Genomic DNA, 52,463 nt, shown 5'->3' with positions numbered 1-52,463 from the left:
CTTATGACCAAAAATCAGTTCCCCAAGAAACATTGGTGGCTAAAACAGAAACAAAAATTAACAAGTCATAAAAATATATGCTACACCAGACAAAGCTTAGGATTTTAATGAGATACATCAAGTTTGACACAACTGGGCCAAACGCTTCCTGAGTAGTCATAAAAAAGACAATGCTTATTTGTCTCTGCCATACAATAAAAATTTTTTTTTAAGTTTTAGAGTCTATTAGGTTGAAAATGTGATATTAATATTTGACCATTTTTGATCTACAAGAAAAGCCATCTATTTTCAAGAATAACAGAAAAAATGAAAACATAAATTTTCTCCCCTACTTTAATTTTTTTTTAACATTTATTTATTTTTGAGGGACTGAGAGAGACAGAGCACAAGCAGGGGAGGGGCAGAGAGAAAGGGAGACATAGAATCTGAAATAGGTCCAGGCTCTGATCTGTTAGCACAGAGCCTGATGTGGGGCTTGAACCCACGAACCATGAGATCATGACCTGAACTGAAGTTGGACGCTCAACCAACTAAGCCATCCAGGCGTCCCTCTCCCCTACTTTAATATTATCTTTCTAAATATTTCCCTGTGCATATTACCTCTTTGTTTTACATTGAAATCAGTGGGTGTCTGTATTTCACCTCATATTATTGCCATTCAGTAATGAGTATATCTTTTACTTAACAAATTATTTTCAGAGCTTTTCAATTAGGAATTGTTTTATTCATCATGCTCCTAAGGAATCAAATAAGGAATGCCCCAAAGTGAGAGCAACATACATTCTCATCATGTATGAGTGAAGGCTCATCATGTAAATGTTTCCCACATTTTGAGTCCTCTGTTAGCTTTGCTTGTTACAGTGCCTTCTCAACTATCTTCAAAAAATTTTCCCAATTTTTTTCTAAGGAATACCACAGTTCTTTGCTATCATAAAATATTCCCCCCCAAAATCTTCACTGGTAAATTGTTTTGAGAGATACTAGGTTAAATAAATGTAAATATATATTTTTTAAGTTTATTTATTAAGAGAGAGAGAGAGAGAGAGAGAGCACACTCATGAGTAGGGGAGGGGCAGAGACAGAAGGAAAGAGAGAGAATCCCAAGCAGGCTCCACGCTGTCCGTAAAGAGCCCAATGTGTGGCTTGAACTCACAAACCATGAAATCATGACCTGAAGAGAAATCAAGAGTTGGATGGTGAATTGACTGAGCCACCCAGGCACCCCTGTAAACAGATTTTCTAAAGTCAAGGCTTCTCTGGAACTTTAATATGCTGTATCTGCATTGTGAATCTACAAGAGAGGACTACGGTATAAAAATTTCCCCAAACTTACTTGCCCTAGTACACTATGTTTCTTGAATTAACTTTTAAGATCATAAAGAATGTTCTTCGGAACACAGTTTGTCAATGTGTGTAGTAACTGTCCTTGATGACTCAAATTTACTTTTAAAAGATCTTGAACCTGCCAGATAGGTTGGACAGAACCCCAGATCTTTATGTTGGTTAAACAATATTTAGGGAAACAGGGACTTTAGAACCACCTCTGACATCTAGTTCCAGAGCTATTAGATATATTATTCACATTTTAATTCAGCCAGAAAGTTCTCCCTTTACAGAAAGAAATTTACAGTCCAGGAATCAAGTGGATGGCCAGTTAGGTTAACCTTGCAATACAGATATTCCATTTCTACATAATAAGAAGTGGCATATAGCTGGCTTTTGCATATTTCTATCTTTATAATAATAGAATTGAAATGTTTTGAAATAGATTTTAGTCCATGTTCACTATGGTTTTCAAAAGACATTTTGGGATTGGATAAGAGCATGATAGGCTTGTAAAAGTTGTAAAGCATCCTCCTCCATATGCCACCTCCTATGAGGAACATACCCAACAAAGCATGTGAATGGATCAGACGGAATATATTAGAACAAGTTTTAATTAAGCTTTTTAATTAAATTTTGAGATAATTCTATAAAGGCAAGCTTTAGTTGATTTATTTTATCTTATTTCTCTCAAAATCTTTACTTCAACTCTAGTAAGTTAACATATAGTGTAATATTAGTTTCAGGAGTTGAATCTAGTGATGCATCACTTACATACAACACCCAGTGCTCATGATAACAAGTGCCCTCCTTAATACCCATCACCCATCTACCCCACCCCCACCCACCTCCATCCATCAGTTTGTTCTCTGTCGTTAAGAGTCTCTTATGATTTGCTGCCTTTTCTCTTCCCATATGTTCATCTGTTTTGATTCCTAAATTCCACATACGAGTGATATCATATGTCACTCTGGCTTATTTTGCTTAGCATAAAACACTGTAGCTCCATCCACGTCATTGCAAATGGCAAGATTTCATTATTTTTGATGGCTAAGTAATATTCCATTTTGTGTGTGTGTATACATAGTATAACCCTGGATTGTGAGTAACTTTTTCTGTGAGTATACCACAAGACAAGCAAACATTTCTAATAAATTTTAACTTGATAAATGAGCAGTGTCTTGAATACAAGTAGTACATGATGCCGAACCTCACATGATCACAACTGAGCCAATGGTTCTTCTCTCTCTTTCTCTCCTCTGCAGGATTGTGGATGATTGACTCCCATTGTCAGATGCTCAGTCTCAGGCAGCGGTGTTTGGCAGAAATCAGTGATTTTTCAGAATGTTGTAAGGTGTCCACAATTGTCACTAGTGTATTTTTTGTCATTTCAAAGCACCTATGGACAGTCCTTTGCTTTTCTATACAAGAGTAAGCTTAGGAATGCTTCGCTTCATTCTAGGTCAGGCTGCCTGCAGATATACACCCTTTCCTCTGTTGCCTTATTGCCAGTTTCATTAAATGCAGTATATGACAAGAGTTTATTAATACTGTACTGTAGTCAACATCGATGTGAGTGTACACAATGGCCCCTATGCAAAGATTCCATTGAGCCAACAGATAGCAGTGATTCTATTAATGATAGTGAAAGTCATCCTACACCATAATCCTTTCTCTTATCTCCCTCACACCAGCCACAAAGGTTTTCAAAGGTAAGTGCAGGTTAATTAATTTTTCCTCATATTTTGTATTTTCTTTAATATTTTGTATCACATTACAGTATTATGATAATTTTTATATGAACAATTTTGGGTTGTGGAATGAATCATCTGAGTTTCCATTATTTCCTATGATGAAATTCACTTTGAAAAACAAGGGCTTTGGATTACAAGCATGTTGCCGGAATGGATTATGCTCACAAACCAAGGTTTTACTATAATGTGTGTGTGTGTGTGTGTGTGTGTGTGTGTGTGTGTGTGTATACACGGAATATATTAGAGCAAGTTTTATACACACACACACATATACACACGCACACATCACATTTTCTTTATCCACTCATCAGTTGATGTACACTTGGGCTCGGTCCATAGTTTGGCTATTGGTGATAATGCTGCTATAAACATCGGGGTACATGTACTCCTTCAAATCTGTATTTTTGTATCCTTTGGGTAAATACCTAGTAGTATAATTGCTGGATCTTAGGGTAGTTTTATTTTTAACTTTTTGAGGAAATGCCATACTGTTTTCCACAGTGGCTGCACCAATTTGTATTTTCACCAACAGTAGGAGAGTGTTCCTCTTTCTCCACATCCTAACCAACATCTGCTGTTTTCTGTGTTGTTAATCTTAGCCACTCTGACAGGTGTGAGGTAGTATCTCATTGTGGTTTTGATTTGTATTTCCTTGATGATCAGTGATGTTGAGCATCTTTTCATGTGTCTGTTAGCCATCTGGACGTCTTCTTTGGAAAAATGTCTATTCACATCTTCTGCTCATTTCTTAACTGTATTATTTATTTTTTGGGGTGTTGGACTGTGCTGGGAAAACTGGACAGCAACATACAGAAGAATGAAACTGGGCCACTTTCTTACACCACACACAAAAATAAATTCAAAATGGATGAAAGACCTAAATGTGAGACAGGAAACTATGAAAATTCTAGAGGAGAACACAGGCAGAAACCTCTTTGACTTTGGCTGGAGCAACTTCTTACTAGACACATCATCAGAGGAAAGGGAAACAAAAGCAAAAATGAACTATTGGGACTTCATCAAGATAAAAAGCTTCTACATAGTCACATCACAATGCTCCAAATTCTTACAAAGAAGGTGTAGACTCTGGCTCTCATTCAGTCAACAAATAACCAACAAAACTAAAAGTCAGCCTATGGAGTGGGAGAAGATATTTCCAAAGACATAACTGATTTATTTTAAAGGTGTGATGAGGAAAGGAGTTACATATTCAGAAGTGACATAGAAACTCAGTTCAGTGAAGAAAAATCAGGAAACCTCAATTGAATAAATCTCACACTGTTCCTGAAATATAATTTTATAGTTCTAATTCAACTGGAGAGGGTCCTTCAATGTTCTCTCCATGGTTTGGAACATGTTGTGCTAGCTATTGATGATATAGTCCATTTTATTCTTCTCGTATCAAACAGCTGTGCACTACTGAAGATATGATGCATATATGTGAAGGGTGACCACACAATCCAGTTTACCTGGGAACGTTTTAGCCATGCCCTATCCAAGCCAATCATAACTTGATTTGGAAGATGAATTATATGATTACCCTATTGTGATCCCACATGAGTTTAACGTAGCTAAGATGCACCCACCATGACCCACTCCCAGGTTACTGTACTTTTTATTTCTATTCCTTCTCCTATGAAAGAAAGGCCACAAGTTTCCAATATTGTGACCTTATTTTTATGCTTCATTAAACAGAGCAGCAGAAAAATGAATTCAAGCTACATAAATTTAGTCAGACAGTCCCTAGTACACATTATATGCTTTTTCTTTTTACTTTATCTGCTTGTTAAGGTCATTAAAACTATGTTGGTAAAAAAACATTAATGACACAGGTACCATCTGGAAAATGAGAATGAAATAAACTTATTTGGGCAGGATATGGTTTCTCTAATCACCAATCTTTTACAGACTCTGAGTCATAATCAATTACTTATCATTTCAATGTGGAAGTATATGGTTATATTAAGCACTGACATGATTTCATCCTGGCTTCAAAAAGGAAGGGCTGAAATAGAATTAAAGAGTAGTTGTTTGATTTCCCTCAGTTCAGGTGGATAAAACTGGAAAAATAATTTGACAGAAAAAAATGAATAAATTTGAACTGTGCTCTGAGAGTAACAGATCTTATTGATTTTAAAATATTTAAAACATTCTGTGGAGTGTGATGACGCTCTTATGAAGATAAGAGTTTAAATATAGCCACACTAGCTTCTTTGGTCAATATTAGCTGAAATTCCAATACTAACTAAACATACCAAGATACTATAATTATCTAGGTAAGGAAGTTATAAAGTAATATTCTTCTGAGTTCCTAAGTACATTAAAGGAATTTCACCTTTAGCTTAGTAACACTGTCAGTTTATTGAAGCATTTAAAATTGCAGTTGTATTGGTACATTTTATGGGCTTACCCATGAATTAAAAGAATGCACTTTATATCAGGTATGTAACAGCTGGTTTGCTTTAGTGATGTAGATATTACACCGAAACATACTGCCTACCAACTTAAAATTTTTATTAGGGTTTCTCAGATTCTAAGTGGCTTTTCTCTTAGTGTTCATGGTATAAAAGTGACATACCACAGTTTCCTGAAGCTATCTTTTTATTTTAATGGGGAGAAGAATAAAAGCAGGAATTAAGATTGGGGGTCATCGTAACAAAACATAATAACAAAAAATGCATTTAAAGATTTCTAGAATTAATAGTCAAGAGAAACATTTTTAAAAAAATATTTGGGCTATAACAATGTTTTTACTGACAACTTAAACTTTGTGATTTGAAAAACACAGCCACATCACAATACTCCAAATTCTTATAAAGAAGGTGTAGACTCTGGCTCTCGTTCTTCTACTCTATCAATTTAGCATCAAAATGGCCAAAGTAACTTATTTTTAAATAATATAATTTATTTCAATTACATAGACATAGCCTTAATTTCTCTATGTATTTTAGTGACTTTTTTTTTCAATGAGGCACTAAGAAGTTCTCAGAAAAGGTAATAGACATTTTATATTATTTATCTAACACTGTTGTCACAGGACCAGTCTGATAGTAAAACATACCAAGTATCCATAGGGGAAAATTTCTTGTCAACATCAAGGAATTTTAGCTCAATAAAGTGGACAAATTCTCAATCTTTGGTTATATTCCAACCTACTGGCTCTGGTGAAGATATTGTCAGTTCTCCTCTAAATGTAGTGGGCTTGCTTTAAGTGGGTGTGAGACGAATGAGAGGGCAGTGTCCTGTCTTGGCTAATGAAAGAACATAGCTTACCTTATAAAATAAAGCACAGCAACACAAAAAGCACAACCCTAACCCAAGTGTCCAAATACAAGGAAGGGGGCATGAGCAAAATGAGTATTTTTGAGCATTTTGAGTTAGCATTCCCTGTCTTTAAGAAAATAAACAAATAAACAGACCTTTTGAGAAATAAACTGTTATGTTTGCTTTTTTTTTTTTTTTTTTTTTTTTGTGGTTGACACTATTCATTAAGACTAAGGGAAGCACTTAGAAAGGCAGACCTTTAAAAGATAAGTTTTTATGTCTTAGAGGACTTTTAGCAGTATATTAATTCAATGTCTTTCTAAAAACAAGAGAAAGATAGAAAAACTAAATGATGCTAACCTAATTTAGAAAAAAATTATTGGGGTGCCTGGGTGGCTCGGTCGGTTGAGTGTCCGATTTCGGCTCAGGTCATGATCTCACGGTCCGGGAGTTCGAGCCCCGCGTCGGGCTCTGTGCTGACAGCTCAGAGCCTGGAGCCTGTTTCGGATTCTGTGTCTCCCTCTCTCTCTGCCCCTCCCCTGCTCATGCTCTGTCTCTCTCTGTCTCAAAAATAAATAAACGTGAAAAAAAATTGAAAAAAAAAGAAAAAAATTACTTCCTGTGAAATAGTTAATAATGTATACTATCATTCATGAAAATACTGATTTCCAAATTTCAGGTTCTTTCAGAAAAATGCTTCTGTACCATTTCAAGGTCAACATGGACAGATAATAAATAGCACCTTTATGGAAAACATTTTGTTGGTTCAGGTTCTTGGACGATCCGATCCAGGGTGTAAGTCTGCCCTTCTTATCTAAAAATGGCTTCTGAAAAATAAGCATAACACGTCAAATGTGCAAGCCATAGATGTCTCTCTATCTTAATAGTTTTATCCCGAGTAACTCTGGCCTATTGAAGTAGAGTCATTAATTAAGAAGACTTCAGCTGTCTGGTTGCTACACCTCAGGCTCTCTTTGGAGAGATTACACATCCTATAGTTCCCCTGAGTGGGAGGCATGTCAGCCTGACTAATGAAGACTATCACTGTAATGCAACAATCACCAGGGCCAGTGGTACTGTTGTGTCATTGTTAGATTATGGAGCAAAGTGGCACTTTTAGTGTTAAAGCAAAGCCTGCTCCATCATCCGAGGCTTTTTTTTTTTTTTTTTTTCTGAGTCAGTATCTAAAGAACACATGGTTACCTATGTAGAGCAAAATAGGCAATGTTTATATCCTTAGCTAATACAAACCAAGTAAAATGAAGTCTCAGGTGGAGGTACAAGATAATGGGATTTCAAGCTGCAGCAGTGAGCTGGAAAATGGCAGAATCTTTAAAACTGGAAAGTCCATCTACTGCCTAGGCACTTAAAGTGAAAAAGAAATCATCATAATAACAATACAAAACAATGAAGAGTTCAGGGTGGTAAAAATCAGTGGTGAAATTGTAATTTTAGCTCAAAAATAACACTTAAATGTATTCAGTCTAAATCTCATATTTCTATTTGTAGAGCTTGTCTTTGAAATAATCTCTTTCACAGTACTTTGGAGGTATTAATTCCTTAGTTCTAGTGACATCAGTAAGTGGCAAATATTACCTCCGTTTTTTAAAAAATTTTCTTAACATTTATTTATTTTTGAGACAGAGAGAGACAGAGCATGAACAGGGGAGGGGCAGAGAGAGAGGGAGACACAGAATCTGAAACAGGCTCCAGGCCCTGAGCTGTCAGCACAGCACCTGATGTGGGGCTCGAACCCACAGACCGTGAGATCATGACCTGAGCCGAAGTCGGACGCTTAACCGACTGAGCCACCCAGGCACCCCCCCTCCTCTGTTTTTTTAAAGATAGAGAAATCGATTGTCAGAGAAGCTAACAATTTGCTCATCATTGCAGAGTCAATGATAAACAGAAACTTATGACAAAGATTACAAATAAAAAAAAAGTTCATCTCTTTGTTCACTTCATCCAACATTTTAAAGAGGACTTACTGCCCCAGAATCCCTTGTGGTAAGTAAAAGCTGAAGATGAATCTTTCCAGCAGTTTAGGGGTTCATTTTTTCAGAAACTTGGCCATGGCTCTAGAGGCAGCATGGGACTGTGGCAATAGAAGTCACCTGATGTCATCAGCGCTGGCTTTGCCACTCACTAGCTGTCGGACATAGACCAAGTCTTTCCTTGAGTCTGTGCCCTCTGCAAATCAAGGCTAAATGTCACCCTAACTCTACATCACAGGGGATAAAAGGTTTGAAATGCTTTTGGAGAATGCCAAGTCCTCTACTGAAACGAAGTATTATTACTAATCATTATTATGGATGTCAGAAGCAAAGCCACAGTAGGCAGAGCTTCTTTTATTGAGGGATTCAGGGAGGATACACTGAGAGTAACCATATGGAGCCCTGAGGGACCCAAAGTTCATGCCTCTATCAGGGGAAAGAAAGGCTAGGTGTCCATTGCCTAATCCTCATTCAAGGGAAACGTGTGGGTGGGCTGTGTGTGTTTCCAGGACGAATCCCAGATCCTGACTGCCACACCTCTTAGAAGCCTCCTAACCTTGGCAATATTCCTGGCAATTGAGAAGACTCTTTCTTTTGGATTACTGTATTTAAGCTGCCTACCATGATCAGCATGTCACTTTGATACTGCTGAAACTGAGCAAAGAAAGGTCCCTGTCCCTCTTCCAAGGGACACAGCCCATATAGGTATGTGTGTGTACATTCTGTAATCATTCTCAATATACCTGACAATCTGCCTGCTTTCTGACCTTGAATGAAAAATCCTTCAGACCATACCTGTACTTTATTCTGTTAAAAATCAACAGGAATAGTCCCAGCCATAAAAAAGCAATAATAAAGATTTCCCATGTACAGGCCCCTAAAAATACCAGAAGCATGAAACACAACAAAAAACAATGATTAGGTTAGTGTAGCAGCATCTGTATAGCCCCCATCCTGGCACCTACATGGCTGCTATGATGTTGAGATGTTTTCTCCGTATTACTCCCTAAACCTATGTATTAACTTTGAATATAATTACAATGTCGATTTACTTTTCTGGTCAGAGACAATTATATGCTGTATTAAAGAGATTAAACTCAGGTCTTGGTAATCACAGTATGACATCCTACTGACCGTGCACAGTGAGCCACATATATAGAAAAATCATGAAAATCCAAAACATCAACAGTGGAGTGAGAACTTTTAAAAACTCTTTGTCAAATAGCTCGTGTACAAAGGACACGGTCAGGGGACTAACTTCATACTTTGTGTTTTCTTGGACTGCCCCAGCCTTGGAGGGGAGGCAGGTAAAAATGGAGTGAGATGAATAGTGATGTTGGTGTTCTGGGCTCTCGCTCTTACTTCTTATTGCAGAATCTTTAACTTCCAGGGAAATTATTTCCTCCCCACCTAATTAAGGAGTCTGTGGGGAATCTCTCACTGGCATTCTCCTGTGTTCTTGTAGTTGTTTTAGGCACTGAAAACCGGCCTTTTTTTTTTTCTTCTGCTCTTCTAGCCTCTCGAAAAATGCAAAGGCTTTCACCAGGCCCACCTGACACGTCTTCCTTGATACCATCATAAAGCAATACCCCACTCCTGGCCTGAAAACCTCAAGATGCCAAATCAGAGTATGAAACTTCAGCGGTGGAAGCTGTCTTCATGAAGCACATGGTATGCTGTGTGCAGGCCGGCCCACTCCCATTTTGCGAATACCACAGTACTGCTGCCTTGTGAGTTTTCAGCGAGAACAAGTACTCCAGGTTTTACTCATCATGCCTTCTCTACCTGGGACCAAGTCATGGGTCCACGGGTCAAGACTGAGAAAAAACCTGAGTGATGAACATCATGCCGGGTATATTTCTCCCCCATCTGATGAAATGGTAAAGCTAAAGTCAGATCACTGAGTACCAGTCATAGCTCTATCAAAATTAGTGTGAATTTAGTCAAGTTTCTTGTCTTCTCTCTCTGGGTCTTTATCACATTCCCTGTAAATTAGGCATAAAATGTGAGTCATAGGCCCATGAACTTTCTGAAGATTGGGCAAAAATAACCCATGATAGTGGCTGACATACAGCCAAGACTCACTACATTTCAGCTATCATTTTTCTTCAAAATATTCACACTGGGGAAATCTAATTCTTAATGTGAAAAAGAAAATTGAAATGAACTAATAGAAGTGTTTTGGTATGCACATGATGGAAATGACTTATATCTTTGGGGGATGGCGGTGGGGAGTAGCCCTCCCATCTGGTGTCATCTCCATGAGTATTTATTCCCATGCTGGGCAGTTGCCAGGTCTGAAGTTTTATGATAAATTTCTATCTTAGATGAACATAGTAAATTTATTTAAGATATCCCCATAAAAGTACTGTACATATTTTTTTATTTTTATTTACTTTTTTTATTGTCCTGCTAGTCCCGAATGTCATGACTAAGCTGCTATTTTCTCTGCCATGACTGGATCAGTTGCAGTGATGGAATGATAGCTATTTTTGGCACAATGTAAACCAGAACCTTAATGTTCATGATTTTCTTTATCAAATGATGGTAATCATACAACTGCAAGGAAAACAATGAGAAATGACAACTAAAACTCACTGAAATACTCTCAAGTTCAAAGTGCCCTATAAATACACAGTAAGTACAACATAGAGGACCCTATTTTATCCCTAAAAACACAAATTCCCAATAAACATCTCCATCACAGGAGATGAGAAATTACCTTATGCTCAGATCAGGTTTGAGGCCTGATCCTTTTTCACACATAGAAGGAAACATGAATTGGTCAGAATAAGAATCTAGACATTTACGTCATCATAAACAAAGGAGGTAGTTATTTTTTATATTCTGAATTGCACCTGCTGCATCTTCTCAAGTGGAAATCTATGAAATAATAAAAAAAAAACAACCTTCAAAAATTAAATTTCATCCTTTTTTCACATAGGTACTTTGAAGCATTAAGTTCAATTTCCAAAAAGTGCCTTAGTCGTGGAAGGTTTTGGTTGAAGAAATAAATGCTCATGTTATGAAAATTGCCTCAGAGGATTTCATTGCACTGACATTCTTTTATTCATGAGTAATGAGTGCCAAAACTTATTTCAAAGTATAATGATGAATATGCTAATATAAATTTTGTTCTATCCACAAGTAGTTGAATATCTTACAGACGATAACTAGTTCATTATCACAATATGACTGCTGAGCTGAGTGGGTTGTTAGGGGTTTTCTTGACCTCCTTTGCATAAACGAGACCACATGGGATCAAGTTGTTACAAATACATTTGTACAATGCCTACTTACCCTTCATATGGGTCAGCTGAAACCAATGGATGCTATTTACAGATACTAAAACTCAGTGTACTTTATATTGTTCCCATCTTTTGCTACAGTGGTGGTTTACCTCCCCAACAGCAACTGATATTCACTGGTTGAAAGGTGCGATTGTATGAAGAAGGAACGAAATCAAATTTTATTTACACTTAATCCGATAAGATTTAGACATGTTCTGGAAAACAATTAAGAAGACTGTATAATGGACCTAATAGTAGTAAATCAAGAACTATACAATGAATCTAAAAATAGATGGCACTTATTAGAATAAATAACAACTAAAATAAATACCATTTATATGCTGACAAAAACCAGGTCGCTGTCAAAATAATACCGCACTACTAGTAAAACGACATAGGTTTGCATTGTTTTATTTTTTACTGTGAATTTTAGGTGCAATCCATGCTTCTAAACTACCGAGACTTAATTTTTCAAGTTGGCTTTTAAACATTGAGATTCAAAACTCAGTATCAATTAAATAATCAAATTCAGTGTTTAAATATCAAGCCAGAGGAAATTATGCTGATTGTTTTTTATTAGAGTCAACTGGCAGTTTTACAAATTTAAAGAGATCTGGAAAGTTATTATAATGTGAGCAAAGAAAATCTGTCTCTTATTTGTGGGTGTTTTTCACAAGTGATAAAGAAATGTATTTAGATTAGCTGAGTCAGGCTTTGCCTTTTGTTTTAAAATGGGTATTTATCATTTCCAAGATTAAAGACCAAAAATATCTTTCTTATACATCAATCATTTAGTTCAGATTGTCTTACCACACTATCATGTATCCTAACACATTGCTTTTGAGGTTCATTGTGAAGAATTGGCCATTCTCGGTTTTCCACTGACTTAAAAAGCAATGCTGGGGCACCTGGGTGGCTTGGCTGGTTAGGCATCCAACCTTGGCTCAGGTCATGATCTCACCATTCTTGAATTCAAGCCCCGATTCGGGCTCTGTGCTGACAGCTGAGCCTGCTTCAGATTCTGTATCCCTCTCTCTGCCCCTCCCCCACTCACACTTTGTCTCTCTCAAAAATAAACAAACATTAAAAAACAGTTAAAAAAAAAAAGCAATGTCACAATTTTGGAAGGGAATTAATTTTAAACTATTAAACATAAGATAGAGATTCAAGTTTATAGCATTCATATTAGCATTTTAAAATCATTTCTTTAAAATTCCCAATCTTATCCATAGTTGGGCTTGTTTTTAGACATGATCCTCTTTAGAAAGCACCAGTGGGACTTTGTGAAGATTTAATGCTCATTTACCTTTCTCTTTTCTGGTTGGTTTCATGGTTAAAGTACAACAGGATATCTGTCTTTGTTAGAAAAAAAAAATCTGTGAATTAGCTGTTCTTTCTAATTGGGACAGCATTTTTGTAAATGATACATTTTACTTAAAAATATACTTTATATTTAGACTTCTTTTTATAAAACCTATGTTGGGGAAATTGATGGTCACTTTTGTTCTAGATTATTTTTGAAACAGCTTTTATTTTACAAAATAGACTTTTTTTTTTTTTTAATTAGCACTTTCAAAATCATGTCTTCCAATCCTCTCATTTATATAGAAGAGATTTTAGTTGGGGCACATGGGTGGCTCAGTTGTTCAGGCGTCCACGTCTTGATTTTGGTTCAGGTCATGATCTCATGGTTCATGACACTGAGTCTTGCGTTCGGCTCTGTGCTGACTGTGCGGAGCCTGCTTGGGATTCTCTCTCTCTTCCTCTCTCTGCCCCTCTCCCACTCGGGGCGCACTCACGCTCTCTCTCTTTCCTCTCTCAAATAAACGTTTAAAAATGCATACAAATTTTTTTTTTAAAAAAGAAGAGATTTTGGTCAGAAGACATGGATTTGGTCTAGAAAGGAATCAGATCTGTGTAATAACGCATGATGTAAGATGCTGCTGTGACTTATTTTACATGAAGAAAATTTTACTAAAAATTTTCTCTAAATGAAATTAATAAAGCCTCACTTGGAAGGACCCCTCCCATGTCCTTAGAAGCAGCACAATACATTCACGACAACATGCATTTGTCAGGTTTGCAAAATATATTAGCCACAAGCAGTTAAGACCCTTGTCTCTGTCCACTTGCACTCCCCACACTTTCCCTGTTCTCAGGAGGCCACAGTTTGGACATTTGGCACAAAGTAATGTCAAGTTAGGGATACATTTGTTATAATTGGCTTCAGAGAATGATAATCCCCAATTTATATAAGCTTCGGATCTGAACTTGACTTCTTCTTCTTCTTCCACACCGTGAGGAAATCAGTATACTAGATTTTAGAACATAATGTATCAAACAATTTGAGAGATATTTGACAAAGTACTTTATCTTATTCTTCAGTAATAGATGAAATGGGTGGGTTAAGTTAGAGCATAAAAAGAATTTGTAGTTGGCTGAAAAATTGATAAATTGATAAATATTAATCACCTATGGATTGTGTCCTTATGTATAATTATAATTTTGGTATTTTGTTTACCTTGGAGTTTTGCATGATTTTGATTTTTAAAAACAGTACATAAAAATCTTGTTCATCCTGATCACTGAGTTTTTTGGTACAACTTGAAATTTTGTACCTCATGCGCCCCCACCTTGCCCCTCTGTGGCTGCTGATCTCAAGACTCAGCCCTGACTCATTCAAAATATTTAATAATAATTTGAATACAGGTATATGAAACATACTAATTGATTTATTACCCAAGGCTAGGTAGGACAAGAGAGGTTTATAACCATCTAAAAGGCTGACCACAAGTCGAAAGACAAAATTAAGCAAGACAGAAGCAAAGCCATTATTAAGTAATTACATTTGAAAAGCCATTTGCCAAATTAAAACTACACGAAACAAGACAGTCTTTTAAGTTCATGTAAAAAAGGGCCTGGGTCTACCTTGGCAATAAGCTCACTGTGAATTAGAAGCAAGACATGTGCCTCCAATAGTCAGGCTTCTCTCAGAACCAGTCCTTGCTCTTCCCCACCTCAGCTCTGTTCATGAACAGCATTTCCAAAGTTCCCCTGGATCCTGGCTTCTGGTTATGTCCAGCCGATGCCAGGCTCGGACTGATAACTGGAAGCAGGAAAAGATGAGGAGCAAGAGCATTTCTTCCCCCCCACCCCCCTCACCATTCCTGTGTCACACGGCTCTCATTCCCACAGATGGTCCATGCTAGATCTTAATTCTTCCACTGTGTGGACCTGGCTCTTGGACTGTGTTTCAGTGTCTGAGGGGTGGTAATGGCTTCCTGCTTTTGCTATGCTCTTGGTTGCCTCTGCACCCCATTTGACTTTTCATCTACTCCATCATGTGTGTAACCAATTCCTTCTAGGATAGTTCCCTGTATTTGGAAGTTGCAGAGGCTCGAACTCAAGTTACAATAATAAAAGGGTGCAGTTGAAGACATGGCCGAGTCCCTCAGTGTACAGTTGGAGTATTACATTTAAATATGGTATTTTAAAATGGGCGTGGTAGAGGAAAGAAGCTTGGACATCTGGGTTTGAGAAGCATCCTGTGTTTAATTCTCAGTCCTAGCACCTACTAGCTGTGATCTTGCATGAGCCATTTATTTCTCCAAGCCTGAATTTACTGTCCCTTAAAATGTTGATGGCAGTAATATTACCCTATGTACTGAGGAGAGGCTCACGTAAGACACGTGATAGAGTTTTATAAAGTACAAGGCAAGTGGAACTGCTCATGTTATGTCATCTGAGGAACTGTTCATCGAACAGAAGCCTGAGAGAAGGAAAGACTGCAATCTGCATACACGAAGGAATTTGTGTAGAAGTGATAATTTTCTATAGTACTGTAATAGAAAGAAGAGTGCTCGATGGATGGAAATTCCAGGGAAGCATATCTTGGCTCAGCGTAAAACAGAGCTTTTCAATAAGTAGAACTGTTCAATAATCTAAGAGGCTATCTTAGGAAATAATGAGATCCTGACCTCTAATCATATTCTAGAAAATCCTGGTGACTCACAATTAGGGAAAAACAGCAATTCTTTATGTAATAACAGTAAAAACAGTAATTGCTAACATTTATTCAGGGCTTATTGAGTACCAAGTTCTGTTCTAAGCATTTAACATGCATTATTCATTTAATTATCACAAAAACCAAATGGATGCAATTGAACTACTTTACAGATAAATAAACTGAGGCACACATAATAATTTGTCCAATATTACACAACTAACAAGCAGAATATCTATAGACTATGGTTCTAGGATTTTTACTATCTACATAGGAGATGCTTAATAAATGTATTTTGGCTCAATACATTTTCCATAATTGTATTATATGAATGCTTTTCATTATTACTGCAGAGTCTGCATTATTATGTTTCTAATAATATTTTTATTGCAAAAGATAATAAGTTTATTATAAATAATTTGGAAAATGTAGATCAATGCAAAGATAAAATGGAAATCACCAGTAATCGCAAAATCCAGATATCAAAATTGTTTCAGCATGCATTTCCAGCTATTTCTCTATGTGCAGCTATAACATTTAAATAAATATGTTTCTATATACATGTTTAAAAATGGTTTTATGTTTTATAAAGTGTAAGATATTTTATTTAGCCAATTGATTGCAAGGAATTTATACTGCTTCAGCCTCTGTTTCCAAAGGATGAGCAATAGCAATATGATATTCTGCATATGCTCCAAATGTCCCTCACTCAGGGTGAAATCTTTATTTAAGTGCCCTAAAGTGTCAGCCCTTCCTAACCCCTGGCTCCTCAACTCTGGCCATAGTTCTACTCTATGTTTCTTCAGATCGCTGTACTTTTGTTGTACTCCTTGTCTCCTTGATACTGGTATGGTTAATATCTGTCTTCCCCTAATGGTGGATCTGTCTCTCTTGTTCCCTCACTATCCCCAGAGCCTAGAACAGGAGCTTGCCATAATATGTGCCATAATCCCTGGGTTATATATATGTATATATATTATGAGCAGCACATGCACTACCAATGATACACTTCTAAAGACTGGCTGGGAAGGGGAGGAGAACAGACATCTTGCTTTCTGCCCCTTCACTGGGGTCTCAGCCTATGTCAAATACTCTAAGTGAGACTGTTCTTCTTGTAATTTGTTTGGGTGTGTTCCACAGACCTCCTGAATCAGTCTCTATAGGTACTTGCTAAAAACATAAAATTTCCAGCTTCACTTCAGACGCACTAAATCAGAATTTCTGTAGATTGACTCCAGGTATATTTTCAATATGTTCTCAAATACACTGAGAGTTGCAATTCTCAACCAAATGACTCTGAAATACACTAAATGCTGAGAACCACTCTTCTAGCCCTGTCAGTCAGTGAAGAAGTCCAGGAACTCCCTCAGGAAACTGGGAGTCATACCCAGAAGAATCACCTATCCTGGGCACCTGATCCTCACTGCTCATAGCCTGTGGATTCAGTGGAGAGATGGGAGGCAGAAGGATTTTCTCTTGAACTAAACTCAGAAGCACTCTGATGTCCCTAAAAACAACTCTCAAAGAGCACGGTGCATGCCTTTTACCACTTAGAAATATTTATTTAACGTATACTTCTTGATTATGTGACACTTCTTTGGAAATAAGACTAATGACTTCCAATGGAAGAATTTTGCTCCAATATTCTTACTGGAATGGAAGAGGCGAATCTACACTCTCTGGCCTGAGCTTTTTTTTTTTTTTTTTTTTTTTTTTTTTTTTTTTTTAATAATTCGATTTTTAAGTTTTTTTTAAAAAATTTATTTTAAGAGAGAGTGAGTATGAGTGAGGGAAGGGCAGAGAGAGAGAGGGAGAGAGAGGGAGAGAGAGAATCTCAAGCAGGCTCTACACTGTCAGCACATCTGTGAGATCATGACCTGAGCTGAAATCAAGAGTCAAACGCTTAACCAACTGAGCCACCCACACACCCCATGACCCAAACTTTGATATGGAAGCCAGCTAACTGAGCTGCATAGTAAAGGCATGTTAGTTATCCTTTGGCCATGGCCTTAGCTCAGCTGGTCAACAGAGGACATGTGCCAAGTCTATATGACAGGAGAGCCTTAAGGGAAGTCTATGTCTGTGCTCTCAGTTTGGTGTAAAAAAATGTATTAACAACACTGACAGTTGTTGATGTATATCACAGTTTTAATAACCTTAGCTTTGACAGTGAACTATATCAAATCCTAGGAAATCAGAGAAAGTTCTCATGCTTGGATGGATGCCAATTCCAGATATATGTCAGAACAGATACAATTCTCTCAACAAAACAGACTAACACTTCTAGATCAATCTTAGTATGCTTAGTTTTGTTCTGGACACAGTTGGGGATATAGAACCTTCTCTCACAAAGCAGTCGTTGGGGAGAGAAGATATTCATATTTGGTACAATAATACCCTAGGCAGTTAAGGGTTACACCATAGATCTGGAACTTTAGTGTGCATTAGCTTACATGATGGTATGTTACAGTAAAGATTTCTGGGTTCCGCCCTCAGAGTTCCTGATTCAGAACGTCTGAGGTGGGGTTCAGGAATTAGTATTTCTAACAAATTTCCAGGGATTTCTGAGGCTGCTGATTTTGGATCACACTTTGATAACCACTAGGCTTCATTATGTGGGTCATTTGGATAACGCTTTATATATTCAAGAAAGGATTAATAAAAAAATCAAGGAAGTCTTTCTGGGAAGACAGCTTCCAAAGTGAGAAAGGTATAGATGCTCCTGCCTCAGTGGGTACTTGGCTTAACTGAGTGTCATGTGTAAAAGTGAGATATGGGGGTTGATGAGCAACTTGACACAACATTTGCCTGGATCATTTCTTCTCATGGATAAATAGTGCCTATTCTCTCACCCCTCCTTTGTAAGGCAGGGACTTCAGATCCTTGTTCATCACTCTGCAACATCTATTTTCCTCTTCCTCTAGTTTGTCTTCTGTCTCCTAAGTTGGGTGAACACAGCAACTGCCCAGATGAGGTCTAAGCAATGTATACCACAAGAGAGCTCTTACCCCTGCATTTCTATTAAACCAGCCTACGGCCATTTTCAAGGATCATGTTATATTATTCCCTCACACTGAGTTTATATTGAGCAAAGCTTTTTTCTTCTTGAAAAGATGTTAGGGCATATTTTTATTATGAAGTTAAATTCTTGAGTTCAAAAACTCTAATTTATTTGATCATATCATATATAACAGACACCACACAAACACACAAACAAGTGCATGTAAAAAACGGTGAAATCAGAATATGATCTGTAGCCTAGCTAACACTATGATACTGATGTCAATTTCCTGCTTTTTGATATTGTATTATAGTTACATAAGATGTTACAATTCAGGGTGGGGTGGGGGAGGTACACAGGACCTCTCTGTTGCTTTTTTGCAACCTCTGTGAGTTTAAAAACATTTTTAAATACAAATTTTAAACAAAATTAGTAATTTACACTAGTAAAGACCATCCATCAATGTTTTGGCTAAATTTCTTTGGCCATATATTTATTTATTTTTTCAAAATGTATCTTTCATTGTCCAAACACGATGAATTCTGGTTTCACTACCTGGTAGTTCTGTGATCTTAGGCAAGCTTAATTAACCCCTCTTGACACTAACTTCCTCATTTTTACAATAATACCACTTAGGTTAGCTATTTTAAGGATTAAGGGAGTTAATATGTGCTTAGAACAGTACCTGGCACATCCTACAAATATTGGCAATGGTGATGATAATGTCAATGATGGTAAGATGATGTACTTGTGCTCATGCTGATCTCTAGACAACCCTGGCTTCCGATTACCTCCCACTCTGCCACCCACACCCAATCCTCCTTACTGCTCTGTGCTCAGCAAGGGTGACATGTATAGGAAGTTTAGTTAGGAAAGGGTTTAACATGAGGATACAGGTGCTTGAAAGGGTGGCAGGAAACCAAGATCAGGGAAAAGTACCACTAGTTTTTAGTTTTGCCACTAACATTCACAGAATAAGAAAGTTCAAACAACCACAGAAAACTGCCATCGATGTTCATGATGGCCTCAAGCACGAAAGTAGGTAATTCTAAAGAAAACACCAAAATTCACTAAAACCCCTCAACTATGCTGTAGCTCACCCATTGGATTACTGCTGGCAAAGGAACAATAATATAGTTTTGTGTCTCTTTTGGCCTCAAACTTTGTGTAAGTGCCTCTTATTGACAGAATCTTTCCCAAAATGTACTAGCAAGGGATTCAAGAAAATGTTGCTCCCAGCCTTCTAGCACCTATGATGCAGAGGAAGGACAGAAGAGAACTGAAAAAGTGTTACAGCTTGACAAGAGACAAAAGACATTGTGTTTTTTGTGACTACTTCAGTTATCCTGCCAGCCGCTTCTCTAAACCTTCCTGATCTCTCCCCATTTTTTGGAACTTCTTACATAAAATCTTACATTGTAGCCGTTTATGAATGTGGATTCTCTCTCTTACTAGACATAAGATTCTAGAAGTTTAAAACAGCATCGGCCACCTAAGAGTTTCTCACTACATATTTATTAATGAGTGTATTAATCTGTCCCATTCTTATTTTTTAGTTCTTTATTGTTTCACATTAACAGCAATTTACAGTGGAGCAAACTCTAAACTCTGAGACACAGAGAGAGAAAGAAGAATCATTCACACAAAGAAATATTGAGTGGTCTACTTAACATCTTCTAAAAAAAAATACTTAAAATGTTTCAATAAAAAAATAAAAGGTTTCAATAAAACCAAAACATTTAAAAGAAATGCTGAATTCTCTAGAGAGACTGAATAGCAACCTTGTGGCGATGGCTTTCCCACAGTTTCTGACACAGAGAGGACAGCCTCTTGCCCAGGCACCTGCCCATGGCACAGGGAGTACTTAGGTCCTATCCAGTCTCCATTACTATCCCCTAGAACAGCCACAGGAAGCAAAAGGAAAGTGCCTAGTGTAGATTAACTAATAAAGAAGCCAAGCACTAGTACTCTGAGGGCACTGAAGTGAATCAGGTATCCCGCCTTGTAGTTCTACTGACTTACATTATGAGACTATGTTTTAAAACAACACTGAAATCACTTTAAGGATGTACTGTTGTACTGTTGGAACAGCCACACTGTATATATGGAGGAACAGTGTATTGTGGCTCAGAAGCAGCCAGACATTCGGGAAATGCAGCAGTGCAATTAGCAGCTGCTTCTCTAATAAACTTTTTCTTTTTTTTCCTGTGGGGCTAAAATTCTTCACTAAGGCAGCTGTTAATTTCCAAATCAAATTCTGCTGGGTAGAGGGTGACTATTTATAGAGGTACTATTTGGGAAATTCTGAGAAAGACACTAGCTAGAACCAGCATTCTCTTGTCATGAACGTATTCTGCTCTTTTCATTTTTTGTCAGAACCTTGAAAAAAACATCAATGTAGTTAAGAGTTAATGGATGGTGTATTGGATCATTCTATCTGTGCAACTTGCACTGTTTCATAGGTAACTTATACAATGGTCCTCATTTCCTGATTAAAGCTGTAACTTCAGAAATGGAGAAAAGCTATTTCAGGGAGGATGTGAAGGGACAAACATCTTAGTAATAAGTCACTAACTGTGCGAGGTGGAAGGAATGTTCCATCAACAACATAATGACCCTGCCTTCAACAGTGTTGGTTGAAGCTGATTACGAAGACATTATTGGTATCCCTGGATCCTTCTTAACACTCTCTTCTTCCCTTATCCCATACCCTTTTCCTCTCGAATGGCCAATGAAGTTTTATCCCTCTTTTATGATTTTCTCATAGGAAAAATCTGATGTTATACATTTTCACTCAAATGCATTACTTCTTTAAGTCTGATTTAGAATGGACATGTATTCTTCATATAAAATAACTTCAGACTTCCAGAGCCAAGTACTCTACTCATGCAGGCCGCAATCGCAAAACCATAAATAAGATAGAAAAAAAAATTTTCTTTGACTTCTTCTACAATGTTAAGACTAGGGTCTTAACTAACATTTATGTACATATTCCTCTCCTAAAAAAAACGCACTTTCCTTCCGATCTGTGGTGGCTGGGATTTTCCAAAGTTGAAATTTGGAATCAGGGAGGAGAATACTGGATAGCTCTCAATATCTTTCTTGTTTCTTCTATAGGGTTCACAAATGTGGTCTGAGGACATGTATGTCTGTTCTTGTATTAATTTATGTAATAAAAAGGTTATTGAGAGAGAAGCCATCTTGGTTTGCTCATCTATCTAGACTGTGTCACATCTCACTGAAATGTCTGGTACAAGTCTACAATCCCTTTTCTCCAAATCTAAAATACAAAAACTCTGAAAAATTGAAAAGATTTTTGTAATTCATTTGGAGACAAAAACCTCACTTGGTCTGAATTATTTAGTAGCAAAAGGTGACTTCAACTGATGCAAATCCATTTATAGTATTTATTCCTTCTTTTTAGAGTGACTATTAATACATTTTACTGTAGTAATATGTGAATTATAAGGCAATGCCCCAGATCTCTGATGAATTATATCATATGCAATATAAGTATATGCAATATATAACTCTCAAAAATGCCACAATATTATATATTACAAAACGGTCTGGTCTCAAATATTGTCAGACTCTGAGTGTCAGCTCTCAGAGTACAGACCTCTGTTGACAGAAGATACAGCTATCTAATAAATTCTGATTTCTTTCTCACAGAATGGAAATGCTTCTAGTTTTTCTTATCTCCTTTAAATGCGTATTGAACATAATAGATGCTCAATGAATATTGTTGACCAAATGATTTATTGTTGAGTAACATAGCTGAAGGCAAAGAAGATGAGGTATAAATGAGTAAGTAGAAATGTGGGGACATAAAGATGTATTTTCAAGGTGAGAAATGAACAACCAATTTTCCAGGTGAATAAGGTTTGGAGGAGGTAGAATTTCAAAAGGTGAAGCTTCCAAACATAAAGACTTGAAAATATTAACAGAAAACCAAAATTGATTTTTGCTCATCCTGTGCTTAATATTAGTGCAGGATACCTGCGGTTTCTTAATACTGTTTTCCTTATAGATTAAAAAATTGACATAAGTATTAAAATTAGTTTACAAGAGAAATATCAATAATTTAAATCATTCAGCATTATCAGATCAGCTGAATGCTATACATTCATTTAAGGCTCACAAAAAACCATATAAGGTGTAAGTATTGTATTTCCCATTTTACAGATGAGGAAGTTTCTAGTTAAATCAAAAAACTTGCCTAGAGTAATTTAATAGTAAGGGTTGGAGCCAGCGCCCAATCTAAGAAGAGTCTAGATCCTAGGAAGGGTTACAGCCAGTGTTCAACCCAAGCAGAGTCCAGGTTAAGAAGAAAAAGTGGGCTGTCCTTTCAATAAGCACACAATATTGTGTAATATGCAATGTACTTTGTTCTCTCAGTAGGGCTTAGTTGAGAATTATCAGAAAGGCCCTTTTGGACATAAGCTATGTCATTAGGGAAGCATTCAGTTGCAATGAAGAATAGAAAGTCTGTTAACAGTTCTTAAACAAATGAGGACCTATGTTTCTCACTATAGGGGAAAGTTCTTTAAGGCAGCAGCTTCCCTCTGCCCTTCTCCTGTCTCCTTTTGACCTTTCTTCTTGGACAGAGCCATCCTGCAACCACAGTGCAAAGGCATGATGGTGACAGCCATCTGTTAAAATGACTGAACTGGAAGGGTAGAACCATCTCAGGTATTTGACGATACTGTGGAGCTACCATACCAACCTTGGGCTGCTGGACATGTTGTTACAGAAGGAAAATAAAACCTTTAAATGGCTTAAGCCATTACTTGATTGGGGTTTCTGTGGCTTGAAGCAGATGCATTCGTGATAGACATATAGGGAGTTACGTTGTGCTCAAATGAGGAAAAATACATGGCTCTCCTTCTCACCTAGAGGTCAAGAAGACCAGGACTCCTCATTTTCTGCTTCTGACTCTGTGGTGAGACATCCAAATCTCATTAGTCAGGGTTAGTCTCCCAGAGTTTTTAATGCTTTTTGGTTGAGATTGGCTTAGTGTGTCCCATTAGAGAAAACATGCTGTAAGGTGGTGTCCAGGATCCTGATTTTCCACTTTGGTTCCCACCACACCTTATTTGTTTATTAGGTCACAGATATTTCTTCAAACCTATTCAAGCAGTGCAGTTACTGTGACAGCATTTCCTCAGCTCAAGTGCTGAATGTATCTGGAAGTGTCAAGCAAATGCATTTATACAAATGAGGAGTATTTCCTAATATTTCAATTGACATACAAGCTGGTTACATATCTTCTCCATTAAAAAATAATATTAATCTCACCATGCAGAGATAACCACTGCTAATATTTAAGAGTATCACCTCTCAGATACATACAGAGACACACACACATTACACTCACACTCATATGCTTGAAATCTTAATGTATATTCAGCTTTATATCTTGTTACTGTTTCACATTATGACATGAACAATTCTCTATTCTCCCTATATATTATAGTCTTTAAAACAGTATTTTTACTGGCTGCTTCATATTGCATATTACAAACTATGTTTTATTTTTAAAACTCACTGAGATGGATATTATAGTTGTTTTTATTATTTGGCCATTATAAAAAATACTATAATGAACAAGCTTATGTATAAATTTTTTTTACTTCTGTTAGTTCTGAATATTTTTTTAAATGTTTGTTTATTTGCAGAGAGACAGAGAGTGAGTGCACAAGTGGGGGAAGAGCAGAGAGAGAGGGGGAGAGAAAACTCTTAAGCAGGCTTTGTGCTGTCAGCAGGACATGAACCCCTGAGACCCATGAACCATGAGACCATGAGCTGAGCCAAAATCAAGGGTTGGGTGCTTAACTGACTGAGCCACCCAGTGCTTGAGGTTCTGAATATTTTCTTAGAACTGATTACTAGAAATGAACCTTCTGGACTAGAGTTACAGTTATGTTCCCATATTGCCAAATGACCTCGAGAAGGACAGTACTGAGTTTTGATCCTGTTAGGAGTGTGTATGCTGCTTTCTGTGCTCACACTAGCTTCAGCACTTTCATCTAACTCTGACAAGTTAAAAAAAAAAAAGAAAGTTTGAAGTCAATTTCATAGAAAAAGAAAAGTCTTTAAATCTTACATCTCTTTAACTAGTGCGACACATCTAATTCATGTTAATTTGTGGTTATGCTTTATTGCTCTTATGAATTATGTGGCTGTATTTTACTTGTAGATATTTAAATGACTTACATATTATTGCTATAAATCCTTTCTTCTCTATTTATGAAAAATATATTCCTGGTAGAGATTACTGGTATTTCCCAAAAGTGACATAACTGTGGCATTGCTGTGATACTCCTATGAACACAGTAAATAGTAAACCTTGGGCAATTGACCAGGAAGCATCAGCATCTGGTATTCTAGCTTGGATTTGGAAGATGTTACACTCTTAGTATTAATATTTCTAAACAGCATATGTCTCCTTTGCTCAGCTTTCTTCACAAATGACATGTACTTAGAGTGGGGGTCCATAGATTTTCTTGTCATATACGTACTGTGAACAGTATACTTTGAAGTCTCTATTCCCTGATGCATGCTTCATCTGTCCCTGACTTGTAGCTCTGTAATCCCTCAACAGTATTTCCCCAAATCCTTGACTCTGAATGCATATGTTACACTGGACATTGTGTATCCATTTTTGAAACTGAAATATTTCTATCTCTTTTCTTCAGCTACTTTGAAAGTGGTGCCATTTATGTAGAAATGATCACAACGATACGCTTTAGGCATTCCTTTAAATCTGTTTTCACTCTTAGGTGGATCCTGAGAAACTTAACAGAAGACCATGGGGGAGGGGAAGGGGAAAAAAAAGTCAGAGAGGGAGACAGCCAAACCATAAAAAGACTCTTAAAAACTGAGAAGAATCTGAGGGTTGATGGGGGGTAGGAGGGAGGGGAGGGTGGGTGATGGGTATTGAGGAGGGCACCTGTTGGGATGAGCATTGGGTGTTGTATGGAAACCAATTTGACAATAAATTACATACGAAAAAAAAAAAAAAAAACACTGCTACTTTAATTTCCCTGAAGCTAAAACAGTCTTGTGTAGGAATAGAGTATGCCATAGTTTTACTATAGTCACATATTATAAATTAGATAATTCTTAAATACCTTGCTTCTCTTAAACCTACCACTTTAATCATCCCTTTGTTCTCATGGAAAGATTCTAGAATTCCTGGAGAACTTGCTTCAAATGGATCCTTTTTAAGAAAGGAACTGTTCTCTAGAGTTTTCACCTTTTCTAGTACTGGTGCATCTGCTTCTTATTCCCCCAGACTAGCTCTATAGTCTAAGATTCCTCATTGGGAAACCAGAAACTGATGATGTCATGTCTGAGAATTTCACTGTGCAGCATTTACAGTGGGAAGGAAAGTACATTTTCCCCCTAGTATGTCTCTGAGTAAAACACCATACTATCTCTCAAACTTTCCCAAAATAAATGTGTTCTGTGTCTGATTGTTGTTTTAACAAAAGCTATAGGACTACTATGAGCCAATCCTCTAACTTGGCAGATAACTAAGTCAGACCTATTACATTTCAAAATTAAAACAAGGGGTAGACTCAAAGGAAGATTTCTGTTTTATTTTTAATGTTTATTTAGTTTTGAGAGAGAGAGAGAGAGAGAGAGAGAGAGAGAGAGAGAGAACACGAACAGGGAAGGGGCAGAGAGACAGGGAGACAAAGAATCCGAAGCAGGCTGCAGGTTCTGAGCGGTCAGCACAGAGCCTGACGTGGGGCTCGAACGCACCAACCATAAGATCATGATCTGAGCTGAAGTCGTATGCCTAACCAATTGAGTCACCCAGACACCCCCGGAAGATTCCTGTTGTTAAGGTTTGAGTAAGGTCAACTGCAACAAGGAAAAATTTCTGGTTAGTGTATGAACAATATAAGTAAGATCAATGAAGGAATGTTTACTTTGATTACAATGCCCTTCCTTTGGTTGCAGTCTCAGTGTTTCCATGAACTTAAAGCCCTTAATAGTTAGTATCTCATTAATTTTTTTCCGAGACAGTCTCTTGGGACAGTTAATATTTGGAGTCAGTTATAGACTTATGTTAGCTAGGATTTATGAAGCTTGGATTAAGTCCTACCATGGCTTACACTGGCTCAGAACCTTCATATAACTTAGAAAAAGCCCCTTAGCTGGTGGGCATAGGGTTTAACAAGCAATGGTATCTTTGTACAGACTTAAAAGGGTGCTCCCCCCCAAAAAAAATAAATGTAAACAGATTAAAAGTCTAAGTGAGACCTGGAACCATAAAACTCCTAAAAGAAAACATAAACAGTACTCTTTTAGACCTAGGCCTTAGCAATATATATATATGGATATGTCTCCTGAGCCAAGGGAAGCAAAATAAAAAATAAGCTATCAGAACTACACTAAAATAAAAGCTTTTGCATAGCAAAGGAAACCACCAACAAAACAAAAAGGCAACCTACTAAATGGGAGAAGATATTTGCAAATGATCTATTTTAAAAGTGTTAATAGCTAAAATGTATAAAGAACTTGTACAACTCAACCTAAAAAAGAAACTGATTAAAACAACAGGCAGAGAAACTGAACAGGCATTTTTGCAAAGAAGACATACAGAGAGCAAATGGACACATGAAAAGATATTTAACACCACTCATCGTCAGGGAAATGCAACTCAAAACCACAATGAGATACCACCTCACACCCGTGAGAATGGCTAGTATCAAAAAGATAAGAAATAACAACTGTTGGTGAGGATGTAAAGAAAAGGGAACCCTTGTGCACTGTTGCTGGGAATGTAAATTGGTGCAACTATTGTGGAAAACAGTACTGAGGTTGCTAAAAAATTAAAAGTAGAAATACTGTATGACCCAGTAATTCCCTACTGGGTATTTACCCAAAGAAAATAAAAACACTAATTCGAAAAGACATATGCACCCCTATGTTGATTGTAGCATTATTTACAATAGCCAAGATATGGAAGCAATCCAAATGACCATAAATAGATGACTAGATAAAGAAGATATGATGTGTACACACACACACACACACACACACACACACACACACACACACACAGATGGAGGAATATTACTTAGCCATAAAAAGAATGAGATCTTGCCATTTGTAACAACATGGATGGACCCATTTGCTAAGTGAGATAAGTCAGTCAAGGAAAGACAAATACCATATGATTTCACTTACATGCGGAATCTAAACAAACAAAACACACAAACAAAAAACAGAAACAGACTCATTAGTATAGAGAACAACTGGTGGACATCAGAGGGGAGGGGGATTAAGGTGTACATACTTTCAGTGACAAAATAAATAAATCATGGAGATGAAACGTAGAGCATAGGAAAAATAGTAATAGTGTAGTAACATTGTCTGTACGTATGTACACTTAGCTTGTGATCAGCACTGCATAATGTACAGAATTGTGGAACCGCTACTGTGTGCACCTGAAACTAATATAAGATTCTATTATATTTCATTTATATTTTGAAAAATTTTTAAATCATAAATAAATGGCGTAAACACACAAATAAATGCATAAATAAGGTGCTGCCTCTTCCTCTGGGAAGGTCAATCCCATACCCACGCTTGGGCTTTGGGAGTGGCATACGGCTGGATCGTATCTTGTTTCCTCAGCAAGATACCTTTGTTCGTGCTACGACCAACACATCCACACACAGTGTGAAATGCTTTATGCAGATTAATTCAATTTTGAGGGCAAGAGCTCCACAGTTTGAGAACTACTAATGGAAGCACAGTGAGCTTAAGAAACTTACTGAAGGGGAGAAGGGGTGGCAAGGGACAGTGAATGGGACTTCCTAGCTTCCTGACAGCACCCCAGGTGGGCTGAGAACTTAGTCTGCAGGAGGAGAAAATTGCCTTCCATGAATTCAGAAAGCCTAACTATTGGTATGAGACAATGAACAGAGCCCCTAGAAGTGCCTCCCAGCTCAGGCCCAGAGTTTAAAACCGTGGGAGGGAAAGAAGGGTTTGTGACAAACTAGGAAAGCAAGCCTAATAAGGGAGGTGCAACAACAGCTACCAAAAGCCTCAGCAAGAGGATGGTGAGACATTCAGATTACTCAGGGTTGTGTCACCTGGAGCCATCTTTTCCTTTAGATACATTGATGTACCCAGACCTGATAAGATGAAGATTTGAGGAGCATAAGTTGTACGCTTAAGTCATCCATAGGTTCCAAAGTCACCCAGCATGATTTAGTGCCATCAGAAAGGATGGTGAGCAAGGGAAAGAATGGGGAAGGAGTGCTGAGGACCATGCTGGGGATCAAAGGATGTCAGAGGGGCAACCACAGCACCAGAGTGCCACACAGCAACAGCAGCTAGGATGGGGATGAGTGACTGTTGCGGTAAGGCAATAAGCATGCAGGCACCAGTGGAGGGGTGACATGGTTGGTACACTCCAGGAGAACAGATGTCCACAGGTCCCTGCCACAGGCCTGTTTGAGTGTTCAGAGCTAAAGACTTCAGAGTGTTGCCTACATGCTCCGTTTGAATACTTCTTTTTTCTCCTGGAAATAAGTGACAGCCAAGGAGACATAGACTCTGGTAAAAGAGAAGGATTTGTACAAACCATAAAAAAGGGGATGAACATCTTCAGGAAGTAGAGATAACTCAAGCAAAAGAGAGCGAGCTGAGTGTGTTCAAGAGCCACACCCATTGGCTAAAGCAAAAATCCTGTCCTGTAAGGACAATGAGAGTCAAGACTGAAGGTAGGTGGGAGCCACGTTGCGGATGGAAGAGAATTCACATTTTTTTGAACATCTTTTATTTACTGGGCAAATTAATATCCATGAGGTCATTCCATTCTTACCATAGCCACCATTTTTTATGGTCTTTATTTATAATTGTAATTCCCATTTTACTGATAAGGAAAATGAATTTCAGGGAAGTTAAGTAACTCACCTACCGTTAGGGGTAGATCAGGGATTTGAACCCAAATTTATCTGATTCCAAACCCAAGCACTTTTTATTACCCCATGCTGTCAGGTTTTAACAAGTGGGTTATTGAGAAATACGACAAAATTAATGTCTAAGGAAGATTAAAATAGCTACGATGAGTACAATGGACTGAAGCAGAGAGACTAGAGACAGTGAACATTTTTAGGAAGTAATCGTAAGTAGAGCCTAGACTAAATTGGAGGCCAAAGAAAATAACAGGCCTAAGAGAAGTTCTAAAAGAAGAGTTAGTGAGATTTGGTACCTGTCTAAATAACAGATGAAGGAAAGGGAAGAGCCAGGTAGAACAGTGAGACAAACACTCAGTAGTGCTTTAGGAAACTAAGCATTAGGCTCTGTTGCTTGTGAACAAATGTGAATTGGAAAAAACACGACCTCTTTCAACTCCATATTTTTGTTTGAGAAGTAAAGGGATTGGATTAGGTATGCTTTCAAGACTTCATCCAGCTCTCAAATTCTATGCATCTCTGACACAAAGATGACTCAAAGATCATGAGCCTGGCTGGTTGGAAGAGCATCCCTTCATCAAAGGAAAGAATATCATTTCACTGATGGAATTACACGAATAGGAAAGGGGAAAGTTATGGTTTTGAATGAAAAATTCATTTTTTCAGCCTTGCATTTGACCTTCAAGCCCAGATGCACCCTTGATCTTCACCAGATTCCCTGTGACAAAGATCCAACCCTCCTCCTTTACCAACCTTTCATCTTCCAGCCACAGCCCCACATTCCAATCCCTAGTTCCCCACCTTGTGCTGATACTACACTGAGTAATCTCTCTTGGTTCTGCAGCTTCTGTAGTTACACTAGAGTCTATAGTTGCCCATCTATCTACTATTTCTTCTTAAGAGGAGAGAAAGGCAATACCAAGAAATTCTTTCACATAGACTATTTGCTGAAGAAATACTTCTGGTTTGACATTAAAAAACAAAAAAACAGGGGCGCCTGGGTGGTGCAGTCGGTTAAGTGTCCGACTTCAGCCAGGTCACGATCTCGCAGTCCGTGAGTTCGAGCCCCGCGTCGGGCTCTGGGCTGATGGCTCAGAGCCTGGAGCCTGTTTCTGATTCTGTGTCTCCCTCTCTCTCTGCCCCTCCCCCGTTCATTCTCTGTCTCTCTCTGTCCCAAAAAAATAAATAAACGTTGGAAAAAAAAAAAAAAAACTGTGTATCTTGGAGTCATCCATGCAGTAAAATCCAGAGTAGGTGTGGAGTATATGCCGTGTTAATAATTCCCTTTAAGCAAGACACAACACATGGAAATTTAAAATGGAAAAATTGATGAATTAGGGAAACCTGTACCTTCTTGGGAAAAGCTTTTCAGTAGAGACTCTCTTAAACAGTGAAATTCTTTAAAGGATTTAAAATATAACTATAAAAATTATTTAGGATGAACGTTTTTAGGTCTTCACACAGGGGGTAACATGAGGTATACTTGAGAATGGAAAGAAACTACTGTAATCACGTTAGCAGTCTCTCTAAAACAATGCTTAAAGTAGGTTGCACCAAATGTTCCAAAATTTTTGCTGACTCAAAAGGGCAACATGAAATATGGTAATAAACTCTTCCCAAACCTTCTAGTTTGAACAAGATTTGCAAAACAGAGGAGTGTTGGTCACCAAGATGAGTCCTTAGACATCTCTTGACAAAGACATTTTCTTGAATGATTCAGATTCCACTCCAGACCAAAGAGCTTCAGTTTTCACCATATCCTTGTAAAGCAGGACTGCGAGGCAGGGTTGCACCCTTCAGTTAGACTGAGTTAGGAGCTGGCTTTTCATACGTCTTCAGGCATTCCAGGTAAGACCTCTTCCAGTCATACCTGTCAGACCTGACATTCCGCCATTAGAAACTTTGGTGTTAAGGAATTTTGATTCCACGAATACTGGTTAAGTGCAAATACATGATCTGGATGACAAAACAGATCTGGTATCAATTCCTGCCTCTATCACATAGTACCTTTGGAGCTATAGGCTATCTGCATAATCCCTTTGTGTCCCTCTTAACTTCACAAATTTGCTCTGGTAGGGCTTTCCTATAATGAAGCCTGATAGAACTATTTAATTTTCAAATAGAGCAATCAATATTACCTAATTTCCAGGGAATCACAGAGTTGGAGATGAATGTCTAGAAAATGCTCTTACATTGTGTAAGTGACTGATCACACAGAGACAAGACAAATGTACCCAAGGTCAAATAATGGCAAGGCAAAGGCCAGGTCTTCGAACTGTGATTCAACAAATACATCATGTGCTGAGCACATCAGTTGGGGAAGGACAGAGGTGCTGTGCAGAGTACTCAGGCCACTGTCAACACTGAGGAAGTCTTAAGCAAGCACAATAAAATTAGTATAAGAGAATGTCAAAAGGGCAGGGGATATGAAAACTAGAACTTCTGATATTGAGATAAGTGTTCCCATTACCTAAACTAAGGTCAGAAGGAGAGTTAAAAAGATGCTAACTTACATGGCAGCATCTCACAAATCTGCTTTTCTTGGGATCTATTCTGAAAGGGGTCCTCTTGGAGGGTTTGGATGTAACTTTGCATGGTACAGCAATCACCTTATTTAGTGATTAAAACAGATACTTTATTCTGAATCATTTTGGCAGAAGGGGTAATAGCAAGGTTGCAAGACAGTAGTGTTGTATAACTTCTTTTTCCCTAACATATCCACACCCACAATGGCCACTCTCACCTTGGTCACTGAGTTACTTTATCGTTGCCTCATGCACATGATTTTCTTGGCAGCAAAGAAAGGAGAAGGGAGTGGAAACAGAGGAAGAAGGGGAAAAGAATGAAGAGCTGGTTCTTTCCCTGCTGCAGGCATTATCTTATTTCCTCACTGAAGTCAGTGACTGCCTGCACAGGCAGGCAAAGCTGAAGCCTCCTGGCTACGTAGGGCCCCTAAGCTTGCCAAAGTCAAACCATGAGGATATTAGCCAGTTTCCCCTTCCTGACTTTAAAAGAAACCATCCTCAGGGAACCGTGTTATTTCTAAGCGCTTTTAAAAGCTGTTCTCCCTGGTTTTGTGTTTTGTAGTGTGGACTGGGGGAACTATTTCCATGGCAATTTCCCCCATGATAAACTGATTATAAGTTTTCACCCTGAACGCAATGGCCATGTTTTGCCAAACTAGAAATGCCCATTTCTCTTCTGTCCCTGTTTGCCAAATGCTAGCCACTGCCTTTGGTAGTGCACTTGATTTAATAATCTTACCTGACTTCTTTTAACTTACGTGCTGTTGAAATGGTTAGGCTTCTATTCATGAAGCCATATAGAATCCATATTTTTAAAAGGCCGTTCCCTGAAGTAGATAATCATCTTTCCAGTAAAACACTGTGTCAAGCTGTAAAGTGATGATTACCCTTGGGTGGGGCTTTGGTATTTCTAGTTGGCAGATAGTCTGTTCTCAGTCAACATAACACTACACAAGAAGCCTTATTTTCACCAGCAAATTAATTGTTCAAACCCCTTCAAGTCATTAGAAACTAAAGGAAAATAAAATGTGGCATTTTCTAATGTGGTGAATCATAGTACATTTGTACCTTCTTATGCCAAACCCAGGTAGCCACTGTTTGCAGTCTGACAGTAACTGCAGACACTTTCATACAAATGGAGATCTTGGAGATGTCATTAGATGAAAGACGCAAAAAAGAATATATGTCATAAAAAAGTCATACACTACCTTGTTCTGCAGATTTGAAATTTATAAACCAACTCTTAGATTTCATGAATATAAGCAGCTTCCCTTTGTTAGATTTGCACTATTTTGAATTTGTGATATTGAACATCAAGGGCAATTAATGGTTTATATCAGACCAATGAAAAATTTAAAGAATGAATATATGTTAGATAAGAAATATTTTGATGAAATTCAAGCACAAATCCATACAGGCTTTTTGTTGTTGCTTGTTTGTTTGTTTGTTTGGGGGGGGGTCAGGTAGAGAATGAGAAACACTTGTGGCCATTATGCACCTAAAGGTGCATAGTTTCAGCCAGGTGTATGTACTTATTGTTATAAAACACATTTTTAAGGGTTCTAGACCTATATACTTATAAAATAGAATTGTATCCATCTCACATCCTTTCCCCCTGATATTTCAGCACTAAGGTATTTGTAACATTTTTAATGTTTCATGTCTCGACACGTCTCTTTACTCAGGTACAGTTTTGCAGTGACAATCTATTTACAACCTATAAGGTTTTGTGATTTGTAAATGTTTAAATTTCAAGCAAATACAGACTGTATCTTATTCTCTAGAGTCACAATAACTATAATGGGCTGTATTTCCTCTTAGTGTCTAAAAGATGTATGAGAAGTGTGTTTCCAGCAGTCCTTAGATGTCTGCATGTCTGCCTGGGTCAATGACCCAGTTGCCATCTTGTGGCTGAGTGGGCAAGATGAGCTCATCTACAATGGTATCCTCCAGACAACCAAATGCAGAAATATACACAGAAGAATGCCCAATTTGGGGACTACTTGTCAAAGGCTTTCTCCCAGGAATTATTCCTAGAACAGTGGAAATGTTTCTGCAGCTCTCATAGAATATATTTTCTCCTCTACCAGTGGCCAATGCTCATCATATAAGTCAGACTTTTAGGCAGCCAAGAGAACTTACAACACTAAGTATCTCCTCTATCTGTATGCAAAGAAAAAAATAGTGCTAAGAATTTCTAGTACTAGATAATTAAGTTGATGGTTTGAATGGATCACATTCTAAATGAAGAAATTGGGGAAGGGGATCTTGTAAACAATCTGGAATACCTTCATGGAGACAAAACTATAAAGAAATGTATTGACATCAATTGTTTAGAGACCTGTAGTCTTCCAAGAACATGGCAGTTGTTCAGTTTAGTGACCTTAAATCTATTATGTTCTCTTAGCTTGAGCAAACAGGCCTCAAAAGTAGCCTAAGGGGATTACCTAAGTCACACTGAGAGTCTAAAGAAAAAGCTACTAGATTACGTAAAGAGGTTTTATAAAACTAATTATTCTGCTGTATTTTTTTATTTTCTTTAGAGGCAATTTAAGCTTTAGGAGTAGGCAGCAAGGTTTGCATACATTTCAAATTGCCATTTGATAACAAAGGAACATAAAATCACTTAAATTCCAAAGATTTCCTCTAAGACTTGAGTGCAGGGACCAGTAAATGAGCAGTATCTGAACATAAAACTGAAACACAACTTAGTAAAACAGTTGATGCTGGGTTGGATTCAGGTTAGTGGTCTCATAAGAATCAGGATGTTTATCTCCAATTTGTAATTCCTACCTTTTCATTCAGGGCAATTCTGGGTCACTTCTAGCAGTCTGGCTGGCACTCAAATAAAGAGCCAAGAAATAGTTTTAATTACTTGCCCCAAGTAAGGAGTTTATTTTCTATGACTACACCACATATAAAGAAAAACAAACAGCTTAAAAAAAAATAGATTTGGCAAAACAAATTTTCTAACAAGTAATGAACAAAAGACAAGAGTCTGCCTTTTCTTTCTGTAGGTCTTACTGTTCCCTGAAATTTCTACATCTGTAAAAGTCACTCTCCTCTCACCCTCCATCTTGATCTCTATGCTGGATTCTCAAATGTGACTGCCACCCCAGCAGCAGCGCCATTCTGGGATCTTGCTCTTGGCCAGACACACAGTGACACTAATTTTGGGAACAGTGAGTATGAGCCAAGAGGGAGTGAGAGAGGAGGACCTTGCAAGGAAAAAAGGGGAAATGGGGCAAAACAAATCAAATCTGTTCTCTGTCCTCTTCCTCATACATCTGTCCATACAATAGCTCTGGCATAAAATTCTACGACTTGAACATACATAAGTATTTATTTACTGATGTAGTTTAAAACTTTTCAATAGTTTTCATGTTGCTTGACAGGAAACACAAAGACAAATGACACCTCGTGCTGGCCAATAAGTTCATAGAAATTTTGATGATCAATCCTCTCAATTCCTGTTCGTAAGCCCTATATCCGTGACTCTCAGAATTTGGGGCGAGTCCAGTTATAGGAGAGAAATCCTGTTATGGAGAAGAAAGCCATTTTTTCCTTTTCATACTTGTTCTAAGTCGGAGCTTGGGCCCTGCTGTATTGGAGAGACACCCACCTGCTACCTTTAGATTGTTTTCGGTGACCTGATGAAAGGGAAAGGAATTCGCTGAGCCATGCTTGAGGAGGAATCTGCAGTCAGAGCAGGAGACAGGGAAAGCCAGGAGAGCCAGAGGAAAGGGGTGGTTCTAGTCCCTTCTTCAGGAAGAGACACATAAAAGTCGTCCCTTGTGCCCTGGTTCCCGCTCCCTGATCCTCTCCTCTGTGATAAATCCTCTCCATGCTCTGAGCCAACCCCTAAGAATGCCACCTGCTGTAGGAATCTGTGAGAGTCAGACAGCAGAGGTCCACACCCAGGGTAGACTATCCTACCATCCAGGGCAGTCACGGTTTGACAGAGCCCAAGGCTTGGGTGCCAATCCTGGCTCTCTCTAAAACAGTCTGTGGTCTCAGACTTACCACTTGGGCCTGTTTCTGAGATATAACTAACTTAGAAAATTTAGGATTGTTTGGGGTATCATATCAACATACAACCTGTGAGAGTAGTTAGCACATAAAAACTATTCAGTAGGTATTTGTTTTGAACTAAGGGATGACTGGCCAGAACCCACACCCAGCCTGCAACTGGAGGGAAGAAACGGCTCTGGGCTTTGTGACAAGGTCAGGTGACACTCATCACTCTACTACACGAACCGGCCAGTGGGCAAGGACTAGGGCCACATACCAAAGGGTTAGAGAGGTTAAGGGGCCACCCCGAAATTGATGGGCAAACTCTCCATGGTGTTACATCCTCTGCATCAGTGTTTCTCTTCACTACCATGGCAAGTTAGATAGGATATAGTTAATTCCATTCCATGCTTCTTCCCAGTTCCTAACCCACATCAAGGAAAAAGTAAGACATGTATGTCTTATTCACAATGCAACATGTTTTCTAAGGAAATTGTGGCATGGTATTTGTCAAATAAATTTATAAATTCACCAAACGTGTAGTTGAAACACTAGTGTGTCAACAGTACAAATGGAAAAAGTAGGGGCCATGACCTGGATGATTGTTTGTTTTGTCTTCCACAATCTGGTCTAAGCACCTATCAGAGAATCCATGCTTCTCTTCAGAACAAATAGTTCTGTTAGAAAGATCAATTCCTGGCAGGAGTCAGAGAGCATGCAGAGCCTTAACACTCTGGAAACAGTTCTTTTAATTCAATGATTGGCACAGGTAAGTTTTTCCTGAAATTGCTCAAAGTGTGCTGATCCCCTGAATAAAACGGTGCAGTTAACTTGGGATTTCAACAGCTCCTCAGTGGGGATTTATTCACACACCTGATTTGTATCAAGGGTGTCTTTTTTCAAACAATCAAGGGTGATTTTACCTGATGTCTTATTAGCCCACCATAAATGTTGATGATTCTTCTTAAAAAATAAGACCCCTTTGATCTTTCAATGAATATAATAGATTACATTAATCTGCCTATTCTCAAATTAGCATAAACTGCAAATATGGCTATAATTCAATCAATCAAATCAGCAAATATTTATTGAGCACCAAGCATGGTCATAAGCACGAAAACAGAACAGTGAACAAGACCAAAGAGTCCCTTGCCTTGTTGGAGTATACAGTCAAGTGAGGAAGACAAGCAGTGAGCAAGGAATAATCACTGTAATAATAGTCATCAATGTAGAAGGCAGCCTGCTATGGGCACGTGTGGCAGAAATTTACCTGCTGGAGTATAGGAAAGGTATCCCGTAGGAAAACTGAGATCTGAAAACAAGTGTTAGCCAGGCAATGAGGAGGGGGCTAAAGAGTTTTTTTTTTCTTAAGTATTTTAACATACATCAACATGAAGATCATACAATCAAGTTTTCCTTTATAAAAACTATCTTTCTATGATATTGAGAATGAATTACAGAAACTGCAAGAGTGATTACAGGAAGAATAATTAGGAAGATATCACTATAGCCAAGAAGAGAGAAGACAGTGAATATGAATAGAGATGTACACATATGGAAGTAAAAGGGATGTGACTTGCTGCTCACATCCTTGGTGCCTCCCAGGCAGACACTTTGAGGCAAATTGGGGATTACATCCAGCAGTCTGCGCATCACAAAAATGCAGTAGCAAGTTCATGGTTATTTAGTTATTTTATTAATGTAGTAGACAATAAAGTTGCTTAAAACAGAACTCAGAAATTTCCTTGCAATTTGGGGCAAAAGTGACCATTTTGGCTGTCTGCATTGATAGAACTGAGTGCTGAATCTATACCTTATTTGATGATGAATACATAGTTTTGATAACTGAATAAACACTAAATATGTCAAACATCCAGTTTTGAAATTTCAAAGCAGGTCCAAATCATATGATTTGCAGGTGGAAGGACATTTAAGTCAAATGTAAACTCTGTATACATATACGTATCTACATATAGCACAGCATGGGAATTATTTCTGTCTTGACTTTTTTAAAAATTGCCTTTTTTAGTAAATCCAAGAAGCAGATTATAGTGCTAAGTGCCAGGCTTTGGAATCAGACTTGGATTCAAATCCCAGCGCTACCATTTATTGGGTCCTTTGGGGAAGTTAACTTCTCCGTGTTTCATTTTCCTGCAATGATCCAGGTCTATTATGATTTTGAAAATGATTCTCCACAGTCACAGTTTCCCTCCCAATTCATTTCTCTTCTTTTAGCACTGTCCTTGGGTAGAACACAGTGTCACATTTAGTGTTCTCTGGTTATTCCTCTCCCGTCACTCAGAGTGAATATTTCTTGCTTCTGATCTCTGGCTAGTTGCTTGTTAGCAAAAGTTTGTCTCTCAAGGTCAATACCTAAAGCAATAGGATCGGCCATTTTATGGAACAGATGCTCCAGGACATATATGGTAAGGCTAATTATTAAATCTTAGTTTCAGGCATAATTGTGCTTGGGAAGGTATGGAGGAGTGTCACCTGGTTTGGGGTTTACATCACTTCCTGAATTGCTGTGTCTTCCTATCCTGTGCCTGTTGCCTGAACCAGACACGTTGCAGTCCAAAGACAAAAAGCCTGAAATTCCAACAGCTTATCCCTCCTATTTTACAGTGACCTTCTCTAAATTCTATCACTAGCCAAGCAAAATGGGAAACTTTCATATGACATTCTGAAAAACATCCTTGAGTAAGATTAAAGACTAGTTTCTATTAAGGGCATACACATAATTTGTATCTTCCATAATCCCATGTTCACCCTTTTCTTCTTATCTCCTATATTACCTAAACTAACATTAATCTTCTTCCAGTAAGTTGCATGAATAATTAGAAAAATTCAACAATATTTGAGTTTTTCATGCCTTGCAAATTAATGGTACTGATAAACAAAGCTCATCTTTTTAGAGTAATCATACTTTATGCTTTATTCATGTTTTTCAAGAAGCTGATTTCAAGTTTCATGGCTGAAATTTTACTGCTGGTCTAGAACAAACCACATTCTAGAAGACTAACTCAAAAACTAATCATTTTATTACCCTCACCAAAGAAAGCAAACACAGGTACAAAAGAAAAATAAAATTTCCATAATCTACTCATCTGAACGAGTGAAGTTATCAATGGCAGGAATGAAATGCTGTCTATTAAAGGCAGGTCTCTACCTCACATACTCACCTCCCAGTTTTGACTTTTATAAACTCTAGTTTGTTCCAATCCATTATTGTTACACCGTTCTAAGTTTTACATTTTAATCCTGTTTACAAAAAAAAAAAAAAAAAAAAAAAAAAAGGATGTGAGTGCTTTCTTTTCTTTTTTTTTACAGAGCTAGTGAGCCAGCGAGCAGGTGCCTGAGTGGGGGAGGGGCAGAAGGGGAGAAAGACAGAAAAAGAGAGAGAGAGAGACAGAAACAGAATATCTTAAGCAGGCTCCACACTCAGTGTGGAGCATGATTCGGAGCTCAATCCCATGACCCTGGGATCATGACCTGAGCCAAAATCAAGAGTTGGATGCTTAACTGACTGAGCCACCCAGGCCCTTCTGTATATTAAAAAAAATTTTTTTTTAAGTTTATTTATTTTAAGAGAGCAAGGGAGAATTAACAGGAGGGGGCGCTGAGAGAGGGGAAGAGAGAATCCAAGTAGGCTCCGTGCTGTCAGCGCAGAGCCCCTTGTGTGGCTCAATCTCACAAACCGTGAGATCATGACTTGAGCCAAAATCAAGAGTCAGATGCCTAAATGAATGAGTCACCCAGGTGCCTCTGTAACTATATTTTTTAAGGTAAAGTGTGTAGTTTCTTTGCTCACCACTAGTTCTTCATCAACTATAGTTTTCAATTTTATTCATCTTTGAGGCTGCATTTTGGAAGTATCTTTTAGAGTCTTTGCGAGTAGAGAAAAGTCCTTCTGCTGCTACATAAATGAAGTGCAACTTGACTGGATATAAGATTTTCAGATCTTAATCTTTTCTTCTCAAACTCTAAATATGCATCTATTGTTTGCATTATTTGGGGCATCGGATGTATCTGATGTTCTTTACGAGATATCTCTATTTAATTTTCCCTTTGACATGATGGACTGTCCTTTCAACACAATTCTGTCTTCAGATTGGGAGGTGGGATTCTACTATAGTTTTAAGAATTATTTGCATGCCATTTATTCTAATATCTTTTTTAGAAAAATTATTTTAATCTTGTATTTTGTCTGTTCTCTATCTCTATCATATTCTCTCTGATACTCTCATTTCTTTATGTTCTTTCCTCTATAACGTGATGGTTTTCCACACAGTATTTATTAACAACTCAATTTTATGCAAATAGACTGTGGTTTTTGACAGTATTTTAATTCTGCAGTGGCTTTACTCTTTAAAACTTTACCTTTGGTCAGGGGGCTTGGGTAGCTCAGTCAGTTGAGCATGTGACTTTGGCTCAGGTCATGACCTCACGGTCCATGAGTTCGAGCCCCACGTTGAGCTCTGTGCTGTCAGTTCAGAGCCTGGAGCCTGCTTCGGATTCTGTGTCTCCCTCTCTCTCTGACCCTCCCCTTCTCACTCTCTCTGAAAAAATGAATAAATGTTAAAAAAAAAAATTTTTAAACTTTACCTTAGCTCTATCAGCCATCTCCTTGTTTCAAGCCCCCCCCCCCACTTTTTTATCATTTTTTCTTTTCACAGTACCATATTTTCTTTAATATTTTTGGAAAAAATCAAAGCATTTTCTACGTAAACAATTACTTCTGTTTCCTGGAGTAAATCTTTAGACATATACTCTTTACCTGGTCCTTCCAGGCCATATTCATGTCCTTGCAAGTTGTAGAAGCTCTTCAAATCACAATGGTGGTGTTTATTAATTATTCTGGTTACCCATTCTTAAATGAGGACCAGCCTGTCTGGGCTATTAGGTAGGTACACCAAAAGAATCTATGCCAATTCTCCTTGGGTTTCTTCCTGTTCTTTTTTTTTTTTTCTTAACTTCTATATATCCCTTTTAGAAGTTAATCTGCAATCCTGAATGACAATTAAGGGGAAACAAATCATGTAACTATTTCAAAACTTGGGTGTCAGTAGCCAGAAGAGACAGTCAGTGGGGATGGAGTGTAGAGTCTCAGGAGGGCAATTTTTCTCTGTATGGTTTTCTTTCTTTGTTGGTACCACTGCACCATGGACCAGCTTTCTACCTCTCTCAATTTGGCCTAATCTCTACTCCAGATACAAAGTGTGGCTATGTCCTTGTGCATTTCCTTCAAGAAGCTGTAGATGTCTAGCCAAAGGGGTGCATTCTATTTCATACCAGGGATGCCTCTAGCTTTAAAAGTGTTCCTCGCAGGTTAAGGTTAACTGGCTGTAGTGACAGGAAGTTCAGGCACAGGGAAGCAATGGCCTTGCTCTCTCTCCAGCAAAAACTGTTTCTGGTTGCTCTTTACCTGCAGCAGCTCTGTAAAATGAACCTCATCTTTCAATATGACAGCATTCCCTCTAGCTTTTCCCCCTTTAGGTTAGGAGATTCCTCTTCATTTCTGAAAGTGCTGTCTCATGGTGGAGTCAGTTCCTAAGGCCGGGAAGCTGGATTTTGAAAACTCCATACTACTCTGAAGGGGTCTGCTGGGTAGAGCTGCCACTTTCTCTCAAAGCCCTGCTCGAGATTCAGCCTGTTCTTCAACCATGGTGACCAGAGGCTCCTCTTAATAGCCACACCTGATTTTTCAGAGTGTTCCAGGACTCAGCCAAGTCCTCCAACATAAGGCTTTCTGGAATATTCTTCCAGGGCTTCCATTTCCAGGGCTTCCTTTTCTTACTCTCTGCAATGGTGCTCCATTCCCTTGGGAAGAAGATTTGTGAATCAGTCTTTAATACTGTTGTAAATCCAATATATCAAACCAAGATTCCTCAAATTTTGTGGTAAGGGGTTATCACAGTTCCTTAACTCAAATTCTGATGAAAGTCTTCATTTTTAAAAATTTTCTTGGCCCTTTTTAGTTGGAAGCTTCCTTGTAGTATAATCTTGTCAGGGAATGTAAATATTCTTACATCATGATCTTTAAAGAATTCATATATTCGTCCAGTAAAACATTTTAGCAAGTTTCATTAACCAAAGAATTCAATGCTGTATTTACTAATTTTAGGTAATTTCAAAGTTGAGAAGCTGTTGCATAAGTAACACAAGTTTGAAGCAACTATTATGGCTACCTTATTCTCTCTTTTTTTTTTTTTTTTTTTTTTTTTTCAACGTTTATTTATTTTTGGGACAGAGAGAGACAGAGCATGAACGGGGAAGGGGCAGAGAGAGAGGGAGACACAGAATCGGAAACAGGCTCCAGGCTCTGAGCCATCAGCCCAGAGCCCGATGCGGGGCTCGAACTCACGGACCGCGAGATCGTGACCTGGCTGAAGTCGGACGCTTAACCGACTGCGCCACCCAGGTGCCCCTACCTTATTCTCTTTTATGAGAGATCTGTAATCTAGTGACTAAGGTCAAGCCACAGTGTTCTTTGGTAACCTGGCCAACACTCCAGCCCAGTGTCCTGACATTTTCTGTTTGTTTTTCCACTATGATCTGGCCTCACAGCCTTTGGCTAAGATCAAATATGCATACATTCCCTCTAGATAAAAAGGAAAGTATCTATTTTGGCAATATCTTAATTACAAACTTAGTAACTTTTTTTAAATTACAGTAAATTCAAAACTATCCTTATATTACTATTTCTAATAACATGATGGACTAATACAAAATAATAGAATAATAAGACCCAAATGACCTGATTATGCCTTGCTCTCTAAGGTGATGAACAGGGATGGTCCTCTAACAAAGGTAGATTTTTTTGGGCAACAGCATTAAGGTACAGCATATTAATTCTTGCCTGATTTCTACATTTGGTGCTACTTAGCTGTCTCCCCTGAGGTTTCTTGGCCAGGTGTTTAAGCATTAGAGCTGTAATCTATGGCCAAGCCAAAGGCACGGTCTTTGGCCATGACAGTGATACTTGCAGCCACAGTATCCCATGTGCCAGTTGTCTAAATGGAGTTTACTTTCTGAAGACATCTGCTTATCTGTCGCCTGACTGTTTTTGTGTGAAACTGCTGTGCCTGCTGCTGGTCTGTGGCTTGGCTGAGGTACCACACTGCAGTTAAACCTATTTGCAGAGAAAATACTCTGAAATGATACATTTTATAACCATCTTATTTAATCTTGGAGCATTTCGCCAGGACGGCTACTCTTTCTTTCTTAAAACTCCACTCCTCTGATACCCCTGCCATCTTTCAGGTCAGAAAAGAGCATAGGATTCTAGAATCATACTGCCTGGTCCCATTTCCGTATCAGTTAGCTTTTCCCACAATAATGCTGGGTAACGAACAACCATCACCCTTGATGGGTTATAGTAAGCATTTGCTTCTCATTCATCAGCTGGGATGGCTCTGCTGATCTCATAGGATTTAGTCATGTGTCTGAGAATCAATAGGGGGTCTGCTGATCCAGACTAGGTTTGCTAGGTGAACACACCTCAAGCTGCTGGTCCAGCTGGCTGCAGACACAATTCAGGTAAACTCCCTGCACAATCATTCCAGGATGCAAGCTGAGGAAGTTTGCAGGCTGGGAGTGATGCCAGAAACACAAGAGAGCAAGTAGAAGCATGGCGTGTCTCTTAAGTCCTAGGCTGGAACAGGTACACTTTCACTTTTGCCCACATACCTTTGACCATAAAATTCAAAGAGCTCAGCCCAAAGTTGAAAGGTAGGGAGGTACACTCTGCTTCTGCGGGAAGGACTACAAAGTCACATGGTAATGGGCAAGGATACAGGGAGTCATACACAGGTGGGGCCAACAGCTTACTCTGCAGTGGAATTCTGAAAGGGCTGTGCTCACCTCCGTGGATGAGACACATTACTTCCTTTGCTCTATATTTTGCCTATGTTCTGGAGATAATAATAACCTCTACCTCAGAGCAGTGTTGTGATGATAGGGTTAAAAATGCATGTGAAAAGATTAAGTATGGTATGTTCTGGCATATAGAAAATGCCAGTAAATGACAGATGACACTAGGGGTGACATCACTGCTGCTTCTCTCCCACCTCCTCTGCAGCCTACTCTTCCCTGGCCTGATCCTCACCTAGGATTATTTCCCAAGGTTCCAGCCTGAGGCTGTTCACCGCTTTCCCTAAACGTGCTGCCTGGGTGACCTCTTTTAAATCCATAGTATAAAACCATGCTGATTATCTCAAACATCCTACCCAGATTTCTGTATCAGGCCTCTAAACATGTATCTTGTGTTCTGTCTTCCTTCTTGGTTTTACTTTTCTGACCACTGCCCTTTTTTTTGGAACTCAAGCAGCACCTTGTGTTCCCAGCTTCCTATGCTTCAAGGAGACAGCACCTAACTGATGTGCCTTCAGGGCCATAAAAGAAGTCTGAGTAAACACCCCTCTCATTTGCCTGCCAGTGGCAGAAATAAAAGACTATCACTCCTTGGATCCACCTGGTGCTTTATTATTGTCCACAAACTCATCACATAACCTGATCTCACTTTAGCCTCTCCAAAAGTCCTCTGAAGAAGACAGTCTATCTTCACAATCCACATTGAGGTTATTTGTATTATGACTGATGAAAATTCTTCCTAAAATGCAAACATTCAAGGAGGAGGAGCGACAAAGAAGCCCATTTGACCTAGCGCCACTCACCAAGGCAGACTGCCTATCAGGTGAAGCCAAGAGGCCTGACAAAGGGAATGGAGAGCAGGACTATAGCATTTGACCAGAGGTGGGGGCAGAAAGCTGCACAGTGAAATGCCTGAGGTGGAGGAAGCACTCTGAGTGAATAGGTGCTAGGGGATATGACAGGAAAAAAGAAGAAAACCTTTCTCATCAAAGTTGATGGGAGCCAGTTCCTGCCCCTCAGTGTTTCCCAAAGGGGAGCTTGGAAACCTCTCAATAATTTTTGGTTACTGTCTATAGCTGTTGTTTCTGTAACTGTCACAAGAAGTCAAGAAGGCAAGAGTTGAAGAAGATCTATATCTCTCAGATGTTCAGGAAAAGAATAATTATTTAAGAAGAAGACTAAAATTTGAGGCTTAGAGAAACATTAAGGGAGTATAAGAAAAGCTCTGTTTGGGGAGACCAAGGAAAAATGAGTATTTGTTAAAAATTAAAATGGGAACTGGTAAAGTCAGAAATACGTTAGGGCAAAGACAGAGTTCCAAAGGAGAGTTGGAGGGGCATAGAACTCACAAAGCACATCTTTTTGAGTCTGTTTCCTTCCAACCACCCAAACATATATCAGTGTTCTCCTGCGTTTCTAACACAGACTGATGCTGGCAGCCTGAATGAGAAGATGAACCTCATTATAAACATCTGCATTTTATTCTACTCATAAGGTCTCAAGGGGGTATTTAGCAGTTAGGTTACATCTATGCGTTCTGTAGACTTTCATCTTATCATCTAGAAATTGTTTGCCAACTTCCATGAATCACAGTGCAGACTCAAAAAAAAAAAAGAAATTCTTCTGAAAAGATACGTAAATGCTATCTTCATGGCCTCAGGGTGGTGAACAATATATTTAAAAATATAGAAATCACAAACCATAAGTGAAAAGAATGATAGATTTGAATGCATTAAGATCAGTAACATTTGTAAAATGAAAAACATCATATAATTTATTGTGAATTTTATCATCAGTTTTGGTGGAAAATAGTATAAAACACAGCTCTACAAAACCATCTCATTGTTTTGAGTCCACAGATTATCTTGGAGCGAATTACTGTCAATATTGAAACTTTATAGACATGATATAGCTCTTCATTTATTTAGGTAAATATGTTTTTAAATTTTTTACATGTTTCTCCATAAACTCTCCATCTTTTCTTAGACCTATTTATTCCTTGGTATAAAATAAATTTTGTTGCTACTGTAGATATTTTTAAAAAATATTTTAAAATTGTCACTGGTACAAAAAAAATTAAATGTATGTATGTATGCATGTATGTGTATATTTATATATGTAATACATATGTGTGTATATGTATATATATGTATATATGTGTGTGTGTGTATACATATGTAGTATCTTTTTTTAATCTAGAATTTTTAGTTATTACAGTTTCTCTCTAGATTCTTTTGGATTTTTATCACATAAACCTATTGTCTATGAATAATGACAACTTTGTTAATGTCTTTCCATGGGAGATAATGCTGCTTGCTTCCATTATATCCATTCTCACTATCTTCCTCAATGATAACTTCTAATTTTCTTCCCTGAAGCCACATAATCAACTAAATTTTCTAAATTCCTTTGTAAGTACAGGTGCCAAGAATACACAGTTCCGACCAACGTATCAGCAGTAGAAATCTTCTAGGGATATTTGAGTGTTTTGAAAAGGACAGATACATTTGGTCTCCCTCCTTTTTGCCCTTTGTTTTTCCCCTTTCTTCCTGCCTAGAATGTGTACATGATGCCTGGGAGCACAAAATGAGGACAAAAATCCCATGTGAATGACTTTCCTACCACTAATGATATTTCACACCACTGTAAAAGCCTAGGGCTGCCTATTTCTGGACCACTTAATTATATGAAAACAACAACAAAAATGAAAACAAAACAAAACTCACATTTGGTTAAATCTCTACATGAGGTTTTTAAAATAGGCTGCTGAATAAATTTATCTCTAATTTCTTAGTTTTCATTTATTTTATTCTATTCTGGAGTTTTGTTTTGTTTCCTTCTTCCTAAACTGGCTCAGTCTCAATTACTTCTTGAGATGAATAATGAATATCACCTTTTGAAGACATGCTCTTTATAAACTTTTTAAGGCAAGTAGTGGGCATAACCTATACAACAGGGTGAATGCAAAATGTATTTCATCTATCTGTGTATGAGTTAATTTACTCATTAAGTATTGAAGATGGATGAATTTATTTACTCAACTATTATTAAAGAGAATCCAGTAAGAGTCATTTAGTTTTAAGCAACAATCAGTAAGAGAAGAGTCACAACCTTTTATTTTCTGTAACATTTATTAACAAATCATACTTACTTGATTACTGATTTGCATAAAAAAGCACAGCATAGTGGTTAAGATTATGGGTTTTGTATTCTATCAGCTTTACTTCAAGTCCCTGAACTGTCATGTTCAACTGTGTGACCTGAGACAAGTCACTTAGCCACCACTTCCATAACGATCTCAGAATCTGGCAGGGGAGAATACCATGCACACACCAGATATGGGTGAACATGATGAGTGATGTGACTAAGGTGAATAGGGCTGAATGTTATGACCCTACATTTGATTAGAGTGCTGTAGAGGAAATAACATAGGTTTTGGAACCAAACCACAACCACTGCATTAAAATTATTCCTTTCCTAATAATATTTGGCTTTGTTCTTTTTTTCTTATTCCTCTACTTTCTGTGCCTAATTAACATATAAATTTCTGGATTTTTTTTTTAAGTTTATTTTTGAGAGACAGAGAAAGAGATAGAGTGAAAGAGGGGGAGGGGCAGGTCTCGATCCCATGAACTATGAGATCATGACCTGAGCCAAAATCAAGAGTCAGATGTTTAAATGACTGAGCCACCCAAGGGCCCCTGAACTTCTTTTCTTTTTTTTTTTTTTTTTTTTTAAATTTTTTTTTTTTCAACGTTTATTTATTTTTGGGACAGAGAGAGACAGAGCATGAACGGGGGAGGGGCAGAGAGAGAGGGAGACACAGAATCGGAAACAGGCTCCAGGCTCTGAGCCATCAGCCCAGAGCCTGACGCGGGGCTCGAACTCACAGACCGCGAGATCGTGACCTGGCTGAAGTTGGACGCTTAACCGACTGCGCCACCCAGGCGCCCCTGAACTTCTTTTCTTAAGAGTTAATCTTAGCCTGTCCTGAGAGAGAGTACGTTCTACAGGGAAAAGCACAGAATATCCATGTCGAAGTCCTTATACCACGACTTACTGATTTTGGAATTTTGGCTCTTTGAACTTCTTTTACTCATTTGTGATTGGGATTTTCTAATATTTGCTTTAACTACTTTGTAAGATATTCATGAAGTTCAAACAAAATAATTCACATGAAAGTTTTTTGTGGCACCACTCAAATGTCACATTTCACACAGCACTTGGCCCTATGATAGGTTCACAGGATATTCTTAATAAAATGTTAGATTACTGAGTTCTGGATCCTTTCTTGTTATGTTAGAGTTCGACACTAAAATAACTTATTTTATTTAAAAAATTTTTATGTGTTTTTATTTTTACAAGAGACAGAGCATGAGCAGGGGAGAGGCCGAGAGATAGGAAGATACAGAATCTGAAGCAGGATCCAGAGTCCAAGCTGTCAGCATAGAGCCTGATGTGGGCTAGAACCCACACACCATGGGTTCATCACATCAGATCACGACCTGAGCCAAAGTCGGACCCTTAAGCAACTCAGCCACCCAGGAGCCCCTAAAGTAACCTATTTTAAAAGTATGAGGTAGCATCCTGAAGTGCCAATTAGGTTTGACCTCTTTGATTTCTCTGATGCTACATTATTTTTATTCTACAGTGTTCTTGCAGGTTGTAAGGAATGGGACATGTGATGTTAAAACAATCCAAATCCCAGCTCCTCGAGGAAGGGAAAACGTCTTTACCAACTCATCTCAGCTACATTTTAGCTCCTTGGAAATTAATCCTACTTCTAATGCAGGCCCAAGCAACAATTAAAATATCCAGTCTGTACCTGTCTTGTCAACACCAGTTAACAACCAAACTCCACTCTGTTATTCTTGGCTTGTAAAATATTCTCAGCTCTTAGTTTGCTCGTATAATGCTTTGAGAACTCCTTTACCTAAATATAATGCATCTATTAGGGATCATCATTATTACCCCACCTAAAGTTAACCAGCACTATTTGTCCATAATAATTATTTAGTCTCATGAAAGCTATAGTTTAAATACATGATAGGATTTCCTACCCATGAGAATTATTTGCATATGAAATTATCTTCAAAGTGAAATATTAGTATCACCGAAGCTTCTATCCCATAAATGAGCCTGGGACTCTCCCCACTCACTCCCTGAAGGAAATAACCTAGGAAAGATCCTCAGAAAATGAGAACAAAAATACTACTCCCACTTTTTTACATCTCCCATTCCTGGGGGAATTAGCAGCACAGTATAGAAAGGAAATTTTTAAGGTTTTGACTAATAATGACAGTTCCTTACAGAAGAAAACACAAGTGACTAATGATAAGATATCAAGTAGATGATTTTCTACCATTTTTGACCCAGTCAGATTTAATTTAAATCACTGTATTATATACATATATGAAAGGTCTGACTTTTTTTTTTTTTAATATATAAAGTGTTATCTGTCTCTTTCTGCTATTATTTTCAAATCTCTTTCTCAAACACTCACCCATTCACCTCTGTATTACTGCCTGGAAAACCTGCTTTATTGTTCTGCTTTCCTTATGTTAATTCCATCAACCCCTAACCTATTTGAAATACTACTACATACAAATTTTTATTGAAAAAAATCCATTTTATTCTGTCATTTAAGTTAAAAAATTCTTAGTGGCTCTCTCTTTCTATCCTGAGACAGGGAATAAGAAATCAAAGATGACTCTGAGGTTTGAGCACCAAGGTAGGGGAGGGTGTTACTAAGACAGGGGACCCAGGAGAAGGAAGATGGGTTTGGAGATGATGAAGGCAAGAGAGTCTGAGGGACACGTGAGATACAAAGTGCAAGTAAATGAATGCTCACACCTGATGCTCAAGAGAGAAGTGAGCTGGAGGTAAACATTTGGGAGGCATCATGATACTGAGAATTATAAAACCACACACAGACAAGATTGCTTAGGGAAAAGTATATAGAGTGAGAAGAAATCATCTAGGACATACCCCTGATATTATTAGAAAACTTCCAATATTTGAAGAGCTCTATATATGGAAGAAAAATCAATTTGGCACAAGTAGGGCCGACAGGAAAAAGTGTGAGAAATCCAATTTTATCTCATTATTCTGGAGAAATATACATTACTTAGATCAATGGCAGTCATTTCCCCAGCCTAGCAAGCCCAGGAACCTGGGCTGAGTCACAGTTTATTACTATGTTGTAGAGAGATTACCTCCATGGAGTATGAAGTCTGATCACATAGCTTCTCAGGTTCTTTCAATTCTCAGATTTTGTGATTCAAATATGTTCCATTTTCTCTCCAGTCTGTAAACACCTTCAGCATAAGGATTATTCTTAGAGAAATATCGGGCACGATGTGGGTCTCAATAAGTATGATTTATCACTAAGACTTTGGAAAGCTCTGTAAATTTAGATTACCAATATTTTTTAACCATCCCTATTTAAAAAACACTGACAACAGAAGGGAGAAATTAGAAGAAGGAATCTAGAGTGCTGGTGGATGACAGAAGAGAAGCAGACAGACCGGTGAAGGAGAGAGAAGAGCCATAACAGAGGAGAAATGTGTAGTTGTTTGCTTTAGAATAAGGACTTAGTTATAAAAAAAAAAAAATAGCATTCTAAGGTAAGTACTGGGAGACAGTTTAACTGTATAAGATGCCTCCACTGTGACAGTCTGTGGGAGTGCCTAACATAGGATACACAAACAATGTACATACACAAACACATAAAGACACAAATTTGAGTTTTCCCTTTTCTGCCCTGCTGTAGTCTCCCTATCAAAAAGATAGTAACCATACTAAAAGAAGCTATCCTGCATGATGCTACTTTAACACAAATCAAACCACCTACACACACACCCTAAAGCTTCATTGGGATGTAGAAAGACAGGACATTTCACAGTTAGCTGTGGAACTCCTTGGCTTTAGAAGTTGAAGGCATACAGTCGGTGAGTACTTGGGAGAAGGCGGGAGTGCAGTCAACAGGCAAATGGCATCTTCATTCAGCACTCTGACTTACATTTGGTGCGAAAACAAGCAGTTGATTCTTTGAGAAAACCTCATTTTCGAAGGTGTTCCTCTAGATGTATTATTTGAAGCGTACATCAGCTAAGGCAATTTATAGTTGGAAAGGTGTGTTCTCCTGTTTTTCCTATGTTTAAAAGGGCCCATTAGATAGCATAATTTCCCTTGTGTTGTGGATTGTAAATGCTGCAAAATGGCTGCTTTCCTTCCCTGTCATTGCTTCGTTTAAGACAATTACACTCACTAAAGCAAACACTTATGTCCTCAATCTTTCAGTGCAAAAATATTCCCTTTGAATTGGGTCATTTTGCATGTGTCTGGCAGCCATTTCCAGGGCTCAGCCAGTAACTCATTTCAAAGGCAAATGATAATTTGCAGATTCCATGCAATGGAATTGAAATTAGTCTTGTGTGTCCTAATATTTTGTACTCTGTCTGCAGCTGCCAAAAATGATCTCCTTTTCTTGATACCGAGCTAAATTGGGCTAAATCCAACTCAACAAATTTATGGTAACTGCACTTGGAATGATTATTTAGAGGAATACCACACTGTCTTTTCAGAAACCTGAGGCACCTATAGATAATGGATCCTAACACTTACCTGTCCGGCAGGTGCAAAATGACTGGGAAGGAAGTAGATTTCCTACAGAAGAACAGGTAGCCTTTGTTACATCATGAACCCTACTATGAACAAATGACATTCTTGGTGGATTGCCTGTCACTTCAAAATATCTGCACCTTGTGACTGAAGGTGATGGGCAAGAGTGTCAGGTGACTTTGCTTATAAGTCAATTCCTGAGAATAAGGACCTCAAAACCATTGGCCTGGTCCCAAAAAACTGGAATGTGCCCCTCCCCTGGTCCCCAAACAACCAAAAAACAAGAAGTACCACCATATTCAACAAATTCCAGTTCTAATAACATTAATAAGTCAATATTAAATGATTCCTACTTTGTACCAGATGCTGTTTTAAGCTCACTACATGTACAAACATTTAATCCCTATAAAGTCTAATAATACAGGTACTCTTCCAACAGTGTCCCTATTTTACATATGGGGACACTGAGGCTCAGAGTAGTAAATGAAGGAGCTCAAGTTCATATAGCTATTAACTCGTAGGGCCAGAATTCCAACAAAGGCAGTGGAGCTCTAGTATCTGACCTCTTGACTACTTCACTGAGGTTACTGTGATTTTTCAGTGTCTGATAGTCATTATTTGAGAAATGTTTCTTTAAATCCTTCTTCAAGCATTCCTGTTATTATTTAGGCTGTTTTCCTGTTGGCATAATTCCATTTTGTTAACCTGCTTTTCTCCCTCTTCTTTTCTACCTTCCAAATGATCATGTGTCAAGCACTGCCACATCATGAGACTATTTCACTTAAATAAGGAGCATGCTTAGCACGCATCCTCCATGTTTATTTCCTTGTTAATTCTGATAAAATCATACTTATAACACT

At 38.1% G+C, this 52,463-nt stretch overlaps 1 long non-coding RNA gene across 1 annotated transcript; it reads right to left on the bottom strand.

Moving 5' to 3' along the window:
- Nucleotides 1–41,016: 41,016 nt before the first annotated feature.
- Nucleotides 41,017–50,299, bottom strand: LOC123602108. Its single transcript, XR_006714377.1, has 2 exons — nucleotides 50,196–50,299; nucleotides 41,017–42,145 (listed from the first exon to the last, which is right to left on the bottom strand). It is a non-coding gene; the product is annotated as an uncharacterized LOC123602108 (long non-coding RNA).
- Nucleotides 50,300–52,463: the final 2,164 nt, after the last annotated feature.

Source organism: Leopardus geoffroyi, chromosome A1, assembly GCF_018350155.1.
Source record: "Leopardus geoffroyi isolate Oge1 chromosome A1, O.geoffroyi_Oge1_pat1.0, whole genome shotgun sequence".
Taxonomy (NCBI): domain Eukaryota; kingdom Metazoa; phylum Chordata; class Mammalia; order Carnivora; family Felidae; genus Leopardus; species Leopardus geoffroyi.
Note: the sequence above shows the minus strand (reverse complement) of the source record. Positions and strands in the feature narration are given on the sequence as shown.